The 72,089-nt window shown below is 40.1% G+C and overlaps 2 protein-coding genes and 1 pseudogene across 2 annotated transcripts; all 3 read right to left on the bottom strand.

Moving 5' to 3' along the window:
- Window positions 1–26,306: 26,306 nt before the first annotated feature.
- Window positions 26,307–26,690, bottom strand: LOC110888304. Its single transcript, XM_022135835.1, has one exon. It carries the CDS (start codon window positions 26,688–26,690, stop codon window positions 26,307–26,309), a length of 384 nt encoding a protein of 127 aa, XP_021991527.1.
- A 7,510-nt stretch (window positions 26,691–34,200) lies between these two features.
- Window positions 34,201–35,364, bottom strand: LOC110888305. Its single transcript, XM_022135836.1, has one exon. The coding sequence runs from the start codon at window positions 35,362–35,364 to the stop codon at window positions 34,201–34,203; it is 1,164 nt and encodes a 387-aa protein (XP_021991528.1).
- Window positions 35,365–35,620: 256 nt separating this feature from the next.
- On the bottom strand, window positions 35,621–37,664 carry LOC110888306 (annotated as a pseudogene).
- Between the last annotated feature and the right edge of the window lie 34,425 nt (window positions 37,665–72,089).

The following is a 72,089-nucleotide window of genomic DNA, read 5'->3' as shown; positions in this document are numbered from 1 at the left end:
GAGTATAAAAGTGAACGATTGACTGTTAATAATGAATGCGAGTATCAGAAATAGCATATGTACTGGATAGACAAAAGTAGTGTGTTAAGACCGATGTCTCGTCGTAGATAATCGGATATAATGCGTTTGTGAGTTGTTTAAAGTTTGAATTAGGTCCAAAAGGTTTGCAAAACACTGGATTTCTCATGGCACATTTTACGAAAGTTTGGTAACATAGTGAAAAGACTTACATATAGGAAGTACTAGCGGCGTATCCACCATGTTTTGACCACATTAAGTCTGTTTCGTATTCGGTGTCATGTTACGTTCCCTGTCTTACCATACCTAGTAGTACACTCTATGGTTCTCATACGCCCATCACTATAATCCCGTGTGCACCCGCGATTATACTGATCGTCGCATGATCCGCATAGCTTGTACTAGTTGAGTATGAATTAAGGTATTCATAAATTCCAAAAATAAGATTGTGTGCGTGATAGAATGTAGTTTATAAGCATGTTTGCGTTCCAAATAGTCTAAGACCAACGTAAGCGAATCCCTCGGGTTTCACTCACGTACGGTGCAAAAGTATAAATTTTGAGTATGAATAAGAGCATGAGCATAGTATAAGTTTAAATATGAATACGCATGTGAGCATAACACAAACATATGAATAAGAGTTTGATTACAAGTATAAGCATAACATGTATGGAAAATGTGTATAAATGTGAGTACAAATTTGAGCATAAACGAATAAACGTAAGCATAAACATAAATCGTATAAACGGGAGTATATATATGAGTACGGGTACAACATAAATCGTATAAATGTGAGTATAAATATGAGTACAAATATGAGTATAAGTAAAAGCACAAATTGTGTGAGTATGAATATGTGTATACGTATAAGTATAAACATAAGATGCATGAGCATAGATACGAACGTGAATCTAAATGTAAAAACATGAAGGTTTAAGTACGAATAAAATATATTATGAATATAAGTGTAAATAAAGTTGTATAAGTGTAAATAAAAAGATAAAATGTATGAACATGAATATGAATATGAATGTAAGTATGACGTAAATGTATAATTGTGAGTTTAAGTATAAACGTAAAATGTATGAACTTGAATCGTGAGCATAACATAAATGTGTAAGTGTGAATATAAGTGAAGGCATAAAATGTATAAGTATGGACGTAAGAAATAATGATTTTGTTTATAGTATAAATCGAAATACACGAGTTTATGCACGTAAAAGATTAAGAAGTTTTGCGTATGAAAGAAAAAAGAGAAAACGAGTGATACGCGTGAGATTGTTGTGAGGTATTGACTAAAACGTGTAAAGTGATATGCACGTGTAGTTGTTTTAGTAAAACGTGGAGTTTTATTGTATCGAAATAGGTTGAGTTGAAGTGGGACATAGAATCTAGTTTGTGAATGTAAAGAGAGTATAAATATCTATTGGTTAAGTATGTTGTGCTTTGTAAAAGAATGGAAATGCTACTATCGTTTTAAAAGAATTGATATAGTTGAAAAATTGTCGGTTCTCGTGAAGTTTTCTTGCCCACATGTTTTGAATTAAGGAAAAATTGAGTGGTGTTGAAAAGGTTCAAGGAAAATTAGTAAGTTTGCGTCATTTCAGATGACCTTGTATTAAAGAAGAAATTCGAAGTTTAGAGGTCCTTGTGAAAATGTTGATCCTTAGAAAGAAATTTGATGATTGTTGAAGAGTGTTCTCGATAAAATATTTTATTGATTTTGTAAAAAGTTTGAGAGAACGATTGAACAATATTTGTAATATTTTATATGTGTGTACGAAAAGTTGGTTTGATTTGCAATAAAAATCTTTGGTATAATGAGATGAACGTGTTTTAATAATTACACTGAGTACGAAATTTTCATGGGTAATGGATGTGTTAAACCACATTTTGAAAATCGAGGATCAAGCGTTTATGGTAACATTAAAATTTTGTGTATGCGAGTGATGTGAAAATAGATTGTAGGATAAGAGTACGTTTAAATAAACAATACATTTTGAAATAAATAGGAATTTGACTAATGATGAACGATGTGGATATACGCATGATCGTGTTTACATAATAGAGTCCATGAAAAGAAAGTTTTGGTAACGATCACCTAGATAAGGGAATCACCCCTAACTCGTTGGTAAGGTCGTTATAAAGTGAGAAAGAAAACGGAGTTAATCGTCAAGGTAAGGAAATCACTCCTATCTTGGTGACATGTCTCCATTTGTTGTTGCAAAAAGTGTAAATAAAATTACGTGAGGTTAATAATGTGTAGTTATATGAAAAGTAATAGTATGATGTATGCGCAAAAGCGAAATCTCAAAAGGTTCAAAATTTGACAAGAGAGAATTTCATCATAAAGGATCGAAAATAATGAAGCGTAAGTTCGATTAAAACCTGGATGGTTCCAAGACGGAACGTTGACTAACCAAAGTGGTCAAAAGTTCTATTGAATTTGAGAAGCATACTTTGGCCTAATAGGTGAAATACTCTCGCCGACATGTCAGTTAACGGAATTTACCCTTCTGGTTACTACATGTCCCAATTCAATCAAGAATTCGAGACTTGGCGGGATTTATGAAAAATCAAGGAGTGTGACTAGTCGACGAGATGCGGGTTTCACCCCTAACTTGACGATTTCGAACCCTAAGTGTGGTTGGTACACGTAGGGTCAAAATTTAATTTTGACACGTTGACGAAGGTCCACTAGAATTTGAAATTGAAATTCTTCATCAAGGTGAGTGTGACAACTCGAATTTCCAAGATTCTATTTCGTATTTATTGCATGTTCATGTAATTGCACAATTGATTTCCATGGGATTATATATGTTTTGATTATTGGATTGTGCATAGTTGTTTGTTATTTGTGAAATTGGTAAATATATGAACTTGGTGGTGAAATTAGGAAATGGTTATGAGATGGTGTGCATGTGTAAAATATAATACTTATGGGTGTAGATGGTAATTAGTGAAATCCTAGATACTTAACCCTAATCTCAACTTCACTAATCACTTTCACAAAAACCAAAGCACGTACATTCATTTTCTCTAGCAATCATCATCACCAAATCATTGGCAAGTCATCACAAGATTTATTTCTCTCCTTCCCTAGGATCAAACCAAGGTAATTGTTAATGATTGTTTATTGATTGATGGATTGTTATCAAAGTATGGTTCTTGTAATTCTTGAAAAACCCTAGGTTATAATATGAGGGTTCTGTGTTTTTAATTGATGTTGATAATTGTGATTACGATGATGATTAGTGCATACTCGATAGATTATTCTTGTGACAATGGTTGTTGTTTGATTAGCAATTGACGATTTGTTATGCTTCTGCCGTCAACACATATGAATTAGGGTTTTGAGATAACTTGAACAATAGAAACGTAACTGATTCGATCCTTTTGACTCTGTGCAATAATTGAAATTCACGCATGATTGATTAGTCTGAGTTTGATTATTTGTCTGAGTTTCTGTGCATAGTGAATGTCTGAGTTTAATGCTTAACATGCGTCTGAGTTATAATGAAAACAACAAGTGCCCGAGTTCCTTAGATTATGCTAGTGGACCGAGTTTAGTGAAATAGAAGGGGACAGAGTTTATTGTCTCTTGTCCGAGTTTAAATGGACTTGATGTCCGAGTTTAGTGAAATGGATTGGTCCGAGTTTCATGGTTGTTAAAGTGGTCCGAGCTTTACATATTAAAGTCTTATGCCCGAGTTTAATTATATAAGTTCTGTCCGACCTTCAATGATGGATGAGGTCCGAATATAATGGTTGACTTATGTAGACCGAGTTTAATGACCAATCTACCCGAGTTTATTAAAATGGCACCAAGTCCGAGTTTAAAAAGAGACATGGAAGTCCGACTTTATTTAGATAAAGGGTGGGGGTCCGAGTTTGTTGATCTAGGGACCGAGTTTAACCCCCTGCCCTCTTGGTCCGAGTTTAATTGCCAATGCATGGTCCGAGTTTAATTGTGGACCGAATTTAAGTATAAGGGGTGCTTGTCCGACTTTAATTAAATTAGTGCTAGGTCCGACCTTTGGACTTGGGAGCATAGTCTGACATTGTAATGCTATTATAACTAGTTCAATTTTCATGATATTAATATACATAGTCCAACTTTTAAACAGGGGAAGCCCCCCCCCCCACACACACACTTGTCTGAGTTTTAGAATGGCAAGGCCCTGTCTGATATGGTTTGGTGTTCACTTTGAAACAATGAATTGCATGTTGCGTAATGTTAACCTGTATAGCTGCGTATGACATTTTGTTAAATCACTGATCTACGTTAAACTTGTGAAGCTTAATGACAATGTTAATCTGTTAAGTATGTAAACGGTGACCCTTAAATTATTATACACGTAAGATCAAACCGTGAAATCAGGGACGCTACGCATGAATTACGTGAATAGGATTGACTGCGTGTATGATGTATGATCCTACGTGAATGATCGTTTATTGAATGCAACTGTATGATACTGCATGTGTGAACATTTTATGTAATATCACCGTGTACACAATAAACACACAAAGCACCGTTGCTTGAATATCGAGGATTGTAAACCCTAATTGAATGAATCATGTGCAACATATCCTAGGTCGTGTGTAACGGACTTAGACGATTAACAAACCCTAGAAGCAATAACATACCGAGCAAACCAAGGTGAGTTCACACAGCCAAGGCATGGGGTTCCCAGGGTGGGAATGGGATTTGATTATTTACTGGTACTTGTCCATAATGGAACGTAGTGATGTGATTTGATGAACTATGGTACATACTCCACTGTTAGAACTACTACTAGACTAGTAACACTTATTGAACTGATCTTCGCACACCTGCCAAGGGTTGGCCGCGATATTATGACTGACTTCGCACACCTGCCTTTGGAAGGCCGCGAACTGTAATTTACTAATCTTCGCACACCTGCCTGGTAGGCCGCGATACAGATAAACCTAGTCTAGAACACTTGGGAGGAACATCCCCTAATATCTTCGCATACATGCCTGGGAGGCCGCGATGGAAACGAATACGATACATGACATAACGAACGAACATACTACTACTCACACTATACTATTACCGAACTGTTAACTGTGAACTTGCTCAACTAGTTGTTGATCCTCTGTTACATGCCTTGCAGGTCGTTAGATACTTATGGAGCTTGCACAGGGAGGAGCAGGTCGTTGTGGAGCAAGGATTATGTTTTGAAACTTATTGAACTTATGTTACACATTTGGGCTTTTCGTACTTATGCTTCCGCTATACTTTAAAACTATGATTATGTCTGAACACCTATCATATTGAATGACTGGTTTACATTTATTACATTTGGTATTTGTCACACCCCCCAAAATCCCACCTGCGGGGTACTACCGCTTGGAGGCGTGACTGACCAGGATCCAGCCACCAATCATACTGAACAAGCATATAAGTAGTTATAAAAGTTTAACCATCACGATTGGTGTTCAAAAAACAAATAAGTTTAAGTTGCAAGCGGAAGCATAAGTTTAAAGTTATAACATAAGTTCCAAAAGTTTCAAGTTTAACATAGTCTCGTAGCAATCCCTGTCCCACAACGATCCTCCTCCATGCAAGCTCCAGCTGAGTACCTATGGTCCTGCAAAGCATGTAGTAACGAGTCAACAACTAGTTGAGTGAGTTCACGGGTGGGCGTTCGTTTTAGTTGTTTCGAAAACAGTTTACTTTATCTGGCATCCTGCCGTGGGGGTTACCCCATAGTTTTAAAAACGTGACCAGTTCATTCCCAGTTACTCCGGCACTCCGGCCGTGGGGGCTACCCCATGTACATCATCTGGCTCTCCAGCCGTGGGGGCTACCCCATGTGTATACTAGACTCGTTACCGTATCGATTGCTGACTGTAGTCATGTTTATGTGCCCTGAAAACATCAATGTCTATCATCATTGACGTGCCCCAGATCCATTAGTTCACGCCCGTCCTCTGCGGCACGGTGTGAGGCTTGTCAGACCTAAATAGCGCTATCTAACTAATGACCCGCTCGCCATTGGCCCGGCGATTAGTCGATACAAAAAGGAGGGACTTCGTGATAGAGTTTTAGTCTAGTACGTTTATCCGTCCATCCGGACGAGGAATCACATTCCTGAACCACTGACGTCCTACCCAATGGTAGACGAGGAACCACGTTCCTTAACCCCGTTCCCAACCCAGGGAATCCCATGCTTTGTAAAGGGTGTGAACTCACCTTGGTTTGCTCGGCAGTCAAACACAGAAAGTCAATCAAGTCGCAAGTAGTCAATAACGTCCTAACACGGATATCACGTATAATCAGATTCGAACCAAGTAGTGTACAAATGTTCAACACGTTTGGCAAGCACGTTTAGCAGTAACAGTTAACAGTCAATAGAAGCACATACGGTTCACAAGTTCAGCCCAACTACTTAGGCCCAAACACGTAAAAGCAGTTAACACAGAAGCCCATCAGTCTGGCCCATTAACTAAGGCCCAAAAGTGTGGTCTCGAGTCGCAACCGGACTCGCAAGCATGGTCTCGAGTCATGCTGTGTGTTGATCATGGATGGTTGCGAGTCGCAACTGGTGTCGCAACCATGGTTTCGATTCATCATGCTGAGGTCTCGAGTCGCAACGGGACTCGTAACCTGTGGTTTCGGCTTGTCCTGTTATGGTTGCGAGTCGCAACCGCGTAGTCTCGAGTTGTAACGCTGTGGTTGCGAGTCGCAACGGGTGATTGCGAGTCGGTAAGCTGTCGTTGTCAAGTTCACGTGTTGATGCAGATGGTCAGATTAATGGTACAGTATAATCAGGCCCAAATCCGGAAATAACCAATAGAATTCCACTAACATATTTCCTAATCAGGTTATTAGTCAAAGATGGATCAAAATCACAAGGGTTTTCAATCTTCAACTATCATTCAAAGTGTTCTTCATACATTCAAAGCATATATTCAAGTTCTTCATAACATAAACAACACTTATTCACCCAAAATCATGAACAACTATCAAGATACAATTTACTAGCATGCATCCTACTTGACAACCATATTTATTAGCCGATTTTTCTTAGTATAAATACCCAAACTTTTCGGATCAAACCCAAATGCAACCAATATCATCATTCACCTTTTTGTCATACCATGAACCCATTTTCAACATCAAATATGTATAGTTCCACTCATAACAAGAAACATTCATGAACCGATTTCTTTTCAAAACATTATGTATAACTCATCTTAACATATTGTCACATAATCTCATCTTACAAACATAACATAAACACACTAACATTTAACAAAGCATTAAGAACACTAACCGGTTATGGGTTTCGAGGGTGTGTGAAAGGCTTCCAACCGGGTGTGTGTGTGAGCCGATCCAAGTCCAAAGATCCAAGAATGATGGAGTGTGTTTGTGTTCTAGAGTTTAGGTGAGAGAGAGAAGTAGGAGAGTGTGTGTTGTAATGTTCAACAAAATGGTAACACTAACTAAGGTAGTGTATTTATAGTCAAAGTTCCAAGTGTGTGCACCCTATGGGTTTCGGCTAAGGGTTTACGGCCCAAAGGCCCAACCGGCCAAAGGTTCTCGGCCCAAGGCCCAAAACCGATTACTAGTCACTCGAGACCTCATGGTCTCGAGTCGGGTTCCTTGTTGTTTCGTGTCGGGTTCTCGGTTCACATATAACACACATACATATATACATACAATGCACACAAAACAAAGCACATAAAAGTTCACGTTATCATTTTAACTAGTCACATAATGTACAAGCAAGTTACAACGAAAGGTTCTAGATTTCGAGTTGTCACATCATCCCCAAGTTGAAAGAAATTTTGTCCCGAAATTTGACGGCACTCACTGAGGAAGCTAGTTAGGTTGCAAGGTTTTCCCGGTTATCCTGGGGTGTCACATCCACCCCCCGTTGATCTGGAATTTCGTCCCGAAATTCCGTAGCTTCAGCCTCAGTAGCGTTTGTACTGTTCTCAAACAGTTGGGGATACTTTTGTTTCATCCGATCTTCGCGCTCCCAGGTAAACTCTGGGCCGCGACGTGAGTTCCAACGAACTCGAACAAGAGGTATTCTAGTGTTCTTGAGGACCTTAACATCCCGGTCCGTGATCTCGACAGGTTCTTCGACGAATTTCAACTGTTCGTCGATCGTGAGTTCCTTCAGAGGAACTACGTGCGTCTCATCTGACAGACACTTCTTCAGATTTGACACATGGAAAACGTTGTGAACTGCCCCGAGTTCTGCTGGTAATTTCAGTCTGTAGGCCACCTTGCCTATTTTCTCAAGAATTTCGAAAGGTCCAACGTACCGTGGATTGAGTTTCCCTCGTTTACCAAAACGAACCACACCCTTCCAGGGTGAAACTTTGAGTAATACCCGCTCCCCAACCTGGAGCTCGAGTGGTTTCCTGCCCTTATCGGCGTATGCCTTCTGACGGTCACGAGCGGCCGCCATGCGTTGTCGTATTTGAGCAATCCGCTCAGTAGTGTCTACCACATGTTCTGGACCAGTGATCTGACTATCCCCCACCTCTGCCCAACAGAGGGGTGACCGGCATTTACGTCCGTACAATGCCTCAAACGGAGCAGCTTTAATGCTGGTGTGGTAGCTGTTATTATACGAGAATTCCACGAGTGGCAGATGCTTTTCCCAGCTGTTGCCAAAGTCGATTACACAAGCGCGAAGCATGTCTTCTAGTGTTTGGATAGTACGCTCGGACTGCCCGTCCGTCTGCGGGTGGTACGCTGTGCTCATATCAAGACGTGAGCCAAAAGACTTGTGCATTGCCTGCCACAGTTCCGAAGTAAAACGTGCATCTCGGTCAGAGATAATAGAAGTGGGCACCCCGTGCCTCGAAACAACTTCCTTGAGGTATATTTCTGCTAAAGTGGAGAATTTATCCGTCTCCTTGATTGCCAAAAAGTGTGCGGATTTTGTGAGTCGATCCACGATCACCCAGATAGTATCGTTCCCGCGCTGTGATCTAGGTAGGCCAGTAACGAAATCCATGGAAATTTGCTCCCATTTCCATTGTGGTATCTCTGGTTGCTGAAGTAGGCCTGAAGGTTTCTGATATTCTGTCTTGACTCGCGCACAAGTCAAACACTTGCTGACGTAAGTTGCTATGTGGGCCTTCATGCTAGGCCACCAATACGTAGTTTTAATATCGTGGTACATCTTGTCCGAACCAGGGTGTACCGAGTAGCGAGATTTGTGCGCTTCATCCATCACAAGTTCTCGTAAATCGCCATAGTGCAGGACCCAGATGCGCCCTGTTACATAATAAGCACCATCTTCCTTCTGTTCTAAACGTTGCCTTGACCCGCGTAGTGCTTCAGCTCTAATGTTTTCTGGCTTCAGTGCTTCTATCTGAGCAGCTCGTATTTGCGAAGGTAGACTAGAATGGATCGTGAGTTGTAAAGCTCTTACGCGCTTAGGCGTAGTGTCCTTCCGACTGAGGGCGTCTGCCACAACATTGGCCTTGCCCGGGTGATACCTGATAGAGCACTCGTAATCATTCAGCAGCTCGACCCATCGTCGCTGCCGCATATTCAGTTCCTTCTGCTTGAATATGTGTTCTAAACTTCTGTGGTCGGTGTAGATGGCGCACTTGGTTCCGTAAAGGTAATGCCGCCATAACTTAAGTGCGAAAACAACCGCTCCCAGCTCTAAATCATGTGTCGTGTAGTTCTTCTCGTGAACTTTAAGTTGTCGTGAGGCGTAGGCTATGACTTTATCTCGTTGCATCAATACACAACCAAGACCTTGAATTGATGCATCACAGTAAACCACAAAATCTTCTGTGCCCTCTGGCAATGAAAGGATAGGTGCACTGCAAAGTCTATCTTTTAGATGCTGAAAAGCTAACTCTTGTGCATTTCCCCAATGATAAACAACGCCTTTCTGCGTTAGTAAGGTGAGAGGCTGCGCGATCTTAGAAAAATCCTTGATGAATCTCCTGTAATATCCTGCCAATCCCAAAAATTGGCGAATTTCCTTTGGTGTGCGAGGCGCAGGCCAGTTCTTAATAGATTCCACTTTGGATGGATCAACGTGAATCCCATCCTTGTTCACCACATGCCCTAAGAAATGGACCTCTCGAAGCCAGAAGTCGCATTTCGAGAACTTTGCGTAAAGCTGTTCCTTCCGAAGGAGTTCCAAAATGAGTCGTAGATGTTGTTCGTGCTCTTCTTTGCTCTTCGAATAGATTAGGATGTCGTCGATGAAGACTATAACAAACTTGTCCAGATACGGTTTGCACACTCGATTCATCAAATCCATAAAAACTGCCGGTGCGTTCGTCAGCCCAAACGGCATGACTAGAAACTCATAGTGCCCATATCGAGTCCTAAAGGCCGTCTTAGAGACATCCTCTTCCCGAACTCTCAGCTGGTGATATCCCGATCTCAGATCGATCTTTGAATAGTAGCTCGACCCCTGCAACTGGTCGAACAAGTCGTCAATACGCGGTAGAGGATAACGATTCTTCACAGTCACCTTGTTGAGTTCGCGATAGTCGATACACATTCTGAAGGTACCATCCTTCTTCTTCACAAATAACACTGGAGCTCCCCAAGGCGATGAGCTAGGACGAATAAAACCCTTATCCAAGAGTTCTTGTAGTTGCGTGGAGAGTTCTTCCAACTCTGATGGCGCTAAACGATAAGGTGCACGGGCTACAGGCGCGGCTCCAGGAGCTAGATCAATCTGAAACTCGACTTGGCGATGGGGCGGAAGACCAGGTAATTCCTCAGGGAATACCTCAGGATAGTCGCGTACAACCGGAAAATCCTCTAGCTTCTTCTCCTTCTCTGTGGTATCAGTAACTAAAGCCAAAATCGCAGTGTGGCCCTTTCGTAAGCATTTCTGAGCCTTAAGAAGAGAGATGATGTTCTCAACAGCACTTCTCTTGTCGCCACGAATCATGAGAGGTTCACTACCTAAACCAGGAATACGAACGATCTTCTCGTTGCAAAGAATCTCTGCTCGGTGTTGGGATAACCAATCCATCCCAATGACAACGTCGAAACTACCCAAGACAATAGGAATAAGATCGATAGCGAAGGTCTGATTAGCGAGAATAAGCTGGCAACCCTTGACTACGTGCGAGGCTTCCAAACTCTTACCATTAGCTAGCTCTACGGTGTGCTTGTCGCTCAGGGGTGTAGGAATACGCTTAAGCATCTTACTAACTTCTAGTGACACATAGCTAGTATCGGCACCCGAATCAAATAAGACTGTAACATAAAAGTCGTCGAGAAGGAACTTACCCGTCACCACGTTGGGATCATTCCTTGCTTCACCTTGACCAATCACGAACACACGTCCCCTAGCACCATTGTTGTTGTTGTTCCCATTGTTACCATTCCCCTGATTGTTGTTGTTCTGGTTCAGTTGGGGACAATCCTTCTTGAAGTGGCCTTCAGCTCCACACTGAAAGCATCCTTTGTTGTTACCCTGCTGCTGTCGCTGGTTCTGCTGAGGTTGCTGACGATTCTGGTTGACGGGGTATGCGCTTCTGCAATCCTTTGCAACATGACCAGGCTTGTTGCATCGATGACAGTTGCCCCTGGTGCATGGCCCACTGTGGTGTAGGCTGCAGCGATTGCACTTGGGGTGATTCCCCTTGTATCCACCATGACTTTGACCACCAGACGACTGCTGACTGGGGCTCTTGTGATCGTCCGTCTTTCTCTGCTGAGACTGAGTTTGCACTGAAGTTGAACCCCTGCTTGAAGTTCCATCCCATTTCCGTTTATCTCCACTAGAAGCACCAGAAGTAGTTGCAGCACCTATACGCTTCGGTAACTTGTTCTGCTCCACCGCTTGGTCAGTGAGACGGTGAGCCAACTGTACAACCTGCTGGATAGTAGTCAACCTCGCTGAAGTCACATGACTTTGGATCTCTGGCACCAAGCCCTTGAGATAGAGTTCAATTCGCTTGTAAGGAGGATCCACCATAGTAGGACACAACAAAGCAAGCTCATGCGATCTCTTAGTGTATGCCTCAATTTCTGACCCCGACATCTTAAGATTGTAGAACTCATCTTCCAGTTTGTGAATGTCGTCACGACTGCAGTATTCCTCCCTGATCATTTCCTTGAAAGTTTCCCATGGGGTGGCGTTGGCAGCAACCAACCCTAACATCTGCACCTGAGCATTCCACCACGTGAGGGCCAAACCCTCGAGAGTACCAGTAGCATACTTCACCCTGCGCGCTTCAGGGCATTCGCACATTTCGAACACAGACTCCAGTTTCTCAAACCAGTGTAGGAGACCTACTGCTCCTTCAGTGCCGCTAAAAGTCGTGGGTCGACAGTCCATAAAGGTCTTAAAAGTGCACACCGGTGCCTGAGCATACTGACCTCCTGCGTGTGCAGCTGCGAGCGCTGCGGCAACTCGTTCGTTGATCAAAGCCGTCAACTGGGCTTGTGTCATGTTAACGCGTCCAGACATGGTTCTTCATAACAAGAGTAACACGTGTGGGAGAGGTTCGCGAAAGCACGATAGTAGGACAGAGTAAGCACGCACGTGTTCAAACAACAGTAGCTATACTAATCAAGCATACCATGAGCAGTGTACTACGCAACTAACAAGTAGGCAATATACATACATCATATTACCTAGAACGTCGAGCCTTGCATGAGGAGCGAAGTGTCGTTGTGGACCGTCGAGCGCTATACCGGTTATAGTCTGGTTTTAACAAAAACGTTTCTCCTTTATTAAAACCAAGTTCACTATAACCAATGGCTCTGATACCAATCTGTCACACCCCCCAAAATCCCACCTGCGGGGTACTACCGCTTGGAGGCGTGACTGACCAGGATCCAGCCACCAATCATACTGAACAAGCATATAAGTAGTTATAAAAGTTTAACCATCACGATTGGTGTTCAAAAAACAAATAAGTTTAAGTTGCAAGCGGAAGCATAAGTTTAAAGTTATAACATAAGTTCCAAAAGTTTCAAGTTTAACATAGTCTCGTAGCAATCCCTGTCCCACAACGATCCTCCTCCATGCAAGCTCCAGCTGAGTACCTATGGTCCTGCAAAGCATGTAGTAACGAGTCAACAACTAGTTGAGTGAGTTCACGGGTGGGCGTTCGTTTTAGTTGTTTCGAAAACAGTTTACTTTATCTGGCATCCTGCCGTGGGGGTTACCCCATAGTTTTAAAAACGTGACCAGTTCATTCCCAGTTACTCCGGCACTCCGGCCGTGGGGGCTACCCCATGTACATCATCTGGCTCTCCAGCCGTGGGGGCTACCCCATGTGTATACTAGACTCGTTACCGTATCGATTGCTGACTGTAGTCATGTTTATGTGCCCTGAAAACATCAATGTCTATCATCATTGACGTGCCCCAGATCCATTAGTTCACGCCCGTCCTCTGCGGCACGGTGTGAGGCTTGTCAGACCTAAATAGCGCTATCTAACTAATGACCCGCTCGCCATTGGCCCGGCGATTAGTCGATACAAAAAGGAGGGACTTCGTGATAGAGTTTTAGTCTAGTACGTTTATCCGTCCATCCGGACGAGGAATCACATTCCTGAACCACTGACGTCCTACCCAATGGTAGACGAGGAACCACGTTCCTTAACCCCGTTCCCAACCCAGGGAATCCCATGCTTTGTAAAGGGTGTGAACTCACCTTGGTTTGCTCGGCAGTCAAACACAGAAAGTCAATCAAGTCGCAAGTAGTCAATAACGTCCTAACACGGATATCACGTATAATCAGATTCGAACCAAGTAGTGTACAAATGTTCAACACGTTTGGCAAGCACGTTTAGCAGTAACAGTTAACAGTCAATAGAAGCACATACGGTTCACAAGTTCAGCCCAACTACTTAGGCCCAAACACGTAAAAGCAGTTAACACAGAAGCCCATCAGTCTGGCCCATTAACTAAGGCCCAAAAGTGTGGTCTCGAGTCGCAACCGGACTCGCAAGCATGGTCTCGAGTCATGCTGTGTGTTGATCATGGATGGTTGCGAGTCGCAACTGGTGTCGCAACCATGGTTTCGATTCATCATGCTGAGGTCTCGAGTCGCAACGGGACTCGTAACCTGTGGTTTCGGCTTGTCCTGTTATGGTTGCGAGTCGCAACCGCGTAGTCTCGAGTTGTAACGCTGTGGTTGCGAGTCGCAACGGGTGATTGCGAGTCGGTAAGCTGTCGTTGTCAAGTTCACGTGTTGATGCAGATGGTCAGATTAATGGTACAGTATAATCAGGCCCAAATCCGGAAATAACCAATAGAATTCCACTAACATATTTCCTAATCAGGTTATTAGTCAAATATGGATCAAAATCACAAGGGTTTTCAATCTTCAACTATCATTCAAAGTGTTCTTCATACATTCAAAGCATATATTCAAGTTCTTCATAACATAAACAACACTTATTCACCCAAAATCATGAACAACTATCAAGATACAATTTACTAGCATGCATCCTACTTGACAACCATATTTATTAGCCGATTTTTCTTAGTATAAATACCCAAACTTTTCGGATCAAACCCAAATGCAACCAATATCATCATTCACCTTTTTGTCATACCATGAACCCATTTTCAACATCAAATATGTATAGTTCCACTCATAACAAGAAACATTCATGAACCGATTTCTTTTCAAAACATTATGTATAACTCATCTTAACATATTGTCACATAATCTCATCTTACAAACATAACATAAACACACTAACATTTAACAAAGCATTAAGAACACTAACCGGTTATGGGTTTCGAGGGTGTGTGAAAGGCTTCCAACCGGGTGTGTGTGTGAGCCGATCCAAGTCCAAAGATCCAAGAATGATGGAGTGTGTTTGTGTTCTAGAGTTTAGGTGAGAGAGAGAAGTAGGAGAGTGTGTGTTGTAATGTTCAACAAAATGGTAACACTAACTAAGGTAGTGTATTTATAGTCAAAGTTCCAAGTGTGTGCACCCTATGGGTTTCGGCTAAGGGTTTACGGCCCAAAGGCCCAACCGGCCAAAGGTTCTCGGCCCAAGGCCCAAAACCGATTACTAGTCACTCGAGACCTCATGGTCTCGAGTCGGGTTCCTTGTTGTTTCGTGTCGGGTTCTCGGTTCACATATAACACACATACATATATACATACAATGCACACAAAACAAAGCACATAAAAGTTCACGTTATCATTTTAACTAGTCACATAATGTACAAGCAAGTTACAACGAAAGGTTCTAGATTTCGAGTTGTCACAGTATTAATTACATGTTCGATATGATTGGTGGCTTGATCCTGGTCAGTCACGCTCCCAAGCGGTGATACTCCGCAGGTGGATTTTGGGGGTGTGACAGATTGGTATCAGAGCCATTGGTTATAGAAAACTTGGTTTTAATATGGGAAAACGTTTTTATTAAAACCAGACTATAACCAGAACAGTGCTCTCAACGATCCACAACGACGCTTCGCTCCACGTGCAAGACTCGACATCCTAGGTAATAAGGTTTATGTTTATTACCTACTTGCTAGAACTGCATAGAACTTTGCTCGTAGTATGCTTACAATACTTTGCTCACTACTTGTTATTGCTTGAGAACACCTACGTGCTTACACTTTTCTGTCATCGCCCTACTCGCGAACCACTCTCACTTACATTACTTTTACTATGAAGATCATGTCTGGAAGAATTAGCATGACACAAGCCCAGCTAGAGGCTTTCGTTCAAGCTCAAGTTGCTGCGGCAGTTGCAGCAGCTCAAGCAGGTCAACACGCGCAGCAGCCTGTCTGCACTTTCAAGAACTTCATGGACTGTCGTCCAAATTCCTTCAGTGGCACCGAGGGGGCAGTGGGACTCCTCCATTGGTTTGAAAAGCTGGAGTCAGTATTCGAAATGTGCGAGTGCCCTGAGGCTCGCAAGGTCAAGTACGCCACTGGCACTTTGGAAGGAATCGCGTTGACTTGGTGGAACGCGCAAGTACAGATCTTAGGGTTGGCAGCTGCTAACGCCACACCCTGGAACGATTTTAAGGAACTTATCAAAAGGGAATATTGCACGCGTGAAGATATTCACAAGTTGGAAGACGAGCTGTACAATTTGAAAATGGTTGGATCTGAGATCGAAGCGTATACTAAACGGTCAAACGAGCTGGCCGTGCTGTGTCCAACTATGGTAGACCCTCCGTACAAGCGCATTGAGATGTATCTCAAGGGATTGGCGCCCGAGATCCAGAGCCATGTGACATCGGCCAATCTTGACAACATTCAGGCTATTCAGCGCCTCGCTCACCGTATTACAGATCAGGCAGTGGATCAGAACAGACTGCCAAAACGTGTCAAGGCTACCACTACTGCTGTCACCACTTCTGCTACTCCCAGTGACAACAAGAGGAAATGGGAGGGGGATTCCAGCAAGGGATCGGTTACTGTTCAGTCTCAGCAGCGCAAGACAAATGACTACCAGAATTCGACTCAGCAATCATCTGGCAGTCAGGGGCAGGGCGGATATCGGGGAATCCACCCACTGTGTAATAAGTGCAACAAACACCACAGTGGAAGATGTCGCAGGGAACAATGTCAAAGATGCCTCAAGATGGGTCATGAGGCTAAGGATTGTAGAAGCTCTCGGCCAGCAAATCAGAACCAGCAACTCCCACCGCCAGCTCCACAGAACCAGCAGCAGCAACCACAGCGTGGAAACCGGGGATGTTTCCAGTGTGGGGCAGAAGGTCATTACAAACGCGATTGTCCTCAGTTGAACCAGAATCAGAACCACAACAATAACCAGGGCAACGGGAACAACAACAACAATGGGGGAAACAACAACAACAATGGCAACGAGGCAAGAGGTCGAGTTTTCATGTTAGGACGAGGAGACGCAATGAACGATATTTGAACTTATAACTTATCTTGGGTTTTCATTATTATGTTTCCGCTACTCAAACAAAGTTTGGTTTGAACATTAATCGTGTTGGGTTTTATGAATTATTTTACCTATTATATTTTATGTTTGGTATGATGGATGGTTTGATATTATTGAGCGCACCTGCCGTATTTATGGACCTTACGAACAGGGTGTGCAAACCCTACCTGGACAAATTTGTCACTGTCTTCATCGACGACATTCTGATCTACTCCAAGAGTTAGGAGGAGCACGAGCAGCACTTACGTCTTATCTTGGAACTTTTTCGAAAGGAGCAAATGTACGCAAGGTTTTCTAAATGCGACTTCTGGTTACGTGAAGTCCACTCCTTAGGCCATGTGGTGAACTGGGATGGGATGCATGTTGATCCATCCAAGGTAGATTCGATCAGAAACTGGCCTGCACCGCGTACACCAGCGGAGATACGCCAATTCTTGGGTTTGGCGGGGTATTGCAGACGATTCATTAAAGACTTATCGAAGATCGCGCAGCCGCTTACTATGCTGACACAGAAGGGTGTCACCTACCGTGGGGAGATTCCCAAGAGATCGCTTTTCGGTATTTGAAGGAGAGACTATGCAGCGCACCTATACTCTCATTGCCAGAGGGCACGGATGACTTCGTGGTTTATTGTGACGCATCGATTCAGGGGCTTGGTTGCGTATTGATGCAGCGTGATAAAGTTATTGCCTACGCTTCGCGACAACTCAAGATTCACGAACGGAACTTCACGACGCACGACTTAGAGCTGGGAGCTGTTGTTTTCGCGCTTAAGATATGGCGACACTACCTGTACGGTACCAGGTGCACGATTTACACCGATCACAGGAGCCTCGAGCATATTCTTAAGCAAAAGGTTTTGAACCTGTGTCAACGAAGATGGGTTGAACTACTGAATGACCACGAATGCGCCATCAAGCATCATCCAGGCAAGGTCAATGTTGTGGCCGACGCTCTCAGTCAAAAGGACACCCTACCTAAGCGCGTGCGAGCGCTACAGCTTACTATTCAGTCCAGTCCTCCTACACAGATACGAGATGTTCAGATAGATGCATTGAAATCCGAGAACGTCATGGCTGAAGCCTTACGCGGTACAAGGCAACGAATGGAACAAAAGGAAAACGACGCCTACTATGTGACAGGACGTATTAGGGTCCCACTATATGGCGGTTTACGAGAGCTCGTGCTGGACGAAGCACCCAAGTCTCGCTACTCGGTACAACCAGGGTCGGGTAAAATGCACCACGACATTAGAACTACATACTGGTGGCCTAGCATGAAGGCCCGCATTGCAGCTTACGTCGGCAAATGTTTGACTTGTGCGAGAGTCAAGACAGACTACCAGAAACGCCCAGGCCTACTTCGACAACCTAGGATACCACGGTGGAAATGGGAAGAAATTTCCATGGATTTCGTTACGGGTTTACCTAGATCTCAGCGTGGGAATAACGCTATATGGGTGATCGTGGACCGATTCACCAAGTCTACACACTTCCTGGCTATTAAGGAAACGGATAACTTCTCCACTTTCGCATACATCTATCTTAAAGAAGTTGTTTCGAGGCACGGGGTGCCCACCTCCATTATTTCGGATCGGGATGCACGATTCACGTCAGAACCCTGGCCAGCGATGCACAAATCTTTCAGCTCACGATTAGACATGAGCACGGCGTATCATCCTCAGACGGATGGGCAGTCTGAGCGAACAACCCAACTCTTGAAGACATGCTTCGAGCATGTGTTATCGAACTCGGCAACGGCTGGGAAAAGCACCTTCCTTTAGTTACCACATCAGCATTCAAGCCGCTCCATTCGAGGCATTGTACGGACGTAAATGCCGGTCACCTCTCGGTTGGGCAGAGGTGAGGGATAGTTAGATTACAGGACTAGAAATGGTAGCTGACGCTACTGAACGAAATGTACAGATACGACAACGCATGGTGGCAGCACGCGACCGTCAGAAAGCCTACGCGGATAAGCGTAAGAGACCATTGGAATTTCAGGTCGGGGACCGGGTTTTACTAAAAGTCTCACCCTGGAAGGGTGTGGTTCGTTTTGGCAAACGGGGCAAATTAAATCCGCGGTATGTCGGACCGTTCGAGATCATTGAGAAAATTGGCAAAGTAGCCTACAGATTAAACCTACCAGCTGAACTCGGTGCAGTTCACAATGTATTTCACGTGTCGAATCTGAAGAAATGCCTATCAGATGAGACCCTTATAGTTCCTTTTAAGGAACTCACTATCGATGAGCGGTTGCAGTTCGTCGAGGAACCAGTTCAAATCACGGACCGGGATGTTAAGGTCCTCAAACACAAGAGAATCCCTCTTGTTCGAGTTCGTTGGAACTCCCGACGTGGCCCAGAGTACACCTGGGAACGCGAAGACCAAATGAAAGAAAAGTACCCCCAGTTATTCGAAACCAATGCAACCACTACTGAGGCTGAAGCTACTACTACTGAATTTCGGGACGAAATTCCAAATCAACGGGGGGATGATGTGACACCCCAGGAAAACCAGTGAACGATGTAACTTATCTAGCTTCCTCAGTGAGTGCGTACCAAATTTCGGGACGAAATTTCTTTTAAGTTGGGGATAATGTGACAACTCGAATTTCCAAGATTCTATTTCGTATTTATTGCATGTTCATGTAATTGCACAATTGATTTCCATGGGATTATATATGTTTTGATTATTGGATTGTGCATAGTTGTTTGTTATTTGTGAAATTGGTAAATATATGAACTTGGTGGTGAAATTAGGAAATGGTTATGAGATGGTGTGCATGTGTAAAATATAATACTTATGGGTGTAGATGGTAATTAGTGAAATCCTAGATACTTAACCCTAATCTCAACTTCACTAATCACTTTCACAAAAACCAAAGCACGTACATTCATTTTCTCTAGCAATCATCATCACCAAATCATTGGCAAGTCATCACAAGATTTATTTCTCTCCTTCCCTAGGATCAAACCAAGGTAATTGTTAATGATTGTTTATTGATTGATGGATTGTTATCAAAGTATGGTTCTTGTAATTCTTGAAAAACCCTAGGTTATAATATGAGGGTTCTGTGTTTTTAATTGATGTTGATAATTGTGATTACGATGATGATTAGTGCATACTCGATAGATTATTCTTGTGACAATAGTTGTTGTTTGATTAGCAATTGACGATTTGTTATGCTTCTGCCGTCAACACATATGAATTAGGGTTTTGAGATAACTTGAACAATAGAAACGTAACTGATTCGATCCTTTTGACTCTGTGCAATAATTGAAATTCACGCATGATTGATTAGTCTGAGTTTGATTATTTGTCTGAGTTTCTGTGCATAGTGAATGTCTGAGTTTAATGCTTAACATGCGTCTGAGTTATAATGAAAACAACAAGTGCCCGAGTTCCTTAGATTATGCTAGTGGACCGAGTTTAGTGAAATAGAAGTGGACAGAGTTTATTGTCTCTTGTCCGAGTTTAAATGGACTTGATGTCCGAGTTTAGTGAAATGGATTGGTCCGAGTTTCATGGTTGTTAAAGTGGTCCGAGCTTTACATATTAAAGTCTTATGCCCGAGTTTAATTATATAAGTTCTGTCCGACCTTCAATGATGGATGAGGTCCGAATATAATGGTTGACTTATGTAGACCGAGTTTAATGACCAATCTACCCGAGTTTATTAAAATGGCACCAAGTCCGAGTTTAAAAAGAGACATGGAAGTCCGACTTTATTTAGATAAAGGGTGGGGGTCCGAGTTTGTTGATCTAGGGACCGAGTTTAACCCCCTGCCCTCTTGGTCCGAGTTTAATTGCCAATGCACGGTCCGAGTTTAATTGTGGACCGAATTTAAGTATAAGGGGTGCTTGTCCGACTTTAATTAAATTAGTGCTAGGTCCGACCTTTGGACTTGGGAGCATAGTCTGACATTGTAATGCTATTATAACTAGTTCAATTTTCATGATATTAATATACGTAGTCCAACTTTTAAACAGGGGAAGCCCCCCCCCCCCACACACACTTGTCTGAGTTTTAGAATGGCAAGGCCCTGTCTGATATGGTTTGGTGTTCACTTTGAAACAATGAATTGCATGTTGCGTAATGTTAACCTGTTAAGCTGCGTATGACATTTTGTTAAATCCCTGATCTACGTTAAACTTGTGAAGCTTAATGACAATGTTAATCTGTTAAGTATGTAAACGGTGACCCTTAAATTATTATACACGTAAGATCAAACCGTGAAATCAGGGACGCTACGCATGAATTACGTGAATAGGATTGACTGCGTGTATGATGTATGATCCTACGTGAATGATCGTTTATTGAATGCAACTGTATGATACTGCATGTGTGAACATTTTATGTAATATCACCGTGTACACAATAAACACACAAAGCACCGTTGCTTGAATATCGAGGATTGTAAACCCTAATTGAATGAATCATGTGCAACATATCCTAGGTCGTGTGTAACGGACTTAGACGATTAACAAACCCTAGAAGCAATAACATACCGAGCAAACCAAGGTGAGTTCACACAGCCAAGGCATGGGGTTCCCAGGGTGGGAATGGGATTTGATTATTTACTGGTACTTGTCCATAATGGAACGTAGTGATGTGATTTGATGAACTATGGTACATACTCCACTGTTAGAACTACTACTAGACTAGTAACACTTATTGAACTGATCTTCGCACACCTGCCAAGGGTTGGCCGCGATATTATGACTGACTTCGCACACCTGCCTTTGGAAGGCCGCGAACTGTAATTTACTAATCTTCGCACACCTGCCTGGTAGGCCGCGATACAGATAAACCTAGTCTAGAACACTTGGGAGGAACATCCCCTAATATCTTCGCATACATGCCTGGGAGGCCGCGATGGAAACGAATACGATACATGACATAACGAACGAACATACTACTACTCACACTATACTATTACCGAACTGTTAACTGTGAACTCGCTCAACTAGTTGTTGATCCTCTGTTACATGCCTTGCAGGTCGTTAGATACTTATGGAGCTTGCACAGGGAGGAGCAGGTCGTTGTGGAGCAAGGATTATGTTTTGAAACTTATTGAACTTATGTTACACATTTGGGCTTTTCGTACTTATGCTTCCGCTATACTTTAAAACTATGATTATGTCTGAACACCTATCATATTGAATGACTGGTTTACATTTATTACATTTGGTATTAATTACATGTTCGATATGATTGGTGGCTTGATCCTGGTCAGTCACGCTCCCAAGCGGTGATACTCCGCAGGTGGATTTTGGGGGTGTGACAGTGAGGACTTCACTCCTAACTTGATGACAAATTTCGTGTAAAAAGAATTGGTAGATTGAGAGTCGTTCACCAAATTGTGGGTTTCACACCTATTTTGGTGAAATCGTCTCGTTTGTATAATATGAGTATTTGTGGATTTAGAATAGTCTGAGGAAAAGTGTATGTTAAAGATTAGACAAACAAGTATAAACATATCAAGAATAGCACATAAAGAATGGAATAATAAAACAAGTATTAACACATAATAAAACAAGTATTAACACATAAGAATAGCATATCAAGTATTGGCACATAAGTGTCATATATGTTTAAAACGTCAAAAGAGGATAAATAAGAAGCAAATAAAGTAGCATGCAAGTAGTTTCGAGCAAACCATAAAAAATAAGGCTCTAAAACTATAGACTAGGTAGAAACATTCCTACTTTTCCTAATTCCCTTTAGTAATGGCTCTGATACCAATCTGTCACACCCCAACAGATGGTGGAAACATCGGGATGAGACTAAATAGATTGCAAGAGACTTCATAACACTACGTGAAAATATCATTTAAATTCAAATTTCATAGATTGCTAAAATGTCGTACAAGAATCAAATACGAACAACATTGTTTCAAACATATGATACAAAGTAGATTAATCTAAGTGTGTTTCTAAGTCCACTTAAGTCTTGTTTCTTAACATCATCTTGTCTATCGAACCTGCAACATGTATTAAAATATGATCAACAAAAAGTTGGCTAGTATACAAGTTTGATACATATCATAAAAATAGTTTTAAAATAGTTTAACGGCTCCTATCCAACATGAATCACAATATGCAAGTTACTAGTATATTGAAATGGTATCAAGTATATGTTCAAACCCAAGAATCCAATGCGTTAAAATAGCCTATCCCAAAGAATAACAGGAGGTAACATGTTTAACTGAATAATACCCCGAGACTAGTGGGCGGTGCATTACTCCTATAGCGCTATAATTGTTAAGGTAGGCTTGTACGAAGTTAATGAGCATATAGACATGAAAAGTTTACATAACATACGGGATTAACAAGTATCATATAGTATCATGTTTAACATGGATAGAGAGTGATTCAAATAGTTTCAAGTGTTCGTGTGTTTATATAGAATACATGTTGCACCGAAAAGTGTTTAAAAGTAAAAATGGGTTCGGGTATACTCGCAAAATTGCATATGCTTTCCGATTTATCCAACGTGACGAGGTTGTTGAGACTAGAAAGTTGAATGTGTTCGATTTGGGGTTTAAGAGGTGTTTACATATGGTTTAAGGATTTGGAGCTTAAGGTCATGAAAATAACCTATGAAAGTAATCATCTTGTACACATAGCACATGTTCTTGACACTATTGAAACTCAAAGAGTTTGTATGTTTTCATGGAATAAAGTCCATTAGAATCGTAACATGTGTATGGTCATAGGTGATTGTAACATATTCTTGACAAGTAACTAGTAAGCTATCATCAAGTCTAGCTACTTAGATTTTAATAGATTATATAGGTAACATATGAGTATTTTATAAAGGTTACAAGTCCTATAGTCAAGAATGAGGTAGGAGATTAAAGTCTTCATTTAGGCACCTCTTAGTGTCATATAATTCATATATGAGGTAGGAAGAATCAAGTCTTCCATTTAGGTACCTCTATTGTTCACCACTACACTTGTTGTTATGAACAACAAGGAGGGTCATGAACTTACAAGCAAATAGAGAAATAAGAACAACCAATCTATGGAAAACATCAAGAAGTGAGTGTATTCTTATTAAAGATAGCCCAAGCTAGCCTAACAATCGCACATACATCAAGCTTCAAGCTTGAACACTTCTTGTGGGTATAACCCTAACTAAAACAGAATGTTTGTGAGGTTTTAACCTTTGATTTAACATGTCTCAGCCTTGTTTTTAAGCCAAACTAACCGTTCAATTGGTTATGAGCATTAGGATATAGGTTTGAGATGAGATAAACTCAAGTTTAGCTAAGTTTAATAAAGTTTAAGTGAAAACAGAAAGTAACAGTCCACTTTGGAGCCTTTTTGGTGACATTCCAGAGCTTGGTTTTCCATGAAAAACCTGTGGAAATATTCCTAAGGTTGTTCCAAGCAAGTGGGAAAAAGAATGGATGAAAAAGACTAAGTATTGAGTGAGTTATGCTCACTTTAGTGAAGTGTGATGATTCTGCTCGAACTTCTGGTTAACAATAGATTGGGAGCTGATTTGAGAGTGTTGTGGATGGTTTGCAAAGTGTAAAATACTTGGAAAGCACTTGGGTTTTATAGGGGAGGATTAGGGTTGGGTTTAGTGCACAATTAATGCTTAGAACATGTTTAAAAATCAAACAAAACACCAAATCCCGCTAAAAACGAGGCTGTCAAGAGTTTCTTCGCTGTTGATTGGCTCGCGGGCCGCGAACAACACCCCTGGGCCGGGTCGCGGGCCGCCAGGGAGTGTGGGCCAAGCCACGTTTTGATTTTTGTTCCATTTAGTCCCTAAACTTTCCTAAATTGTAGTTTTAAGGTGTAATTAGGGTGTTTTTGGTACAAGACTCATATGTAAAGGTATGTTATGCAATTGAATCATAAAATAGATATAAAACAAGTATAATTGTGTTTATTTGTCGACAAATAGTATCGAATCCGCATAATTTAGCATATAGATCAATAGTTTGCAAGTTTGATGTTTCTAGCACAAGGTATGAATAAAGCGTCACATAAAGGATGTTTTTGAACGTATGAACATGTATAAGACATATATAACACAAATGTAACGAAAATACGAATTTCATTATGATTCAAGTCTCGGATTTTACATTGATTACAACGCAAAAATGATTACAGGAATACAAGATTCCCAAAAATGGAATTACGAGCAACGGTTTGTAATAAAGGAAAGTATGAAATCGCTGGGCGTTACATAAATTTTATTCCCACATGGTATATGCGGGCCGTATAAGGTCCGTATAGAATAAAATAAACTGACAAAGGCTGCTGGCACATGCTGCATGTTTAGATCACCTAGACAATTATAGGATTCCTGTCGTTTGTAGCCTAGCTCCTCAGTCAACTGCTCCGATCAGCTCTCCCTATTTTATAAGGTTTGTTTCTATTTTAAACTTTTATAGATACTTAAAACTTGATTGTTAATTAGAAGGCTTTTACTACAAACCTTCGGAATGGTCAATAAAATGATCGCAACTAAGACAGTAATTTTTTAAGAACTAATTTCTTTTAATTTTCGTCGTTTGTGGAACTTGAACATAAGACCTTCCCCTCTCAAACCTAGATGTTTAAAGGCGTTGTCTTTCCTAATGGACCACCGCCCACTAGTAAGTGAAATAGTAATTACCATTACCTTCGTAATCATAAGGAACAAATTTGAAATCACCTTAAAAACCCAGATGAATCGAATCAATGAATCAATCAAATCTTTGGAGAAAAAAAAATCACGTCAAAAAACTAATGCAAAATTCTAAATAGAAAACTCTAGATCTACCCAAAAAAACTCAAAAATAATATGATTACCCGACTCGATTTGGTAAACAAAAAAAAAATAAAAAATTCATTGAACACACTTCTATATAATTATACACATATATGCATAGAGCAAATTAAAACCAGAGCCACTTAAAACTTAATAACCAACAATTTAGAAAATGAGAATCACTCTATCCCCCAGTTATGATTGATGAAATTTTGTTATTCATGATAAGGAAAACACATGGAGTGTATTCACTATTCACAAAGAATAACCATGAATACACTATAATTTTGTGATAACAAACTAAAATATAATTGATTATGTTAATTACAAAAATACCACCATATTCATATACTCATTGAACATTGTTGTTTACTTGCATTCAACCAAACATATCTTTCAAAAAAAAAAAAAACATTCAACCAAACATATTTAAGAATAGGAAAACCGGTTCTCTTTTCTTAAAACTATTGTCAAACATATAAGGATTCTTAGTTGAACACACGACTTCTATACATATATTATATTTTTTTTTTGAAAAATCAACTTCATTAAAACAACCTTCGACCCAAACGGGCAAAAGGCCAAACACACAACAACACCCCCGACCCAAACGGGCAAAGGGTAAGGAAATTACAACATATACAGAGGGTATTTACACCATTCCGTCCAACTAATATACTTACACGAAGCTCTATTTTTCATCCAAGCGAAACCTCTAGATTTCATCTCCCCTATGATATCTTGCGGGTTACATCTTTTCTGACTGAAGACCACTTCATTCCTTTCTTTCCAAATGCACCAAGACGCAATCATAGCCAACCCGTGAATGATCTTCTCCTCCTTCTTACTTCGCTTAATGAATTTGTGGATCTCTAAGATGTCTTTAAAATCAAAAAGAATAAGCGGCGAAATGTTACACCAAACGCTGAACGCCGTCCATACCCTCACCACTACCACGCAAGCGGTGAACAAATGTTCAACTGATTCCTCGGCTTCATCGCAGAAAGGGCACATCGTTGAAGATATGTCCACATTCCTTCTTCTTAAGTTTGTCCTAGTAGGTAACCTATCCAGATTGCCTCTCCAGTTCATAATATTGCATTTAATGGGTACCCATTTGCACTAATCAAAATTTGGAGGGTGACAGTTTCCTCTATCCGTAATCAAAGCCGATTTGACCGCCTTCACCGAGAAACCGTTCTGCCAATCACCTCTCCAAACCCATGTATCCTTACCGTTGGAAAGATTCACCGTATTAAGCACCTCACAACATTCCTTCCATTCCTTAAGCTCCTCTTCAGACTCAGGCTGACTAGACCAACGCCATTTGAATACTCCATTTCTCCTGCCTGTATCCAATCTATCTACCACCCTGCACGCTTTACACAACTCCAAACCAAATAAAATGGGCCACCTTTCCATGAAGGGAAGATCACCCACCCACGTGTCGATCCAAAACCGAATATCTGTCCCTTTTCCCACTTTACCCATGATAATATGATTTAGACCTTTCCCATTTATTTTCATTTTGGAAATCAGGTTCACAATGTTTTTCCAGCACCCCGGAATATTATTGTTAAGAGGGAGGAAGCTCTTTTGATTTAACTTAAAATGACACGCTTCCACCATTTTACACCATAGGTTATGATTTTCAGCCCTATATCTCCACCCCCATTTGACAAGAAGGGCTTCATTGACCTCTTTTAACCTGCTGATACCCAGCCCCCCTTTTATCTTGGGCCAAGTAACCCAATCCCGCGACACCCAGTTCATTTTAGAAATGTTTCCAGACCCGGCCCATAAGAATTTTCTCATCTTGGCCTCGAGGGCCTTTAGAACACCCATAGGGGCCTTATATAAAGACAAATAATAAATAGGCAGGCTTTCCAAAACAGAATTTATCAATATAAGCCTCCCCCTCATCGATAAGGTTTTAGCTTTCCACAACGACAACCTTTTATAAAAAATCTCAACAATCGGAGACCAATTGTTAATTCTGTTCATATTCGCCCCCACTGTAATTCCCAAGTAAGTAAGAGGGAAAAAATCCGGTTTACACCCAATCACATTAGCCATATCATACACTGACCCACTTTCCACACCCAACCCGTATAAGTTAGATTTATTAAGATTAATTTTTAAGCCCGAACATAAGTAAAAAATTCTCAAACATCTTGCCACATTCATAACATTATCTATATCCCACTCCCCCAAAATAAGAGCATCATCAGCATAAAACAAGTGAGAAATTACCGGACCGTTATTGGGAGTTTGAATACCTTTGAGAAGACCTTCCGTCCTAGCTTTACACAACATGTTAGACAGGGCTTCCATGACCAGAAGAAACAGAAATGGTGAAAGAGGGTCGCCCTGTCTGATCCCTTTAGAGCATCTAAATGCGAAGGTAGGGGACCCATTTACTAGCACCGAAGATCTAGCCGAAGCTAGGATCCCTTTAATCCATTTACACCATAACTCAGGAAAACCCATTTGCCCCATGATATCCAAAAGAAAACTCCAACAGACGTTGTCGTAAGCCTTTTCGAAATCGATTTTGAGCAGAAAAACCTTTTTATTGTACTTTTTAATCCAAGCTATAAGCTCATTTAACATTAACGGACTGTCGAGAATGTATCTGCCCTTCAGAAAAGCCGTTTGATTTTCCGAGATAATAGACCCAATAACCATTTTAAGACGATTAGCCAAAATCTTAGAAATAGTTTTGCTTATCACCCCAATCAAATTAATAGGTCTATATTCTCTCAGCCCCACAGGATCTTTGTTTTTAGGGATGAGAGTTATGAAGGAAGAACTGCAACCCGCTGCAATCGAACCTTTGCTGTAAAAGGAAACCAACAAGTTATAGAAATCAGATTCAAAAACATTCCAAAAACTTTTGATGAAATTGAAGTTAAAACCGTCCGGCCCTGGCGCTTTGTCCGAACCACATTCAAACACCGCGCATTTAATCTCCTCTTTGCTAAAAGGAACCGTCAGAGAAGTCGCGTCCGCTTCCGAAAGACACCTAGTATTCTGGCATATTAGTTTAGGTCTATCTCTAATCTTTTCCTCAAAAGCCCTTTTGAAGAAACCCATAATATCTTTTTTTATCCTAGAAGGTTTAGTGGTCCAAACATCGTCAATCATAAGGCCCGGAATGTTGTTGCTAGCCCTTCTACTATTAATGTATCCATGAAAGAACCTAGTGTTCTCGTCACCTTCCAAATCCCATCTAGCTCTAGCTCTTTGTTTGATATCTTTCAACTTGTATCCTTCAAGTTCCTTTAGATCTTTAAGACATTCCAGTCTGGTCCACTCCTCCTCTTCGGTTAACTCCCTGCCTTCCGCCGCCTCTTCCAAGCGATCTAAATCTTCCTTAATAGTCAACTCCGTAATTCCTTCCTTAGATAATACCTCCTTTTTCCAAATTTTAAGGCTTCCCTGATCTTTTTGAGTTTCAGAGTTAAAACCTCATCAGGATCCCCAACCCCGTTAAAATTATTAATCTCCTTAAGAACCACCTCATCGAAATCCTTTCTTTCCAACCAAGAGTTGAAAAATCTGAACGGCTTTGGGCCAAAGTTTTTATCCGAACAAGTCAAAACAAGAGGGCAATGATCCGAAAACAATCTCGGCATCGCCCTAAGGCAAGCCACCGGCCATCTCAGAAAGAAATCTTGACAAACCAGGACTCTATCAATTTTGCTAAGTTTATTATCATTGTCTTTGAGGTACGTAAATTTCCTCCCTTTCATCTCATACTCTCTTTGTCACACCCTGGCTTTGCGGAAGCGTGGTTAATTTGGTGTGACTTCTTAATACCATAGCTTAATCATAACAAAACTATATGAATTAAAAACATGCAAGATCATCCATTCAATTTAGTTTAAAATCTAAAATCAACAACATTGTTTTAACGGGAAAACACCCTAACAACCTTAACATTGTTCAACAAACATAAAGATCAACATAACACAAACACAGTTTAAGGACTGTGACTTGTCCAGGAAAGAGTCACATTCCCTAAACCCCGGATGACCTTGTACTAGTGCAGCGGGAAAACGTGCCATACCGTGCCAGATCCTTTAATTCCCTGAAATACATGTAAGTTGAAAAATCGACAATAATGTTGAGCGAGTTCATGTGTGAGTGAGTAAATAAATCTTTGTTTGTATAAAAATGCTGGTATGTAGCAAATAAGGAAAAAGAGATCACCGATGGTTTGCAAGGCCATTGATATGTGTGAAATGCAAGTAGGAAGGCTCAAACCTAGCAGATTTATGCGTCGGGTACAAAGTCATCCCGAGGTCCGTTATGCTGGGCCTGGGACTGGGCTCGCTACACCCAAATAGATCTATCGCTCCTGCCCCTCGGTCCTACCCTGAGGATTAATGACCTCAAGTTTCCGCCTACCTATTCACATGATCTAAGTAATAACCCTCCTTACGCTAACCATACCATGTAAGAAATATTCGTAATCATAGTAACATGTATTTCACCCCCGCAGTTTAGAAAACTGAAAACAGTTAAGAGAAAAGGGGGACATGAACTCACAGTCGGTGCGTCTCTACCAAGTATACTCCAAGTCAAGCAGCTGTGCAACGACCTACATGTACTAACTCTATTAGACGGACGGCCGTGCCTTAGCTTTATGGGTTAAGTTCTTGGGAAATAGTTAGACAACTATTTCGTGTTTACTTTTCGTATATACTTGGTAGTTAATCTCCTTCCCAAGGATGGGGGATTTAATACATGTGTGCTCGAAATATATTATTAAGTCTTACTTAATATATATTTATTTCCAATTCCAGAATATAAATATTTTTCTCAAAAATATTATATTTTCATTTCACATAATTTCCCCAAAAATAATTCGTCGACAAAATTACGCGTTCATAAATATTTCCGTATAATGCGTAAGTTACGTTTTAACGATCGAGTGGTAATAGTAATTACCGGTGTAACTTATATATTTATTGTGAAAGCGTTCGTATTATTTTGGATCCGTTAACGTTTGAAAATATTATTTTTACTCTAAAAATAATATTTGTGTATTTTTCACAAAATAATCATAAACAATTTCGTGAAAATATATTTACTAAATATATATCTATCACGTTTAACTTTGTGAAAATCCCACCTCCGATATTTGTAAATAAAGTCGTGGCGAAACTTATATATTTTGAAAACATGTCAAAAAGTATTTCTAACACTTATAGTGAAAATATTTCTAAGTGTTAGGTTTTTAGAAAAATTTCGCCAGAGTTTCCTCTGTAACTGGAGGTGGTCACGCTTTCAAGCGTATCATTTTCTTTTACAAAACAATTCAACAACTTCTTTATTCGATCAAAACAATTTTCAACACAACAAACTAGTTAACAAAAATGTAATTCGCATAAATTTCATGAACTTGTAGTTTTCTAAAATTATAGTGTAAATCTCATCATTAGCGGATCTTTATATAAAGCAATCCGATCCCGTAAAAACCTCGTTTTTAGAGAAAATCCGTCTTTACAACTTCTCGTCATTTTTACAAAAATTGTTATTTTGTCGAAACTTTTGTGTTACACAAGTGTTTACACACTTGTGTGTTCTAAAACCATTTTTGTAAGTGTAAGATCCATCTTTGGAAATCATGGTTTTCTCGACACTTGGTCCTTTGAAAATACCACTCGTAGATCCGTAGATCTACTAGTTTTAAACACTATTTTATAAGTAAAAACATTTTTACACAAGTTCATGATTCGTCTGTGGTAGAGTTTCACCTTTTAACCCTTGTATCATTCAAAACAACCTTATGTCATGATCCATGATCATGACCAACCCGGGTTAAACGGTGATCCGAGATACCACAACATAGATCGGGTCCAAATAACCACAAGATTCAATTACTACAACTTTTACACAACTTGTAAGCTTTTAACCATCTTTTAAGTGCTTATTAGTAGACTTTAATGCATCAAATTGCAAGATTCCGAGTTTTAATCGTTACACATTATATTAACCACTTCAAAATAGTTCAAGTAAAGGGTTTAAGCATCATACCACTAGCTCGAGGCTAGGGAAGAATCTAAGCGCGAATGAGGTGGATAAAAGCTAGAGAAAGAGATCCTTCAAGCTCCGAGTGCACCAAGCCTCCTAATACGTGATCCTTGAAGCTTGTATGATGTTGGAATGTGAAGATGGAACTCGAAAAATGGATGTATGGGGAGGGGGTGTTCGGCCGAGAATGGTAGAGAGGGAAAGAGAGAGAGTTTGTTGGGTGATGAAGTGTGAAAGTTCTTATGTGCAACAAGTGTTACTTATAGACATTCATGAGATCATGGACCAAGAGTTCTAGTGTCCACTTGATATGGGACACACATGAATTTAAAATTCAAAAATGGTACAAGTCTTGGTCACATAGTGACCGAAATCGGCCCAAGGGGGGGGGGGTTTCTAGTTCATTTCCTAGTATTAGTTAGGTTATTAGTTAAGTTAAGTAGGTTAGTTAAGTAGTTAACCCGGTTAGTTGTGTGTTGTGTTTTATGGCGGGTGTTAGGGTGTTCAGGGACCCTAACTGGCTTAGAAAAAGACAGATAATGTTTATGACAATATTTTCATGCCCCGGATAAAGTCCGGTTGTTCGGTTGGATAGTAATCCGTTAAAGCGCTTAACAAAGCTTTTAAGTGTCGTTAATACCATTTTTAGTGACGCAACTTATTCCCGACACTTTGGAAAGTGTCTAGTAATATTTTTCTCATGTTTTGGCACTTTATTAGCTAGCTAGAAGCTGATTTGTTCATTAAAGTGCTGTGTTTTGTGCTCAGTGTATGTTTTAGGCACATCCAGTCATCGTAACTTATTCCTAGAGACGCAGTTCTACAACCCTTGTATCCCTACACTCTCTATGGGTGTAGTAAAATCTTTCTGGCTCATACAGGCCTTAGAGGCAATATCTGCCTGATGCTGGTTTTATCAGCATGTTCAATAGGTTATCCGTTTGTAGTGCTACTGTGCTTTTGTGCATCATGTTTGTCACTAGAGTTCAGTATGTAAATAATGTAGTGACGGTATGTAAAGTATGATGCAGGTATGTACAAGTATCAGAAATCAAGTAGCAGCTCATCAGTAATTTCAAGTAAGCACAGTAATTAAGCAGAAATTAGTTATTAATTAAACCGTACGGATACCTGATTTAGTGAGGGTTGTCACACTCTTAACCCATTTTCAAAGATAAATTCATTAAAAATAGAAGCACATTTTTTATTGAAAATAGAATTTCTCCTTTCAACCCGAAAACGCACCGCATTAAAATCTCCCAGAATCACCCACCAGCCCGGATGACTACCCATAACCCCCCAATATCATCCCAAATAACCTTTTTTGAGGGACTTTATGAGGAGCGTAAACGTTCACAATATTAATAGCTTGATTGCTACCTTTTAAAGTCCCCATTGTTAATAAAAAGTTAGGGTGTTTGAAAGAATCGTGTACCTTGAGAATCCTAGGATCCCACATGCTCACCACCCCTCCAGATCTACCAGCCGCCGGCACGTGATCCATCTCGAAATTGCCTGTTCCCCAAAATTTCTCTAATTCGATACCTGAAATGTCACAAAATTGAATTTCTTGCAAAGCGAGGAAATCAATACCATTATCCCGCTTTAAATTTTTTATCCACCCCGCTTTGTTTTTATCCCCCTCTCCTAAACCTCTTATGTTTAAGGAAAGGAAATTCATCTATCTCCTTTTTGAATTCCTTCTTCCCTAATCACTTCTTTAATCAAAAGCTCATGGTTCTGTAAATCAACTCCCAGTAATCCCCCCATGACCGATGTAATATTCAATTCCACATTAATGTTTTCCTCTACCTCCTCCGTTGGCTTCAAATTTAGATCTTCCACCACCTCCTCCTCCACTTCCTTTCTAATACCACTTGACTCTTCCTGTTGTTTATCGAGCCTGCCCGCGCTCCCCATAACATTATCAACGCTGTTTTCCTGTTGTTCTCTAGTGTCATTGTCTTCCTGAATCCCAATAGTTTCGTTTAAGTCAAAAGGATCGTTATCTCTCAATCTTTTCCTAGGCCTCATAAAGTCACCAGCTTCCTCTACTAAGGTCTTTTTTATTATGGGTTTTCTACCTTTTTTTACCTTTTTTGCTAAGCCCACTAGAGTTTTCTTTTTCCTTTGTCTACCCTCATTTAACCATTGGTCCTTTTCAAACCATCTTGGAGACCCCAAATTTACCCCTACCTCCATTTGTTCGATGTCTACCAAATTACCTTTTTCTTTGCTTTGGAAACCTTCCTCATTAATAACATTTGCCTTTTCATTTACCCCAGTTTCCGCCGATGTCCTCCCCGCTCCGATGCCGGAATTGACAAAACTGGTCAGACACCACTGCACCTGGACCTCCGACGTCGCCTTCACCGGTAGTTCTGTGTTCCGGTAATCTTCGGTCTCACGGGAGACCCCGTTTTCCTTCGCTGCCAAGTTGTCGATATCACCAAACTCCGAACTCCGATCGCCGCCCATACTACTAGCTTCCTCCTCCAACGACTCCCTGGCTTCCGAGCCTTTTTTTCTTCTTATTGGTTTTCTCGCTTTCTGACATGAGATCCCACCCGTCACTATCGACCGAACACGTATCTTGTTTCTCAACCGAATCCGGTAACCAATCCCCTCTTTCTTCTTCGACCCAGATCCTGAAACGCTTTCCTTTCACGATAATAACGACTACTTCTTCAATCCTTTTTACCGTGTCCGTCAAGACGCACACACAATCATACGTAAGGATATTGTCCTCCGATTGTCTTTGTGACGCATGAATGACTTTGCCAAAAACTCTCCCTACCGAATCGTAAGTTTCGTTTCCCGACAAGTGTAGATGTACTCCGTGTATGTTAAGCCACGCCAGTCTTTCGAAGGCGATAGCTTGTCCCTTCCAGATCTCAACACTGACAAACCACCCGAACCCAGGTGAATTAGCTCTGAAATTGTCGGCCTCGACCGATGACCTGAAAACCACCATAACGTTTAAACCGCCTAGATATTTAATCACCGCGTCCCCAAAGTTTGCTTCCTTCAATAGAATATCCAGCTTCCTAAGATTCCATAAATCTTTCATCTTTCCGACGATCGCCTTGTCATGCATTTCGACATATGCCTTAGCATACTCGGAAACCGTCACCTCCTTCTCGCTGCCCGCACCTTGAGACTTGCCGGACACTGTGTCAGCGAACGATATCCCTTTGTTGATAAAAGATCTACCCCTAAAAACCTCCTGCTCTTTGAAAAATTGATGTCTTTCTCCCTGATCATTGAGTCTCTGTCCCTTCTTCTTCTCCTCATTATCCCTATAGACACCCCCCGTATCATTTTCCTTCGCAAACCTAGCAACATTAATAAACAGCCTGTAACTTCCGATCCAGATATTCCTCATCTGTTTCTCTAACTCCGCCGCATCCTTCACCCCTTTGAAACTAGCAAAACCGAAACGGTAGCCATTTTTGTCTCTTTTCTTTGCGATATAAACCCCCTGAATTGACCCGAATGGTAATAAAGCTTCCGCGACATCCTTAGAGCTGCATCTTTCCGGTAGCCTCGAGACAAAAAACTTCGTAATTAACATCACCTTCCTTCCGGCCGTCCATGTCTGCCGGATGAGCAACAGACGTGGTGAGAGAGAAAATGCAGTATACATATATTATATAGCCTTGTAAGATTATTTAGACCATAGATCTTTTATTAACAGTATTCAAATAATCAAATCTACTTCATAGTTCACATAATCATTCTCTCATGATTGAAAGACCAACAACAAGTACATGCAACGTAAAATCATTAAATACTTTGTACCTCTACAATAAAGTTACACTTTGCTCTTGTTCCTTTCAACAAACCAACCCCTAGCCTCCATTGCCACTTGCACCAACTTACAAAATATGACACTCTACCCCCTACACTTCCCCCCTAGGAACAACATACACCCTCGCCTTTACAACCAACCCATTCCCAACCTTAAACCCTGGACTCACCGGAAACCCAACCACATGACCGGCAGCCACCCTACCTCCGGGAAACCTCACCACACTCTCCATATAGCGCGCGTGAAACTCCGCCCCTCCACTCCCTTCAAAATGCGTTGGCGGTGGATCCAACGAGAATGCAAGCAAATGCAGCATCCAAACAGCCTTTGCGAGCGATAAAAACTCCCCGTAGAACCTCGTTCGCGGGTGGTTTCCGGCCAGCACCTGCCGCCGTTGTTCTAAATCACCAAACAACGATTCCTCCATCTTCGGGTGGACAATTGAGAGGTATTTCTTCGAACAGAAGGTACCGAACTGGCACGTTGGCAGGATGCCTAGGAGCTCAATGGGATCCATGGATTTCATATCGCAGTATTGAGTGTAACAATCTGATCGGAATTGGTCAGGGTTTAGGAGGGAGGATAAGCTTCCATCCATGTAAAATGTTTCGTGATCGAATCCTTGGAAGATTTTGCGGTTTACGTATGATTCGAGTGCGTATTTGGCGTGGTTTGGACCCACAATGGAGTCGGTTATGATGGCCGGAGTGGTGGAGGCTTCGATGGATCTTACGGTGGCTGCAATGTCCCAATGTGCTGATTTCATGAGTGATAAAAGGAGTAATGTGAATGATTTTGATGATTCTTTTACGGAGCTTATGCATGATTCGAAAATCTCTGGCGTCGGTGCCGGTGATGGAGAAACTACAAGCAAGAATGCATAGATTTGAGATATTAATATTTTATTCTAGTATACAAGTTAACAAAGTATAATTTTGAGATTTACATTTTTTTACCGAAAAATATTTGTTTTGAGTGATAACAATTTGAGTAAATTGTAATTTTAGTCCTTGAGTTTTTTTCAAATTACCATTTTAGTCATAATAGTCTTTTTTCTCTTCTAGGTTCCTGACTTTTCCTTTTTCTTGTTATTTTGATCAAATTGTCTAACTTAGTCAAAAAACCAGGTTATAATCAGGGGTATTTTTGGCATTAAATTATTATGAGGTTTATAAATTATCTTGTAAACTACCCCTGGTTATCATTACACAACAGTTATGCCAAAAATACCTCTGGTTATAACCAGTTTTTTAGACTGAGTTAGGCAATATGATTAAAATAGCAAGAAAATGAAAAAGTCAGGAATTCAGAGAAAAAAAAATCTATTTAAACTAACATGGTAATTTGAACCAAAACTGAGAGACTAAAATAGCAACTTACTCATTACCAATGCGAAATGTGCTAATAAGTAATAAATAATTGTACCGTACAACCACCAATGCATAGTGTCTAAAAAGTTGTACTTTACCTAGAAGTTGATTACCATAGTTGACTTTCTTCTTTGACTGATGAGAAGAATGAGACCTACTTTTCCGGCCGCTGCCGCCACCGCCGCTCACAGTGGCTGAATTTAGTTTATCTTTCAAGTTCTGAATCTCCACCTCTTTACTCTTCACTTCCATCTTCATCTTCTCCATCGCCGCCTCATACGGCGCCACCACCTCTCTCACCGTAACCCCACCCACCGTCCTCACCCCACCACCACCAACACCACACGCCACACACCTCCGCCACCTCTCTCTCAACACCCCTAGCTTCTTCAACTCTGCAACAAACGCCATATCCGACAACCTCATTTTATCCGCATCATACGGACAATACGCCTCCTGTAAGCTAACGTACGCCTTTTTTAAACACGACACCGTTTCGAACACTTCATTTATAAACGTGGCCGTTTCGGATTTACTAATATCTCCTTGCTGTTGTTTTTGCTGCTCTATTGGTGCTGCTAGAGTTGCTTCTTGTACTACATTTTTGTTGGATTTGTGTTGTTCGTAATCGGAATCGGAATCGGAATCAGAATCTTCGGAATGGATGTTGACGGATTAGTGGCGGTTAGAACCGATGGGGTTGAGTAAGCAGGAGGATGTGACTCGTTGGATCAGATCTGAGAAATTAGACACCTTATTATTCATGATGATGAATGTGTAAGTGTTGTTTGTGTGAGTAAGGAACACTTGGTTAAGAGATTTGCTTCCGGTTTTTAGGTGTTTTATTATTATTGTTATGCATCAAAATTGATTATTATGGTTTTTTCTTAGATCTTTGATGTGTTACGGGGAGATGTGCGGGTTTGGTGTAGTGTAATTAAACCCATGGTTGCATTTTCACGTGGCCCACCCTTTTTATGAGGATTCGATTGATGAACCTTTTAAACCTTTTCCATAACTATCGTTTCACATCTCTATTTTCTTATTTTTACATCCTTAATTGTTATTGAACAATTAACATTTAATAAACCTTTTAAATCTTTTCCATAACGATTGTATATGTGGCGTATAATCTTATCCGGTCTGTATAAAATGTTATTGAACAGAAATAGTTGCAGTAAAATGTTTTTTTGTTTTACATGTATACGGGTCGTATACAATTGTATACGGGCAAAATAATGTTATCGACCTAATGTGTTTATTTTGTGAGGTTTTATCAGGTTTTTTGGGGTTTTAACAAATGTATACGACCCGTATATTAAACTTTTTGTAAATTTTTTGTGCGTGAAACCGGACAACCGTTTAGTAAGTTTTAGTAATTGTTGGAGTAAAATGCACGGATAGTCCCTGTGGTTTTGTAAAATAACACCTATAGTCCTCAATTTTTGAAAATTACACCAGTGCTTCCTGTGGTTTGACAGTTTATTACTTAAATATCCCCGGGGTCTTCGTAAAGCCGGTCAGTAGGATTAGCGTCAGTAGATGCAACTGTATTGTGGATACTTATAAGATATCACAACCTTGTGATAGTCTAAAGTGTCAGAATGGTTAATCTTTGAGCAGAGGAATTGTTTTTCGGACTAACCGCCAGGGAATGATGATGTTTGTTGATTAAGTTGCTGCCGGAACTAGTGGAGAAGACTATACATCTGTTATCATGACTGAAGAGAAAGAATGTGAATCTGATCGTGGATGAATTTTTCTGAGATCTGAATGTGTTACCAGATGATTTGTTATCCGATGAAGATTTGCTGACTGTGGAGATTATCGCTTATACTGATCAATCATTCAGGAGTATGCTTAATGTAACACCCATATTATTATTTTACTGTTTTCGTATAATGTCACTACCCCCGCGCCCGGTTTGACCCGGTCCAGGAGCCGCGGGACAGAAACCCGTGGTATTTAGGTTTACATCGGAAGTCTTAACAGGATCGTTTTAAACTTGAAAATGCCCGAGTATTATTTATTTTATAATTCGGGATAAACCCCGTAATATACAGTGGAGGAATTTCAAAATTCCTTTATTTTACAAAACATGTTTATTTATTCATTTATTTGAGTCACTACTTCAAGCTTGAGAGTGCACCATAGCACTTGTTCCTGATTCAGAGTAGATCACCTGAAACATGTTGTAAAAATATTTTATCAGCGGGGAAATACTGAGTGGATCATTCATTTTGATAAAATGAAACATTGTTATAATTCACAGTATTAAGGGAGATTATAATGTTTCTATCAACCAATTACCCCAAATCGGTATTTGTCACTCGACTCGTTACTGTGACTATAGTCAGATCACCCATTGGCTAACTCGTTGTCCAATGGTGATGGGAAATAAGTAATGTATACAAAACCCCACATACCGGCAGTAATTGAAGATTACATAAACTTAATCCCTGTAATGATAACTTTGAAAACAAACATGATTTTGAAAGCAAGTTTGGTAAAAAGAGAATGACTCACATTGCAAGTTTATACGAGCAGGGTTTAGCCTAGTAGTAAGCCGAATAACCTAGTTTAAACAATAATGCACACGAACCAGGTTAGTAACTAATACAGCATTTACGATAACTCACGAGATACAACCCTCACAACGAATGACAAAGTGTCATACTAAACATCCATCGAATTAACGACGAATGACAAAGTATAACCTTAATGCGGGCAGCACTTAAACATCCATTGGATAGTTTCAATCGATCGGATATTTAATCGTAGCAGCGATCGAGTTATTACCCGGTATTGTGGCAGCACCTCACTTATATGAAAATTATAATTTTGACAGTATAACTTTGATTCTGAAACTTTCGTCGACACGGCTGAACTGCTGTTGATCTAACCTATTTATAGCTGAAAAATGGTGTTCTCGCGACCCGCGTAAAACATAAGTGAAACTTTACGCGGCCCGCGTGGCCGCCTAGTCTAGGCGTAGGTCTGGTTAGTCATGGGCTTAGGTTGGACAGATGGGCTATACGTGGCCCAGATACTTATCCGGATGGATTTCAAGTTAACGCGGCCCGCATAAATATCCCTTAGGCTTTACGCGGCTCGCCTAGAACCCTAAAACTTATCCGGTTTGATCATTAAGTTGTAGCGGCCCGCGTAAGGTTGAGCTATCCCTTACGCGGCCCGCCTAAAACCCATTTTTCTTGTTTTCTTGATTTTTCAAGCTGGTTAGGGTTTTAGGGGTCCGGGTTTATATTTTTAGGTTGTTCAGGGACATTTTTGAAGGTCCTTACATCCTACCCACCTTAATTAAAATTTCGTCCTCGAGATTTATTGAAATAAGTGTGGATATTTTCGCTTCATCTCTGATTCCAGCTCCCAGGTGTATTCAGGTCCTCTCTTTGAATCCCACTTGACTTTAACCAGAACAAGTCGTTTATGTTTGAGAAACTTGATTTTTCTGTCCTCTATCTGTAGTGGTTTCTCCACGAATTTTAGTTTTTCATTTACCTTTACATCTTGAAGAAGTATAACCAGAGATTCATCAGATAAACATTTCTTGAGGTTGGATACATGAAACACATCATGTACCCCAGCTAACTCTTCTGGTAGTTGTAGGCGATAGGCAACCGGTCCTATTCGTTGGATTACTTGAAATGGTCCTATGTACCTTGGGCTCAGCTTTCCTTTCTTTTCGAATCGTACTATTCCTTTCCAAGGAGAAACTTTTAAGAGTACGTTGTCTCCGATTTGGAATTCGAGTGGCTTGCACCGATTATCTGCATAACTCTTCTGGCGATCTCGAGCCGTTTTTAATCTTTCCTTGATTTGAGTTATCTTGTCGGTAGTTTCTTGCACAATCTCAGGACCTGATAATTGACTTTCCCCTATTTCAGCCCAACAAACTAGAGTTCTACACTTTCGTCTATACAATACTTCGAACGGGGCAACTTCAATGCTTGCATGATAACTGTTGTTGTAGGAGAATTCAATTAAAGGTAAATGATCATCCCAGTTTCCACCAAAATCTATTACACATGCTATGAGCATGTCTTCCAGGGTTTGAATTGTTCTTTCACTTTGTCCGTCTGTCTGGGGATGATAAGCTGTACTTAAATTTAATCGAGTACCCATGGCTTCTTGGAAACTTGTCCAGAAGTGTGAAGTGAAACGACTATCCCTATCCGATATAATAGAGAGTGGAACTCCATGTAAGGATACTACTTCGTCTACGTACAACTTGGCTAATCTTTCCATGCTAAAAGTTTCTTTCATGGGTTGAAAATGAGCTGACTTGGTTAATCGATCCACAATTACCCAAATCGCATCATTACCTTTTCTGGTTTTGGGTAACTTAGTAACAAAATCCATGGTTATTAGTTCCCATTTCCAAATAGGCATTTCTAACTGTTGGAGTAACCCTGAAGGTTTCTGGTGTTCTGCCTTAACTTGTGAACAAGTAAGACACTTAGATACATAACTAGCTATATCCTTCTTCATACCTATCCACCAGAAATTATTTCTTAAATCTTGGTATATCTTATTATTTCCAGGGTGCATGGTATACCTAGATTTATGGGCTTCCTCTAATATTTTATTTCTTAAATCTCCCTGAGGTACCCAAATTCTTTTCTTATGGAATCTCCAAATTCCATCCACTCCTTGCTCCAATTCTTTTATTCGTCCTTTCATTCCTTCAGCATCATCCTTGATTGCTGTGGTTTGAACATTCTTTAATTGTTCCATTAAATCTAACTGTAGATTTAATCTAAGAGCACGAACTTGCTTTTGTTTCTCATGATACTTACGACTTAAGGCATCTGCAACTACATTTGCTTTTCCTTCGTGATATTGAATATCACAATCATAGTCACTTAGGATTTCCATCCATCTTCTTTGCTTCATGTTTAATTCTTTCTGCCCAAATATATACCTTAAGCTTTTATGATCCGTATAGACAGTAAACTTACTTCCATACAGATAATGCCTCCAGATCTTAAGGGTAAAAATTACTGCTCCCAGTTCTAAGTCGTGAGTTGTACAGTTTTCTTCGTGCTTTTTCAATTGCCTTGAGGCATACGCAATTACCTTTTTGCGTTGCATTAACACACATCCTAATCCTAGCAGAGAAGCATCGCAGTAGACTTCAAAATCTTCTGTTCAATCTGGTAATGCTAAGATTGGGGCATTTGTTAACTTTTGCTTTAAAATCCTAAAGGCTTCTTCTTGTCTGGGTCCCCATTCAAATTTTACAGCTTTACAGGTTAGCTTGGTTAATGGTACGGCTATTTTAGAAAAATCTTTAATAAAGCGTATATAGTATCCAGCCAATCCTAGAAAACTTCTAACTTCTGTAGCTGATTGCGGGGCCTTCCATTTGGTGATCGCTTCAATCTTGGAGGGATCTACGTGAATACCTTCATGATTCACCATGTGTCCTAGAAATTATACTTCTTGGAGCCAAAATTCACACTTTGAGAATTTGGCATAAAGCTTCTCCTTTCTTAACAAAGTTAAGAGTACATGCAGGTGTTCACAATGTTCCTCCTGGCTTTTGGAGTAAATAAGTATATCGTCAATGAAAACGATTACAAATTTATCCAAATACGGTTTACAGATCCTATTCATCATGTCCATGAATGCTGTAGGAGCATTGGTTAATCCAAAGGGCATGACTGTAAACTCGTAATGTCCATACCTAGTTCTGAAAGTAGTTTTAGGTATATCTTCTTCTTGCACCTTCAATTGATGATATCTGGAGCGCAAGTCTATCTTAGAAAAATATCTAGCTCCTTGCAATTGATCAATAAGATCATCAATCCTAGGTAATGGGTATCGATTCTTAATTGTAACTTTATTTAATTCCCTATAATCGATACACATTCTCATCGATCCGTCTTTCTTCTTTACAAACAATACTGGAGCTCCCCATGGAGAGGAACTTGGTCGTATAAACCCTTTATTTAATAATTCATCTAATTGTTTCTTTAATTCCAACATTTCAGTAGGTGCTAACCGATAGGGTGCCTTGGCTATTGATGTGCGTGTAGTGTAATATTTTTTTGGTATATATTTTTAAGCCCTTTTTACACTTTTTAGCCAAGTTTTAAATTTATAAAACACGATATTTACTAACACTAAACACACATATGGGCAAGTGCACCCATCGTGGACGTAGTATAGTGTTGGTAAGATACCGAGGTCGTCCAAGGACACAAGAGCTTTTAGTACCGGTTTATCCTCAACGTCTAATCAAATCAAAATGTTAGAAAAGATTTTTAAACTAAGAAAATAAAACTAACTAAATGCTGAAAAATAAAATAAAAAAATAAAAACAGATAGACAAGATGAATCACTTGGATCCGACTCGTGTATTAGTATAACCTTTGATTATTTTCGCACTTTTGCACTTGTTTAAGAGATTATCTTAGTTATTGTAGTAGGCCCCTCTTTTGAAGGCGACGTTACCCTCAACCCAGTAGTTTGAGTCAGCAAGGATACAATCCTAAAGGGTCGGATTATTGAAAGATAATGAATTAAGTTATTAATGCAAATTATGGTAGGTCCCTCTTTTGGAGGTGACGTTACCCTCGACTAAGTAGTCTGAGTCAGCAGGGATACAGTCCTAAATAGCCGGGTTATAGTATTAATAGTAGTTAACTTATGAGGGGATCAAAGAGTTTGGACCTCCGCCATCCAATACCTTTTGGTTATTGAAGGAGGTCCTACTAAATTTGACCCAGGTCCCTTGCAGGACCTCTAAACGCTGAACAAGGGCAAGAGCCTTACCAAACCGTTCCCTTAACCCCCGACCAGGTAGCCAACATACCTCCATATAGACCGTGGAGATATGAATGGTGAAAATCTTTTATTTTATATAGACAGTAAAATAATGCCAAGACACCACGGACAAACGATAAGGAAAAGTCACCTTCAACATAAGCAACTAGTTATTAAAGTCATTAATACAAAACCAAATAAAAAGTGCAAAAGATTAAAAATAAAAAGTATTATACTAAACACTTGTCTTCACCAAGTGATGTAAGAGAGACTTAGACAAACATGGCCTTGATTGTCAAGAACTCTTACGATCAATCTTGGATCCCGAGACGACTCACACACTCTATGATGGACAACGGATGATGGTGGTGGATGATGGTGTTGTGATGGTGGTGGGTGGTGGATGAAGTGTGAGAGAGGTGGTGTGCCAAGGGATGAGTTGCAATGAGCCAAAGCACTCCTATTTATAGGCTGAACAGAAGGCTGGGCACGGCCCCGTGCCTGTCTGACACTATCTCTCCTCATTAATTGTAATTCGCAATTACAATTAATGCGCCTGCAGTACTTTGGGCACGCCCCCGTGTTCACTGGGCACGCCCCCGTGGTGAGCAATAGAAGCTTCTATAGGTTTGTCTTTTCTGCTGCTTCTTGGGCACGGCCCCGTGCTCGTTGAGCACGGGGCGTGTTCAGTCTTCTGCCTTCTCTGTTTTGCTTGGAAGGATGCTATCGAGGGGTCGGGCAATCCACTTTTGTTACTTTTCTTGTATTTATGTTAGATTTAGCCGCCTTTTTGCTTCTTTTGTTAATTTGAGCTCATTTAATCCTGAAAATACAAAAGGAAGACAAAAACACACTTTTTCCAACATTAGTACTTAAAAAGGGTTAGTTTTATGCCTCATTTGATGTAATTTATATGTTGCATTTTGCACACATCAGCTATCGGTATAGCTCCTGGAATTAGATGAATTCTAAATTCTACCTCCCTATCGGGTGGTAATCCTGGTAGGTCTTCTGGAAAGACATCTGGATATTCTGATACTATTGGTATGTCCTCCAGTTTCTTACTTTTGGTATCAACAACTACCGAAACCATATATGCTATTCCTTGTTTTCTTGAATAACTGGCCAACTTCATTGCTGAAATAAATTTCAGTGGATTTCTATGGAATTTTTATCACAAAGAATTCGAGCATGGTTGGCTACTAACCAATCTATTCCTAACACGACATCAAATCCGGCTAAATTCATAGGTAACAGGTTTGTAGAAAATTTATGGCCTAAGAGTTCTATCTTTCCTTCTCGTAAAACTTTATCTATTTTAACAGATTTCCCATTGGCCGTTTCGACTGTGAAAATTTGCCTAAGGTTGGTTAAAGGTAAATTAAGAGCTTGGCAGAACGAAGTATTGATAAAACTTTGGTTTGCACCAGAGTTAAATAATACTTTTGCATACACATTGTGAACTAAGAACGTACCAGCTATGACGTCAGGAATTAGTTCGGCTTCCTGAGTAGTCAATTGAAAGGCTCTTGCGTTCTTCTTGGTAGTTCCTTCGGCAGGTTTAGCCTTGTTGTCTGCTGGTTTGACCAATTTAGGGCATTCTGGCCTGAAATGCCCAATTTCTCCACAGTTGAAGCAGACTTTTGTCTTCTTTCGGCAATTTTCTTCACGATGTCCTACAGCTTTGCAAAACTTGCAAGTTTCATTACACCTTCCAAAATGCTTCTTCTTACAGTTTCTGCAAAGTGGCGGAACAGAAAATTGCCCCATTCCCCTTCTCTTGAAATTACTATTATTACCCACACGAAATCCCTGGGTAATTTTCTGAGCCAATTCCTTCTTTCTATTTTCTTCTCGAGTACGTACCAGTCCGTCAGTTAAGGTGTTAGCTAACTCCACCGCATCATCAATCGTGTGGGGCCTAGCAGCTTTGACAATGTCACGAATCTCGCTAATCAAACCCAAATATAGCGAGAGATAAGTACCGGTTCCGGCGAGGCCAGAGTAGGTACAATTATGGCATACTCAAAGAATTTTGAAGTATACCCTCGACAGTCTACATCCACCATTCGGTGGCTCAGAAATTTATTCGCCATCTGCTCTTTTTCGTATTCAGGGCAAAATTTCTTTTCTATCAGATGCTTAAATTCCTCCCAACTTATGGCATAGGCCATGTCATTTCCCTTAGCTTGTAGTACTGTATTCCACCATTCTAACGCTTCTTCCTTGAAAAGGTGAGAGGCGTACATGACCTTATCTTCCTCGGCACATTTACTTATTTTGATTACTGCCTCGGTTTTCTCTAACCAACGCAGTGCTGCAGTCGCCCCCCTCATTGCCTACGAACTCAACAGGTTTACAGGCAAGGAACTCCTTGTAAGTGCAACCAGGTGTTGCAGCTTTCATTCTTCTGTATATCGGGGCCTGAATTCCGTTATTATTATTACAGCCTCCATTGATACTATTACTGGCAGTATCGTCGTGCGTACGTTTACTAGGGTGAGCTTGCGAAGGCTCAGCAGGACTTTTTACCGCAGCGACGATAGCTGGAATAACATTAACTATTCCCTGAGCAATGATGTTTTCTATGTCTTGCCGGTTTAGGAAGTGATCGTCGTTATTGTGTTCCGATTGGTTAACTTCGTTAACTGGTTCATTAACGGCGTGTTCCATCTGGATGTATGTTAATCACGAGCTATTATTTAGTACAAACATTTTAGTATACTGTACAATCAAACTTTTATTTAAAATAGCAAACACAACAACCTTATAGATCTATTACAACTGAAATTCAAAAACACATTATTATTTTAAATATGACAATTGAGCCCTGCATTTATTTTATTCTCTCGTACTTATTTATTTACCATGGTTGATCTCGGTTTGGCCACTTATCTTAATTAAGGATCAAGATTCACTGCAGTAGTGGCTAACATATAAAGGTCTGACCATTTTTCATCTAATTCGTCTTCCCATGGCGGGTTTTTGCCTATCTCCTTATTAACTATCACTTCTTTTGAATTGGACGTCCCTATTTTCTCTTGGATTTTTCTAATAATCCAATCTCTCTTCTTGGGAGTAAGTGGGTTTTCATAGTGTGCCTTACGAATAAATATTCCTTCATTAGTATTCACTGAATATCTTGAGGAATCTGATTGGGACGAGGTTCTCTTAGTCTTTTGGGCATTATCTAGTTGATGGTAAATATCCGAAAGCTTTTGCTTACCCATTCTGTACATTAACAAGTAGTTAAATAACACGAAAAGATAAAATAAAGAAACAAATAATCACACAAACATGTACAGCCAAAACTGTCGTCTTTGCGACTATTCGATTTTATATATTTTTAATAGTATGCGTCCGTACACACTGATTATCTTACAACGTTTTATTCTTAAACTATTTTACAAGTTTTATATTTTACTATTATTATTATTATTATACACTACAACCACACCTCCCCTTGCTACCCCTGTTGGCTGGCATTTCAGAAACGACGTTCCCTCTCGTCGTATTTCCAGGAGATCTGCTCTCCTACCTCCCGAATCCTATTTCCGGCATCCACCAACTCCTCGCCATAGCGGCGGAGTTCAGCTAAGTTTTCGTTACTCATTGGTGGGTTCGGTGCAGGTTCCGGGTCGAATTGAAGGAGAAAAGTGTTAGGGTTATTCATAATGTTCTGAAATTGCCAGTCGGTAGTCCACCACTCCTCTAGTGCTCCTGGTAAAGGTCTAGGGTGAATAATATGGTCTGGAATGGCAAGTTCTAAGTTAACAGGCAGTAGGGCTTCTGCTGGGTAGTTAAAGAGAGTTTCATCGGCAGGTCCGATGATGTCACCTAGTGCTAGTTTACGGTCCAACTCTTCTTCCCAAGATAGTGGTTCCTGGTTTTGCCTGGAACTCTCCCCAGTTTCTATCCCCTTTCCTTTATCTTTCGGATCTTCCTTTTTCATAGTTTTCTTTGTTACTGGCTTCTTCCTGCGTACTCGCCTCCAACCTACCCACCTATGTCTCTTTTTCGCTACTTTTGGTTTTTCCTGAGGTTGGGCTTTAAATACCATAGGCTCCTCCACATCTGCCTGGTACCCAGTAGTAATACTGGTGATATCCATATCTGTACTATGGATTAAAATATTCTGTAGGGCTTCTAATAGTTCGTTCATGCTGTTAGCACACACGAAGACGCACATAATCCTAAGTTAAAATTTTGTAAACTAAAATTTCATAAAATCACATAATGGCAATTAAATAAATTAAGTATTTCTAAATACTTAATTGGCTTAAACCAGTGGCTCTGATACCACCTTTGTCTGTCACGGCCCCCGCCCGGTTTGACCCGGTCCAGGAGTCGCGGGACAGAAACCCGTGGTATTTAGGTTTACAACGGAAGTCTTAACAGGATCGTTTTAAACTTGAAAATGCCCGAGTATTATTTATTTTATAATTCGGGATAAACCCCGTAATATACAGTGGAGGAATTTCATAATTCCTTTATTTTACAAAACATGTTTATTTATTCATTTATTTGAGCCACTACTTCAAGCTTGAGAGTGCACCATAGCACTTGTTCCTGATTCAGAGTAGATCACATGAAACATGTTGTAAAAATATTTTGTCAGCGGGGGAAATACTGAGTGAATCATTCATTTTGATAAAATGACACATTGTTATAATTCACAGTATTAAGGGAGATTACAATGTTTCTATCAACCAATTACCCCAAATCGGTATTTGTCACTCGACTCGTTTCTGTGACTATGGTCAGATCACCCATTGGCTAACTCGTTGTCCAATGGTGACGGGAAATAAGTAATGTATACAAAACCCCACATACCGGCAGTAATTGAAGATTACATAAACTTAATCCCTGTAATTATAACTTTGAAAACAAACATGATTTTGAAAGAAAGTTTGGTAAAAAGAGAATGACTCACATTGCAAGTTTATACGAGCAGGGTTTAGCCTACTAGTAAGCCGAATAACCTAGTTTAAACAATAATGCACACGAACCAGGTTAGTAACTAATACAACATTTATGATAAATCACGAGATACAACCCTCACAACGAATGACAAAGTGCCATACTAAACATCCATCGAATTAACGACGAATGACAAAGTATAACCCTAATGCGGGCAGCACTTATACATCCATTGGATAGTTTCAATCGATAGGATATTTAATCGTAGCAGCGATCGAGTTATTACCCGGTATTGTGGCAGCACCTCACTTATATGAAAATTATAATTTTTATAGTATAACTTTGATTCTGAAACTTTCGTCGACATGGCTGAACTGCTCCTGATCTAACCTATTTATAGCTGAAAAATGGTGTTCTCGCGGCCCGCGTAAAACATAAGCGGAACTTTACGCGGCCCGCGTGGCCGCCTAGTCTAGGCGTAGGTCTCGTTAGTCATGGGCTTAGGTTGGACAGATGGGCTATACGTGGCCCAGATACTTATCCGGATGGATTTCAAGTTGACGCGGCCCGCATAAATATCCCTTAGGCTTTACGCGGCCCGCCTAGAACCCTAAAACTTATCCGGTTTGATCATTAAGTTGTAGCGGCCCGCGTAAGGCTGAGCTATCCCTTACGCGGCCCGCCTAAAACCCATTTTTCTTGTTTTCTTGATTTTTCAAGCTGGTTAGGGTTTTAGGGGTCCGGGTTTATATTTTTAGGTTGTTCAGGGACATTTTTGAAGGTCCTTACGTATAATATACGAGAATAAACATGTAATTATGATTACATTTATAATGAAAATACAAGTTAATTAAAACTTTACTAAGTGTTAATTCGTTACATTTTGTTTGATAAAAATTCGTCGTTTAAATATAACAACGAAACCCTGTGCGGAAGCCTGCAACTGCATCGTGTTCGGTTCTTCGTTGAGCTTGATCTTCATCTGGGAGCCCTCAACATTTACCTATGATCAAAACCAACTAAAAAGTTAGTTTTGATAGCAAAATAACGAGTTTAAACAAGTTATACGGGTCAAACAACAAACGAAAACAAATTTTCAGCAATCATGTCTCTCGCGGCCGCGAGAAACTTAGGTAACATCCTTCGCGGGCCGCGACTGTAGTCGTGCTACGCGACAGTTAGGACGGATCATGGTCGCATGACGCGACACCTTAATTTCGACAGACTGTTTGGTTTATTGCTAGCTGCAGATGCCCAGCTATACTTTTTGGCCAAATCTCAACTTAAAAACTTCATAACTTTCATTCTACTTGTCCGTTTAACACGATTCTTTTTCCTACGCGTTCATAATTTGATTCTCCATCATATGGAGTTATAATCCGACACCCGGATTCACATTTTTTTTGATTCCAAGCTCTCGGCTTGAAATTCAAACATAAAACCTTTTGACCCGTTTGTGTATTTATCAGCAAACAAGTTTGTTTGACCCCCCATTCGTCATGAACCCTTTAATTCTAACATTTTCTATCATATTAGGTGCCAATCACGGGTTTCTATGCATTATTGACCCGTTTTTGCTTATAATCATATTTTGACCCGTTAAGGGTATTTATGTCATTTTAAGTATAAAGTTACGCTCATTTCTTGTATGCGTCATAATTCCACCCATCCCTAGTGATTAGTCTTCCACCACAACTATGATTGTGGTGGATTTAAGGTAATAGACTACTTATTCCGAGTTTTATCCCTCGGATATGTTATTTTACAGCAAGACACATTTTAAGGCATTTTACCCTAGAAATTTTATGCCTACAACTTTTATATGCATCTAAGGGTTACAAAGTCATAATATAGGTTTCTAAACAACCTTTAAGGGTTGTTTACCAGGTTCACCCATCAAGGGCTTTTTCGTCATTTTAAAATCCATCATTTTTACTATGAAGGACTTCACTAATTATTCGACCCACATTGCACTTTTAACTATAATTCCATATAGCGTACCTGGCCCGGGTCAACAAATAGACCCGATTTATACCTCGCTTTTATTATCACACAATCTAAGGCGATGCAATTATCCGAATTACTAATTGTCACACCCTGACTTTTGCGGAAGTGTGATTATGGTGTGACTTTCTTAATACCATTGCATTCAATCATAACAACAACTATATGATAAAAACCATAGATTGTCATCCATTAATTAATTAAGTTTGAAAACATAACGACATTGTCTTAAAACATAGAAATTCAAATTCGAGTACAAACCATGCAACTTGTTTAAGAGTTCACAAAGACTCGAGAGATGACATTAAATAAAACCAGGATTAGGAAGACGTGTCTCGTCCAAGAGTAAGACACCCTGACCAAACCCGAAGACCATGGATGACATCTTTTATTCTTAAATCACACTTGGAACTTCTGAACGCCGCCAGATCCACAACTAATTCCCTGAAATACATGTATTTGAGAACATCAACAAAAGTTAAGCGAGTTCATGTGTTTGTTTGTGTGTATGAATAACCTTTGAAATCATTGAAAGTATGTATGTAACTTTGTAAACTCCTGGTATGAAAGCAACAAGGAAAAACAGATCACCACTGGTATGCAAGGCCATTGATATGTGTGAAGTGATGCATGAAAACTCAAACCTAGCAGATTTGTCTCTGGGAATAAGACATAGTCACCACATGGGCCACCCTGGTCCGCATGGGTGTGGGCTCGCTACACCCAAATAGAACTATCACTCATGTCCCTCGGTCCTACAACGAGGATTAATGGCCTTAAGTGTTATACCCACCACTCACATGATCAAGCAGTACCCTTCCTTAGCTAACCATACCAACTCAAAATGTTTGCAAACAATTGTAACATGTATTTCACCCCCGAAGTTATAAAACTGAAAACAGTTAAAAGAAAAGGGGGGCATGAAACTCACAGGCTTGCATCTTCAATCACCGTAACTCAAGTTCTTCGGATAAACACGACTAACTATAACGTACTAATGTCTATTAGACAAACGGGCCGTGCCTTGAATTAGTATTAATGTCTTTGAATTACGTTTCTTTGTATATTCGATATTATTCCATGTTATATAATTATTTGTCAAAATAATTAATATTTTAACTTAAATTATATTTATTAAATTTTGGAATATATTTTTGACTTGATACACTTCGGGTATTTATACATGCATATCCTTCCCAAGGATGGGGGGGGGGGTATTTGCATTCGTATTCTTATACTTGTATATTTTTGCCATGTATTAGGGTCATATTCCGGTGTGTATTTATACGTATGAGAATACGTATTTTTATGGTATTTATTAAGTATCCTTTATACTTAATTTCATATTAATCATTCTGGAATATTATCTTTAATAAAGATTCAACATATATTTCCAAAATATATATTTTAAGGAATATACTTAGAAAAATTATTTATAATTTTTCTTTGGTAAAAATATTTGTATTTTCTCATAAGTTCAAAAATTAATATGTTTTCAAGTCAAACTTGGAAAATATATTTAAACTCATTTTCTTCCAAAAATGATATGTTTCATATTTTTTGAAAAAAATATATATTTCTTCCAAAAATATTGTATTTCATGTTGGTGTAAGAAAATATATATTTCTGAAAAATAATATATCTTCTAAAAATTTCAAGAAAAATATATATTTCATACTTGACAAAAATAATATATTTTTCCTTGTCAAAATATGATATATTCTTGTAGTAATTGTAAAAATCACATTTTTACTTCCTTGGTGTCCAAAATATCATTTACCAAAATATACTTTGTGAATAAATTTTCCGGAATATTTTTATAGGTTATATTCCATAGTTCGGTTTCACCAATATATTTTGGGTAAAATGTGTATATTTATTCCTTGGAATTTTGGTAATATTTTGGATGGTAATTCTTGGTATTTTTGTGAGTTATATTATTTTAAGTCCTAAAATAATATAACTAATACACGAAGTATACAGATAATCACACACATGTGACTTCTAAGTATATATTTTCCTAAATACATATTTAGTCACTTTTATTTATGAAAACCAACCTCCAATATTTATATTTTTGTGACAAAATTTATGGCAAAGTTTATATAAGAAGTTCATGGTTTAAAATATACTTGTAAATATTTGTTTAAAAGTATTTTTCTAAGTGTTTATATTTTTAGAAAATTTTGCCATAGTTTCCCCTAAAAATGGAGCTTTCCATGCTTTCAAGCATATCATTTTCTTTTATAAAAATCATCCCAATCAATTTACAATCAACAATAAACAACCTTTACTTACCAATTTTGCCAAAATCATGCATAATCTAATACTTCATGAACTTGAATATTTGTAAAAATTTGTAGTAACTTACTAGTGTTCTTAGCAGGTTTTGTTATCCTTTAAAATGTGAGTAGCTCTTTAAAAACTTCATTTTTAAAGAAGTTAGATGTTTACAACTTCTTGTCACATTTTCTAAAAATGTTTCCTTATGAAATCTTCTTGTTACACAAGTGTTTCTACACTTGTTTAACCACTAAATATAGAGTTTGTTTATGTAAGAACCAAGATTTAACAAAACTTATATTTTTAACTTGGTTCCTTTGAAAAACCATTCATAAATCTTTAGATCTATGTGATTAATAACTTACTTTGGTCATTATTTTTCAAGAAATCAAAGTATTCTTTCAAGTTCATGATTCATGTGTGGATGATATTTCATCCTACAACATTTATACTTTCTCATCTTGCAAGATTATGTTTTTAATCATGATCTAGCAAGATCTTATGATGATCAACATCATTTCTTCAAACAATCAATGATCAACAAGCATAACAACTCATATTCATCAAGATTACTTCATTAAACATGCTTATGTTCATGTTTACTTCTTATGATCTTTAGTGTTCTTTAAGATTTTGACTATGATTCTTCTTTAAGCACTAAAAATGGAAGTAAAATGGAGTGCACAAGGTTCTTACCACCAGCTCAAGGCTAGGGATGATTCAAGAGTAGAAAACAAGTGGATAAAAGCAAACAAGAGAGGTCCTTGATCTTCCACAAGCTCCTAGCTTCTTTGTATAATCTCTAGCACCCTTGTATGTATGTGAAATGAATGAAGAAGGTTGAATGATGATGGTTGTGGGTGTGATGGGTTTCGGTCGAGAACAAGGGAAAGAGGAGGATTTGTGTGTGTTAGTGTGTGTGCGAAATGAAATGAGACTTAGACTCAAGGTGCCATCTTATAGTCCAGCCATTCATTTTAACCTATGGTTACTATGTTTAGTAAAGTGAGGGCATATCTAATTTAATATTGAATTAAAATCCACAAGGTGGGTCCCTTGTATGGGGCCGTAGACATGGGGGGGGGGGGTAGTTGATTAGGGTGTTAACTAGTTTAGTTACAATCTAGTTTAAATCCAATTATTAGTTACATGTGTTAGTTATTTGATATTTGTATGGGGTGTTATGATGTTCGGGGATCATAACTAGCTTAGAAATGTTAAAACAGTGCTTCTAGTGTAAATTTGATGTTTCGGGTAGTGTCCGGTTGTTTGGTTGGTTACTGGTTCGTTAAAGTGCTAAACTATACAGTTTAGTGTGCTTTATGTATCTTTTTGTGACACTTTTGATTCCCGACACTTAGGAAAGCATTCAGGATCATTTTACCATATTTTTGCATTAAATTAGTGTGTTAAAATGCTGGTTTATGCTGAATTTTGCTGAATTCAGCACTTTGGGTGAGTTTGAGGCACTTTCCGGCACTTAAACTATCACTAGAAAGGCAGTTTTATGATCCTTACTTTCCTACACACTATACTAGTGTAATACTTAGTTTCTAGCTCATTCTGTGTCTCAGTGCACTGTCTGTCTCTGTGCTGAGTTATGTCAGCATATTCCTGATTTATCAGATAACTATGCTAACTATATTTAATGCATCATTTGAGGCAATGTAGCTTACATGCATTATTGGTATGGCATTAAACAATGTATGATGCACATGTATGTATATGGCAGATATCAGAAAGCAGTTAATTGAAATTCAGCACAGTCATTAAGCACTTAATCATGGTTAATTAATTGTAAGGATACCTGGATTTTTGACAGTTATCACATTCTCCCCCTGTTAAGAAAATTTCGTCCCGAAATTTTAAGCTCTACTACTAGCTGTAGGGGAGTTAGGGAACAGATGCGGATATTTGGCTTTCATGCGGTCCTCACGCTCCCAAGTAAACTCTGGGCCGTGACGCGCATTCCATCTAACCTTAACAAGCTTAACACTACTCCTCCGGGTCTTGTTAACTTTCCAGTCAGTAACCTCTACAGGTTCTTCAGTAAAGTGGAGTGTGTCTTCAATATGAACCTCGTCAGCAGGAATGACCACCGTTTCTTGTGTTGGACTCTTCTTCAGATTAGATACATGGAATGTATCATGAACTCCATTAAGTTCTGTAGGTAGTTCCAACTTGTAAGCTACAAGACCAATCCTTTCCAGGTTTTTGAACGGTCCAATGAATCGTGGGTTTAACTTACCACGCTTTCCAAAGTGTGCCACACCTTTCCAAAGTGAGACTTTTAACAGTACCATATCTCCCACTTCAAATTCCAAAGGTTTCCTTCTTTGGTCCGCATAGATCTTTTGTCGATCGCGAGCCGTCTTAATGCGTTCTTGGATCTGTATAATCTTACATGTCGTTTCTTGGACCAATTCGGGACCAACTGGCTGTCTATCGCCTGCATCTGCCCTGCATAACGACGATCGACACTTACGTCCGTAGAGAGCTTCAAACGGTGCAGCTTGAATGCTTGTATGGTAGCTGTTGTTATAGGAGAACTCAACCAAAGGCAGGTGAGTGTCCCAACTGCCACCCAAGTCCATTACACAAGCTCGTAACATATCTTCAAGCGTCTGAATCGTTCTCTCACTTTGGCCGTCCGTTTGTGGGTGAAATGCGGTGCTTAAATTCAACTGTGAACCAAACGCTTCTTGGAAAGATTGCCAAATTCTTGACACAAATCTCCCATCTCTGTCAGATATAATTGAGATAGGCACTCCATGACGTGCGACTATCTCCCTCAGGTAAAGCTCAGCTAGCTTACCTGTGTTATCCTATTCCCTGATAGGCAGAAAGTGCGCAGACTTTGTTAGATGGTCTAAGATTACCCAAATCGTATCATGACCTCTGGGGTCTTGGGTAACTTGGTTATAAAGTCCATCGAGATCTGCTCCCACTTCTGTTGATGCATGGAATGTCTGTTGACTTCGTCTGCATTAAGTCTTAGGTCAAGATAGGTCAACATTGGAGCTTGAAAGTCAAATTAGGTTTTAATGTTGAGGTTTCGCTCTTATGTACATAGGTTAGAAGTAGTTTCGCACATGTGTACATTTAGTGAGAGGTTTCACTTATGTGTCATAGAGGTTTCGCTCATGTGTCACTAAGGTAGTTTCGCTCTTCTGGCATCTCGTTGGAGCGAAACCACAGGAACTATATATAGTCAGTATGAGCGAAACCAGGTCATTCTTGTGTGTGTACATTGGAGCGGAACCTAGTCATTGCTTGTGTAACCAAACTCTGTCAAATTTGAATTAGAAAGCAATAAAAGAGAAGGATTTGAAAAGGAAAAGCTGTGTAACTTCATGTGCATTGATTCCGCCTTTGTATGTGAAGATGAACGTTCTCAACTGACTGTTTAGGGTCGGAACACGGTCCAACAAGTGGTATCAGAGCTCAGGACGAGGAGTTCATACTACTACAGCTTGATTCAACATAATTCTCTCATTTCTACTCACTTTCTCTCATACTTTTTCGATTTGAATTGGTTCCTACGATTAAAATGGTCTGATTTTTTATTATAACGTGTAAAACATACAATTAACAAATCCTAGAAAGATTCAGGTTAAAACACGGCTTAAAAATGGTAAAAATCAGTTAAAAACAATATTCCGCTTATTCGGACATCGCTGGTTTCGCTCGAAATGCCAAGTTTTGCTCGAAGGTTTCGCTCGAAATTACACATAGTTTCGCTCATACGGACTTGGTAGTTTCGCTCATAGTGACATCTGGATATTTCGCTCATAGAGACATTGTAGTTTCGCTCATACGAACAATTTCACTTTCGCTTATATGGACAAGTCAGAGTTTCGCTTATCTGTCCAGTTCTAGTTTCGCTTATCTGTCAATATACTGGTTTCGCTTTTGTGACATATCTGATTCGGCGTATTTGTCAAAAAACAGATATTTCGCTCATTTGTCATTGTTATTCAAAATCTCGAAAAATTTTTTAAGTGATTGCTGATTTTGTAGGTACATTCAAGAGGGATGATATATTCCTGAACCCGTTCAGCGATATGTACGCGTTTGCTGGAAATTCCGGAAATGATGATACTTCATCAAGCAATGCAAATGAGAACCCGCCTAATGCAAAGAAAAAGTTAACGGAAGCTTAGGAATCTGAAAGTGCCTTCGGAACATTCAATAAACCTCCAAAGCTAATGGCTATTGAGGAATACAGTCGGTGGTCAAGAAAGTTTGAAGATTGGTTGATGGCATTTGCATTTCCTAGCTGGAAAAGTCTGAAAAACGGTTATGTCAATGGAAACAAAAATGGTGAAACTCTAACATCAGCTGAGGAGATCGAATCATTTGTGGCTGAGCAAAAATGCGTGGCATTGTTATTCCAGTCAGTCCGGGAAGACATAATCTCATTGATCGATTATTCAAATGCAAAAGATCTTTGGAAGAAGCTAGAAACAAAATGTTTAGGAAGTTCAGAAATTGTGAAAAACAAAAGAAAACTTCTTAGAAAAGAGTTTTATCTTTTTGGATGTCTAAAAAACGAGTCAGTTTGTAAAATGATAGAAAGGTTTGGTCATCTGAAGCTCGAATTAGCAAGACATGATATCAGATATCCTGAGGATGAGCTTATCGACAAATTGTTTGATTCGTTGCCCGACGAGATGGATTGGAGATATTATGCGTTGATGCTGAAGAATACCATCAAGGATCCAGAAAATTTGACTTTAGATTTGCTGATTGAAAAACTCGAGAGTCACGAGTTGGAACTGAAGAAGACATTCAAAGTCAATCACTCATCTTATCAACAGAATTTGGATCTATATTATCCGAAGAGCATGATGCCAAAAGCAACTTCTCCCAAGACTGCGTTTTCTGCTGAGAATGTGTCCACAGCAAGCAAAGAAAGTCAAAGCAGTCAAAGCAATGGAAATCATAGAGGTTATCATAGTGGATCTTCATCATCTGCAAGTCATTCTGATGCAAAGTTTCAATGCAACATCGCAATAGACTTAAAGAATGCTCAGAATTTTGATGAGGAGTCGGCTAAACAGCAGATGATCTTTCTAGCATCCGTGTTGGAATCCTATGAAGGGTTAGTAGCAGGGAAGATAGGCAACACCAACTTAACGAAAGAGGACTATGATCAAATAGATCTTGAAGAAATGGAATTAATCGACATTCGTTGGTGCATGGCCAGTGCTGTTCGTCGAGCACAGCGTTTCATGGAAATTACCGGCAGAAAGACAATTGGTGGTCCATCTACCAAGCTTGGTTTTGATAAGTCCAAGGTGACATGCTTTAAGTGTAAGCAGAAGGGTCACTTCAAGCGAGAATGCAGAAACGCATATGCTGATGAGTCGGAGAACCCTTTCAGAGAGGATTACTACAAGAAGGCGATATATAATCAGAATAAATCCGAGCCGCCTAGATTGAAGCAGGTTGAAGACAACAAAGACAAATCTAGAGCTCTCGCGGTGATTTATGATGATGAAGGGTATGACTGGAGTAAAGAAGTTCTACTGGAGGAAGATGCGGTTGGCTACGCATTCATGGCGAAAACCGAACCTATTCCTTGGAAAGATAATCGAACTGAAGAACAAAAGTATCAATACAGAAAAATGTGTGAAAACAGAATTATTAGAATATCTGGCATTTATCTGGAAGCGAAGAGAGCGAGAAGATGGGATCCGGACAGGGAGTGTCATCTTGACCCATATGGAAATATTGCGATCGATGACAAAACTCTTGATCTGGAAGCCATAATCAAGGAGTACAAAGAAGAGGATGAGTATTGACAAAATAAATGGTGGGGAACTGGAGACGAGAAAGAGAAAGAAGAGAAAGAGGAGAAAGAGAAAGAAGAGAAAGAGAAGAAGGAGAAAGAAGAGAAAGAGAAAAAGGAGAAAGAAGAGATAGAAAAATCAAAGAAGATTGATACTGGGGTTATTGACACAACGCATGAGTTGACTGCTGAGAACCTGGGAAAAATGGCTGACAAAGTGCTGGCTGCTAAAGCACTTGAGGTAGATTCTAACTCCGTGTCTGAGTCAAAAAGCCAGGTCAGTTCAAACTTGTCAACAAATGCGTCAGGTAAACAAATTGATGGAAATGTTGATTGCAAAAATTGCAACAAAGAGTGCAAATTTTGTAATACAGTCACGTATCTCAACGGTAAGAAAGTTGAAGATCTGACAACAAAGGTCAGAAGCGTTGAGAATCAAATTCTCGATCGTGACAAAACAGTTAAAGCTTCAACTGAATGGATAAGAGAATTAACTAGCCAAATTGAAAATGATAAAATTGATCATGAAAAGGTTAAACAGGAAAACGAAAAGTTAATTCTTGAAAACCGTCAGATTTCTGAGAAGTTTGAAAAACTCAAAAGCACAATGAAAGATAATGATGATCGAAATGGTAAAACGTATAAAGAAAACATTCAACTAAAAGCAGTGCTTAAAGTAAAAGAAGAATCAATCAACAAACAACTGGATGAAATCGCTAATTTGAAACTTAAAGTTCAAGAGGCTGTAATCGAAAACGAGTGAATCCAGTTGAAGCTTAATAGTTATAGCTCCGCAAGCTTTGTTTTGCAACATATTGTTCCAAAACCCATCGGCAAAAACAAAGCTGGCGAAGATGTGTATTCTGATGGAACCGGGGTGGGTTTTCATAGAATTCCACCACCTGTTCTTGATAACTACACGAAAAAGCAATCTGGGTTGGTTGAAATTGGAGAAGAAAGTGAAGTTAAACTTCCGGAGAACATTGATGTCACGTTCACATCCTCCAATGATGTTAGTGTCCAAAATGATGTGGTAAAAAGTGTTGTTGAAAAAGTGCTAAAAACGGATAGTGACACTACTGAGGAAGATGGATGTTTCTTGGACAAATACATTCCGAAACAAAAGTCCAAGAACAACTTAAATGAAGAATCAAATCTTGTCATGTACAAGATGTTGGGGTCAGATAAGTTGTTTTCGGATTCTGAGTTTCCGATCGAGAATGTAAACATGAACAAATTGACAAATGTTTTCAAATTGGTCGAAGTTGAATTGTCATAAGTGAACAATTTGAGTCAAATGAAGAGTAAAATGAGGTTTGAGAAAGAAAAAGCTTACAACAAGAAATCTGTTAATCCACCACGTTTTTATAATAACAATCGAAATAACTGGTCGGGTGTTTATCAGGGGGGTAAGTATTATCAGAAAAGAAATGTTCCAAACAAGAAGTTTGTTGAGAAGAAAAAGTTTGTTAACAGTTCGAGTTCACTTGCTGATGAAAAGAAAGAATTTTTTTCAAAATCAAACAAAGAGTTCTTTGAGAAAAGAGCTTGACAGGCTCAGTCTGAAGGCACAAGTCGAGTGGCTGATACTCGAACATGCTTTAGATGTAATCAAGTTGGTCACATTGCGAGAAAGTGTATCAATGTGAAGCCTAAGACTGAAACTGTGAAGACTCAAAAGAAGAAAGTTGACGAGAAGGGTAAGGCACCAATCGTTGTTGAGAAAAAGAGTGTGAAAATGAACCTGTTAAGAAAGTGGCAACTAAAAACGACAAGTTTTATAAACGGGTTGCATTGTCTCAACAAGTTTGGAAACCAAAAACAGAGACGAAAATTTCAACTTCTGAGGTGAAAAAGACTGAAGATTCAATTCCGATTGATTATGATGCAAATTTTCCACCTCTTAAGGCTGAAAATTTCAAAATTCAAATTGCGAGAGTCAAGGTTACACCTAAGGCTGATGAGGCCTGGGTGGACTCAATGTTTGACTAAGTAGTTTGAATTGCCGGAGCTTCCTGGATCGCGAAGCATGAATCGGCATCTTTATTGAAGTTGGTTAAATCATAGTTTGTTATGTGCAGGATCTTTCAAAACTTGTATCCAGATGGATCATGGATAGTGGCGCTTCAAGACATATGACAGGGAAGACCGCATTGCTATATGATGTGAAAAATATCAATGGTGGTTACGTTGGTTTTGCTGGTAATCAAGGAGGAAGGATTGTAGGTGAAGGAACGTTATCCAACGGGATTGTGACGTTTGAGAGAGTTAACTACATTGCTGAGCTGGAGAATAATCTGCTGAGTATCTCCCAGATCTGTGACAGGATGTATACTACTCACTTCACTGACAAAGAATGTTTGATCTTGAAACCGGGATTTGTAATACCTGAGGAATGGATTATCATGAGGGCACCGAGAGTTAATGATCTGTACGTGTTGGACATGAGCGTAGCTACTACAACCACGGGTCAGGCTCATTGTTTTGTGTCCAGAGCAACTGAAAAAGAATCGAGATTGTGGCACCGGAAGATGGGGCATATACATCTTAGAAAAATGAATCATTTGGTGCACAATGATTTGGTTACAGGAGTTCATGTCAAAGGTTTTCATCTGGAAGGGGAGTGCGTTAGTTGTGTTAAAGGCAAACAGAAGAAGAAGTCACATCCTACAAAGCAAGTCAATTCATTTTCGAGACCTCTGGAAAGACTTCACATGGATTTATTTGGTCCTATGAATGCCAAGAGTATTACAGGAGATTACTATTGTTTGGTCGTCACTGATGATTATTCCAGATTTTCGTGGGTTTCTTTCTTGAAAACGAAAGACGAAACATTTGACAGTTTGATGGCGTTGTTCAAGAGAATTGAGAATCTGTCCCAAGGCGTATTAAAAGAATTCGATGTGTTATAGTACTGAATTCAAGAACAGCAAGATGGAAGAATTTTGTGATGAAAGAGGTATATTGCATGAGTTTAGTGCTCCGTACACTCCGCAGCAGAATGGAGTCGCAGAACGCAAAAACCGGACACTAATCATAACGGCTAGAACTATGCTCGCAGATTCAAAGTTACCGATTAATTTTTGGGCTGAAGCTGTTTCTGCCGCATGCTATACGCTCAACAGGGTTCTCACTGTCAAGAAGTTCAACAAAACATGCTTTGAGCTAATCAATAACCGTAAACCGAACTTGAAGTATCTAGAACCGTTCGGGTCACCCTGTACAGTTATAGAGCCTCATGGAAAGTTTGGTCCGAAGTGCATTGAGGGAATATTTGTTGGTTATGCAAATCCGATGGTGACGTGTCTTCGTTCCAAGTGAGAAGCGGATTATTGAAGCTGCAAATGTTGAATGTCAAGGTTATACTATGCCGCCGCAGAATCCTGGTCATTCATGGCGTTATCATTATGACAAACTATGGGATTCGTTTGACATGAGAGAAGAATCAGAGGAAGATGAAGATTTCTTTGATGAGCTGGATATTTTGCGTGAGTATGAGTCGCAGCAAAGGTTCTCAACTGAGTATTCTAGAAGACCTCGGGAAACTGCAAATGATGATGAAGCAGGTCCTAGCAATGCTGGTGAACATGATGATGAAGTTGCTCCTGGTAATCAGTCGGATCAGAATGATAATCAAGAAGCTGAGAACATGCCAGTGTTTGATCATGGTGATTCAGATTCTGAGGGGGAGCAGATCCAGATTTCAAGTCAAACAAACCAAGTTGGTGAACAACACGCAGATCAGAATGTTACTAATCTGGAGGGAAATGTAGATGTTCCAAGCGAAGTGATGCCGCGAACTCTTTCATATCATCCAGAGGAGTTGATCATAGGAGAATTGCATTCAGGCGTACGCACGAGACGTCAAATTGACCAGGGCCTTACATGTTTTTATTCTACAGTAGCACCTTTACAAACTGAATTTTCACTAAGTTGTTTTATCTCGCAGATCGAACCGAGAACGTATAAAGAGGCGCTTACTGAAGACTTTTGGGTCATTGCGATGCAAGAAGAGTTAAGTCAGTTTGAAAAGTTGGGAGTGTGGAAGTTAGTGGATTTGCCGGATGGTCATAGAAAAATCAATACGAAATGGGTATTTAAGTGTAAGAGAGACGACAGAGGAGTTGTTGTAAGGAACAAAGCTCGACTCGTTGTTCAGGGCTTTAGTCAACAGGAGGGGATTGATTTCACAGAAGTCTATGCTCCTGTGGCACGACTGGAGGCAATCAGAATTTTCCTTGCATTTGCGTCTTGGAAGAACTTCAAAGTATATCAGCTAGATGTAAAATCGGCGTTTCTTTATGGGAAGATCAAAGAGGAGGTTTATGTCGAACAGCCGCCGGGCTTTACTGACCCAACCCACAAAAACAAGGTCTACTTATTGGACAAAGTGCTGTATGGTTTACACCAGGCCCCGAGAGCTTGGTATGAGACTTTGTCTCAACACCTACTAGCCAACAAGTTCATTCGTGGAAAAGTGGATGCCACTCTCTTCACTAAAGAGGTCGACGGTCATCTTCTGATGGTTCAGATTTATGTAGACGATATAATTTTTGGGTCGACAAATGAAAGTCTATGCAAAGATTTCGAACAGGTGATGAAGCAAAAATTCGAAATGTCATCAATGGGGGAGATGAAATTCTTTCTGGGTCTTCAAGTTGAACAACTACCTGAGGGAATTTTCATTCACCAGACGAAGTACGTTCGAGATATTCAAGAGAAATTTGGGATGTCAAGTTCTACTCCAGCTGCTACCCCACTTGCAACAAATCATGGGATTCACCCAGATCTCATCGGAGACAGGGCTGATGAAACGTTCTACCGTTCCATGATAGGTTCTTTGATGTATCTAACTGCTTCACGTCCTGATATCATATACCCAACGTGCCTCACAGCAAGATATCAATCTAACCTGAGAGCTTCGCATATGATTATTGTGAAGAGGATATTCCGCTACCTGAAAGGAACTCCGTCATTGGGGTTGTGGTATCCTAGAAAAGGCGACTTTACGCTCGAAGGGTATTCCGATTCGGATTTCGGATGCTGCAAAGTCAATACCAAATCAACAACTGCAGCATGCCAGTTATTTGGACCTAGGTTGGTTACCTGGCAGTGTAAGAAACAAACGTCTGTGGCGTTATCTACATGTGAAGCGAAGTATGTTTCTGCTAGCAGTTGCTGTTCTCAGATCTTGTGGATACAGCAACAGATGCGCGACTACGGTTTGCAGTTTCTTAACACACCTCTTTTTGTTGATAATGAGGCCGCTATAAACATAACAAAGAATCCAGTACATCACGCTAAAACTAAACACATAGAAATTCGTCATCACTTTATTCGCGATTGTTTCGAGAAAAAGTTGATACGAATAGAGAAAATCCACACTGACGAACAGAAAGCTGATTTACATACCAAAGCTTTTGATAAAAACTGGTTTAAATATTTGTTAAAACTGAATGGTATAAAGCTTCTTTCAGTGTCGGATGGCATAATTGGCGTTGATGAGAATACTGTTGCGGATGAAGACGAGAAACAATCTGCAACGGTTTGTCGATTTTTTTACTTGTTTTGGTATTTAGGGGGAGTAGATAGATGTAAATAGATATATTTTCAGAAAATACAAAAACAGTAAAAAAATGCAAAAATACAAAAACATGATAAAACTGAAAAAGAGCTTGTGTATAAAGGGAAAATGATAGTACATTGGCTAGACAATTACAGTATGCTAAAGAATTGTAAAGATTAAATGAGTTAAACAGTCTCACTATTGATGTGTCGATAGGTTTTCGCACATTTATTAGATTTATTCGGGATATAAACCTAAAATTTCAAACTTGTGAAATTCGTGGGGAACACTACTTGGATATATAGGTAACCCCTGAAATCTCATTTGAAAGGTCTCGTATTCTGATATACTAGGTTTTTATACTTAATGATGTCTGGGGTATTATTCCGGGACTTCTGCTGAATGGAAGTTCTGACCTAGTCCTTGGATAATACTTTCCACAAATGCTTGAAACATAGCATAAACCCTCAGCATGCAGATGAAACAATAAAATTGATAGTCGCTGCTGTTGTAGCTAAAAGATCCTCTAAAGGGGACATACTGAAAAGTCGAAGCTGATATCTCTCTGCGCATACGGAAGTATCGACCTGAGATCCCTCGGCCCTCGCATACCTAATTTATGTACAGATATCATTGTAGTATGCTTACCTGTAAGACTGAATATTGGGATTCTGGATACGGGAGTATATTCAAGAGGTGGGACACATGAATGAGCTAAGTTCATAAGACATCTAAATAGTATCCTGAGTGAATTGAAATCTGTGTGAGAATTTAAGATGGATCAGAATATCGACAATCAAGATGAATTGTTTAAGTCTGAGCATGAAATAAAGCTTAACAGTACTTGTAATCTGTCTGAAAAGCTGATATGATTCCCTGACACGCTCGCCAAAAATAAGTTTGTAAATAGTTTATTTTGTTTAAATTTCTGCAATTTAAGTTTTCTGCATTTCATTTCTTAGTTTAGAACACTTTATAAAATCCAAAAAGATTTTATTTCTGCTTTATTTTTGACAAACCAAAGTGGAGAGTTAATCGTTGGATTCTCGATGATTGAAGCAGATGCAGGAGATTCTTGACTGAAGAATGAGGAGAGCTTACTTTGTTAGAATTTGAGATGTTTTCAAAGTTAAAGCAAGATCATTAACTTGATACTTGTTATTTTCAGAAAATGTTTGAAAGTGTTTTTTTTTAAAATCAGTTTGATTTGTCAATGATCAACCAGGGTCATTAAGTTGAACTTGGTAGATTAATCGAGTAATCAGGGTCATTAACTTGGATCTGAATACTTGAGTGGATTTTTAAAGCTGATTGAGTTTGTGATTTATTGTTGAAAAGATAGAATTGTAATGTTATTGGTTGAGTTACAGGTTTTGAACTTCATTATTCCCACGGAAGCTAATTGTCAAATCTTGAACCAGACCTCAGATTCTAGCATATCGAGAGGGGGAGTCTGTGAAAGGGGGAGTCTGGATCAATGATCAAAGGGAAGTCTGAAGATGGAGCTAGGACAAGATCATGGACCTGTGAAGATAGAATGTTTATGATGTGAAGACAGAGAGTTGGAGAAAAGACCAAGACTGAAGACTCGGAGCTGAAGACTTCGTCAACATCCAACGGGGAGTCTGTTGATGCATGGAATATCTGTTGACTTCGTCTGCATTAAGTCTTAGGTCAAGATAGGTCAACATTGGAGCTTGTAAGTCAAATTAGGTTTTAATGTTGAGGTTTCGCTCTTATGTACATAGGTTAGAAGTAGTTTCGCTTATGTGTACATTTAGTGAGAGGTTTCGCTTATGTGTCATAGAGGTTTCGCTCATGTGCCACTAAGGTAGTTTCGCTCTTCTGGCATGTCGTTGGAGCGAAACCACAGGAACTATATATAGTCAGTATGAGAGAAACCAGGTCATTCGTGTGTGTGTACATTGGAGCGGAACCTAGTCATTGCTTGTGTAACCAAACTCTGTCAAATTTGAATCAGAAAGCAATAAAAGAGAAGGATTCGAAAAGGAAAAGATGTGTAACTTCATGTGCATTGATTCCGCCTTTATATGTGACGATGAACGTTCTCAACTGACTGTTTAGGGTCGGAACACGGTCCAACAACTTCCATATGGGTATCTCGGGTTTCTGCAGAAGACCTGAAGGCTTCTGATACTCAGCCTTTACCTTGGCACAAATTAAGCACTTTCTAACGTAAGTCGCAACATCACCTTTCAATCTTGGCCACAAGTAGAAATCTTTCAAATCTTGGTACATCTTGTCCGATCATGGGTGGATCGAGTACCTCGATTTATGAGCTTCATCAAAAATCACATCTCTAAGACCACCAAAGAGGGGAACCCAAATTCGTCCCATGAAACACAAGGTTCCTTCCTCATTGGGTACCAACTGGTTCTCCATTCCACGGAGACATTCATCCTTAAAATTTTCTTTCTTAAGAGCTTCTCTCTGCGCAGCACGAATGCGCAACGAGAGGTCAGTTTGTATAATCATCTCCAAAGCCCTAACCCTTATGGGCTTAATCCTCTCTTTTCGACTTAAGGCGTCTGCTACCACATTCGTCTTTCCTCGGTGATATTTGATTTCACAATCATAATCGTTTAACAGCTCAACCCATCGCCGCTATCTCATATTAAGCTCCTTCTAGTCGAATATGTGCTGAAGGCTTTTGTGATCTGTAAAGATCGTGCATCGAGTACTATACAAATAATGTCGCCAAATCTTCAAAGCAAACACCACAGCGCCTAATTCCAAATCATACGTGGTGTAGTTCTTCTCATGAACTTTCAACTGGCACGAAGCATAAGCGATAACCTTCTGTCGCTCCATCAGCACGCAGCCCAATCTCTGACGCGAAGCGTCACAGTATACCACGAAGTCATCGGTGCCTTCAGGTAGGGATAATACAGGTGCATCGCAAAGCTTGTTCTTTAGAAGCTGAAAAGCTTCCTCTTGCTTGTCTCCCCATTCATACTTCTTATCATTTTGAGTAAGGGAGGTCAGTGGTTGAGCGATTTTTGAAAAATCCTCAATGAATCTGCGGTAATACCCTGCTAAACCTAAAAACTGCCGAATCTCTGTTGGCGTCTTCGGAGTTTCCCAATTTTTAATCGCCTCGATCTTGGAAGGATCCACATGGATTCCATCTTCATTCACTACATGACCGAGGAATTGTACCTCACGCAACCAGAACTCGCACTTCGAGAACTTAGCGTACAGTTTCTCCTTCTTGAGCAGCTCTAAAATGGCTCTAAGGTGTTGTTCGTCCTCTTCCTTCGTCCGTGAATAGATCAAAATATCATCGATAAATACAATCACGAATTTATCGAGCTATGGCTTGCAAACTCGGTTCATCAAATCCATAAATACCGCTGGCGCGTTTGTCAGACCAAACGGCATCACTAGGAACTCATAATGTCCATAACGAGTTCTAAAGGCAGTCTTTGGTATACTCTCTTCTTGAATCCGCAACTGGTGATAACCTGATCGAAGATCGATCTTGGAGTAGTAGCTCGAACCCTGAAGTTGATCGAAGAGATCATCAATCCTCGGCAAGGGGGTACCGATTCTTGATAGTCAACTTGTTCAGTTCTCGGTAGTCAATGCACATGCGAAAACTACCGTCCTTCTTCTTGACAAACAGAATTGGAGCTCCCCAATGCGAGAAGCTTGGCCTAATAAATCCCTTGTCCAATAGCTCCTGGAGTTGCGTCGACAACTCTTGCATCTCGGAAGGTGCAAGTCGATAAGGTGCCTTGGCTACAGGCGTGGCGCCTGGAACCAAGTCAATATGGAATTCGACTTGTCATTGAGGCGGCAATCCTGGCAAGTCTTCGGGGAAGACTCCAAGATATTCCCTTACCACAGGGATATCTTCTAGCTTTGGCTGTTCGGCTTCCTTATCCACAATGTGAGCCAAGAAGGCAACACATCCTTTTTTCAAGAACTTTCAGGCCTTCAAACAACTGATAACTCTTAGAGGCGTGTCATGCTTCTCTCCATGCACTACAATCATCTCTCCATTCGCCATCGGAATACGAATGATCTTCTCATGGCATACGATCTCAGCTCGGTTGCTCGACAACCAATCCATTCCAACTACCACGTTAAAGCTTCCCAACTCGACTGGCAGAAGATCAAGCGTAAACTCACGCCCTCCAAGCTCTATTACACAACCTCTAATCACTTCATTTGCCCCTACTAGCTTTCCATTAGCTAGTTCTATAGAATACGGGATATCTAACTTACTGGCAAGTAACCCAAGTATATCCTTAAATTCTAGGGATACAAAGCTATAGTCGGCACCAGTATCAAATAACACAGATGCAAAGTGTTGGTTGATAGGGAACGTACCCGTAACTACGTTCGGATCCTGACGAGCTTCCCTAGCTCCAATGTTGAAGACTCTTCCTTGTGATTGATTGTTCTTCGGGCAATCTCGCTTGAATGCCCAACATCACCACAGCTAAAGTAACCTTGCTTGTTTCCAGTACCACCTTGGTTGTTGTTTTGGTTGTGGTTTCCATTACCGGCTTGGTTTCCAGAACCACCACGGTTTCCATTACCGCCATTTCCTCCTTGATTGCGGTTTCCATAACCGTTTCCACCACGGTTACCATTTCCATTTCCATTACCATTGCTTCTTTGGCCACCATTCCCACGACCGGTACCAGCCCAGCACGTCTCCTTCGAATGACCACTCTTTCCACAGTTCTCACATTTCCTAACCCTGCACTGGCCGACATGATGGAACTGGCACACATCACACTTAGGCAAAGTGCCCATGTAACCTTTTCCCTTGTTGTCTGAACTTGAAACACCAGTCCTAACCTCGGCTGGTGGGTTCGCTTCTCTATTCTTGTTACCAATGTTGCTTCCTTGGGTACCCTTCTTGAAATTCGAGAACTTCCTCTTGTTCTCTCTTGACGACTCAACATGAGTCTCCTTCTTCTTTCCATCAGAGATCGAGAACTTGTTCAGCCTAATCGCTTCTTCAGTTAATGCCACACTCAAATCAATGGCCTCAGTGATGGTCGGAGGCTTTGAAGTAGTCACCATGCTCATAATTTGGGGTGTCAATCCCCAAATGAAATGCTCAACACGTTTGAACTCTGGTTTTACCATGTAGGGGACAACACAAGACAGGTCATGGAATCTCTGCACATACTCAGCGATCTTCGGACCATCCATCTTTAGATTCCAGAACTCGGTTTCCAACTTCTGAATCTCAGCTCTCGAGCAGTACTTCTTGCGCATCAGCTCTTTCATCTCATCCCAAGTCATAGCATATGCAGCTTCCTCTCCCAGAGTCTGAACCTGAAGGTTCCACCATGATAGAGCTCCGTCTAGGAAAAGTCCAGAAATGTAGGTGACCTGGTGCTATGGCGCACACTTGCTCATCCGCAGCACAAAATCGATTTTCTCAGCCCATCTAATGAAAGCTATAGCACCTCCAGTGCCGTCAAAGTTTAGAGGCTTGCAGTCAAGGAACTGCTTGTAAGTTCAACCTGTACAAGCAACGTCATTCACAAAAGCATTAGCAAGCGCACATGGAATGTCCAAACGTATCGTAATGTGTCTTAAATGATTTAAACATTACCATGAGGTGGGTTATTTCCTAAGGTACCTCCGCTATGTTTAGAGCGTAAGGCCTTGTGTTGTGCGATTGCTTGTGAAATCTGTTCTTACAGTTCAGCCTCTGTTGTGGGAAACTGATTGTTCCTTCGAGGAGGCATCTTCTAAAAGAAGATTATGTAGGTCAGGTCTTATGTATATAATAAGTAGTACGTATATAATAGTGTTCGTCCTAACAAGTAAGCATGTAATCATCACAATGATAGCATAAACAAGTAATTTAACAACGTATTTAATGAGAACATTACGATTGAGCTTTCATTAATCATCGCCCAAAATTACAGTTACATGTTTTACAAATGTATCGTATCAAAAGGGAATACAGGGTCACACTACCCTTGTCCAAAATGTCTATCATAAGTCATACAGTCAAAAGGTGGTCTCCAAAAGGCTTTACTAGCTAGGCTCAATAGCGGTGCTCTCATCAAAAGCAAGCTACCTACATAAAACCAAAAACCGGCTATGCTGATGGCGGTGGAGGAGGAGGCGGAGGAACAAAAAGCAAGCCGCGCACATGCGCAAGCTCCTCCTCAAGCTGATATACATGACGCAATAGGTAACTAATCTGCTGCTCAACGGTAAGAAATTGAGTGTCAAACTCGGGAAATGGAGTAAGCGGTGCAGGAGGATGCGAAAACGGGGACGATGATGAACGAGGGGGAACAAAAGTAGGCTGACACGGACATGGCAAAGGTCGCGGTGTCATCTCAAGGCGCTAGAATCCTGCGACTCATGATCTCAAACTGAAGCTTCAATGACAATAGTAACTCATCCCGTGTATAACCAGTAAAATGCGAGGGATGGTAGGGATCAGAAATCGGCATGGTGTAAGGTGGGAACCATCAAAATGGCTCATTGAGTGGTGAAGAAGTAAAATGAGTAGAAGGTGCAGACTGAGGCATGTGGGGAAAAGCTGCTGAAACATGAGGATCACGGTCAGGTTGCTGGCTAGAAGGGCCTTCCCCTGGACGGGGTGCAGGTATATCCTGCAAGAAAGTGATAGGTAAGTCAGTGCAGTGAACATCGAACTCACTCGGGTGAAAAGGGGCAACATCAATAGGTGCAGGTGCAAGTGGGGGAGTGACTGGCTCAATAATAGGAGGGTCAGGGGGTACAGGAACTGGATCTGGTATAAGTGGTGCAATGTCAGGGATGCCAAAAGGAACAGGGTCATGGTTAGGCAAAGGCTCAGGGCAAGTATCAGCTCAGGATGAGCGGGTGCATCAACAGGCTGATCATCAAGAACAAAATCAGGCTCAAGTCCAGGCTCAATGTCATGTGGAGGTAATGGTGCATCTGACATAGCTGTATCATCATCCGAATCAGTAGCGTATCACCGCAAACCAACTGCCTGTAAGACGGTAGAAGACACAGACTTAAAGGAATCGGGGATAGAATGTAAGCTAGAATCACAAGAAATCTCGATAACAGGAATCCCCAAAAGTGGAACATCAACAACGTCCTCATCTAGCTCTCCATCACCAGGAGCATCATTGGGAGGACCATCGACAAACAAGTCAAAATCATTATCAAAAAGATAGTCAAAAGGGAAATCCTCAGGTGGAATAACCATGAGGGGAATAGGAGCGAGGATCGGTGCCACGACATGCTCACCATCGGGGTGACCGATGATAAGATGATCGTGAACTGGAATAGGAATAACGAAAGGATCCTCGTCTGGGATACCATCAGCAATCGATAAATCAACTCCAAAGTCGGGCAGCGCAAAGGGCTGAAAGTCATCGTCATCGTCGGACATCATCTCCGGGTCACTCTCGGTGTCAGAAGTAAAGATCTCTGGCTCAGGTGCAATCTCATCATCTGAGACTACAACCATGGGGTCATTGGTATCGGATAAACCACTCTCGGAAGATGACATAGTGTATGTAACAAAACAATCACAACATATGCACATATATCAACACCTAACATTGAACATGCCATCAATAACAAAGTAATCACGTATCCTTCCTAGTTTCCCAGACTAAACTACCCAGTCTCCCAGACTAAACCACCTAGTCTCTCAGACTAAATCTCCCAGTTTCTCAGACTGAACCAAAAACATAAACCTTGAAATGTGTTTCGTGTATTTTTGTTTGTAAAAAATGTTTGTTTCCCTGGATCTGGGCGTTTCGTGTATGCGATGAAAACATGTTGTAAAAATATTTTCGTGAGAGCCCTAATGATTGTAGTCTAG

Source organism: Helianthus annuus, chromosome 11 (genome assembly GCF_002127325.2).
Source record: "Helianthus annuus cultivar XRQ/B chromosome 11, HanXRQr2.0-SUNRISE, whole genome shotgun sequence".
Lineage (NCBI taxonomy): Eukaryota > Viridiplantae > Streptophyta > Magnoliopsida > Asterales > Asteraceae > Helianthus > Helianthus annuus.
This window is presented reverse-complemented; position numbering and strand designations above follow the sequence as displayed.

Bases quoted from the DNA above. Each gene is read 5' to 3' on its own strand.
- LOC110888304 (XM_022135835.1), bottom strand. From the start codon at position 26,690: ATGTGCCCTTTCTGCGATGAAGCCGAGGAATCAGTTGAACATTTGTTC.
- LOC110888305 (XM_022135836.1), bottom strand. From the start codon at position 35,364: ATGTATACTGCATTTTCTCTCTCACCACGTCTGTTGCTCATCCGGCAG.